The 72,089-nt window shown below is 32.7% G+C and overlaps 1 protein-coding gene across 2 annotated transcripts; it reads left to right on the plus strand.

Moving 5' to 3' along the window:
- The first annotated feature begins 5,507 nt into the window (after window positions 1-5,507).
- Window positions 5,508-38,536, plus strand: LOC131071069 (AT-hook motif nuclear-localized protein 23). Of its 2 annotated transcripts, none has more exons than XM_059219953.1 (2): window positions 5,508-6,934; window positions 38,072-38,536. In XM_059219953.1, exon 1 carries the CDS (start codon window positions 6,013-6,015, stop codon window positions 6,865-6,867), a length of 855 nt encoding a protein of 284 aa, XP_059075936.1. In that variant the 5' UTR covers window positions 5,508-6,012; the 3' UTR covers window positions 6,868-6,934; window positions 38,072-38,536. The 2 variants fall into 2 exon arrangements, with proteins under 2 accessions (XP_059075936.1, XP_059075937.1); XM_059219954.1 differs by lacking the exon at window positions 38,072-38,536 and adding an exon at window positions 30,766-31,505.
- The last annotated feature ends 33,553 nt before the right edge of the window (window positions 38,537-72,089 follow it).

The following is a 72,089-nucleotide window of genomic DNA, read 5'->3' on the forward strand; positions in this document are numbered from 1 at the left end:
ATAACAGATTGTAGTTCACAGGCATATAAAGCTATAGATTACACAATTCCAATTTTGAAGATGATAGCTCCAAAATGTAATGTAGATAATAAGGATCTTTGAGTCAACTTGACACTTTGTCTAAGTATATTATTGACAACATAGGGACAGTTGAACAAATAAAGGAGGACGCATTCAAAGAGAGGTTAGAAAAGGAAAAACAAAAATTCTTTGAGGAATAAATAAAGAAGTGTACAAGGCAGTTTGACACACTTCTACCGGAATTATGTAGCACATTAAAGGAATTCAAAACTTTGTACAGAGATACTTGTAAGACTAACTTTATGACAGTTGATATAGACAAGAAGATCAACAAGATAGAGGAGGAAATAAATCAACTACCTGACAATTTTATTAATTCATCTGATTCATTATCAGTTTTTGAGCAAAAGATAATAGGCTTTGAGGAAGAATTACTATAGCTAGAAAGGGAAATGGAGAGAATAAAAAGTAAGGCTAAGGATCTGAAATTAAGACTAAGTCCAAAACTGGACTACCTAGCATCCTTAAGGAAAGAAATATCTGATGCATTGGTACAAGGACAGAAAACACCAGTAGAGAAAATGCAACACCTCACCGATACAACTCAGAGGATAGAGGCCACAATAAAAGACAGTAAAAAGTTCATTGAGAACTTGAATCTGGTTTTCGCAGATCTTTTTCAGATTGTAACCAACCAGTTACAAGGTTGAGACAGGAAACTACACTCTATTGACACTTTGACAACCTTTGTCATTGATGCCAAAGGGGGAGTAGTGGTATGAGAAAAATCCAATAACTTAGGGATCATCTGCTCAGGGGGAACACACATTTTTGGTAATAATTTTTGGACTTCAATTTTTGATACACTTCTGAATTTTTCTCATGAGTGTCGCCATCAATGCCAAAGGGGGAGATTATTGGCAAATGCACGCTCCAATGAGACATTGTAGGTGATTGAAGGTTTCATCATTGATGGCAACCTTACAATCCTATGTCACCAGCAAAGTCAGATTCTACACTGGCACACAAACCACCGGCACCGTCAGTGAAAGGAAGCATACCGACACAGAAACCGATAGGAATTTTGTTGTTAATATATTTTGTTTATTATTGTAAAATCATTGTAAGCCGACTTGGCAAGTTGTAAAATGACTCTTATATAAGAGAGTTCATTGAAGAACATTGTAAGAAGATATATGTAATGAATGGAGGAATGTAATTAAGCGAAATAAGGCAGACCTATTATGCGAATTATAGGTTAAGGGTTTATGTATGAAGCAGAGCTATAAACCGGTACTGGATCTGGCATAGTAGATGCTTTTTTGAAGCAGTACAAGACATTGGATTTATATAATCCATTTTGTAAGTTAGTGAGACTTCCCATTTTGTAATTGAGCAGTGCGCTCTAGGCACTTGGCCTTCCTGCATGTGCAGGCCCCTCTTGTAGCAGTAATATTCTCCTATTGGCCAGTAAGTGAATATTGTGGGTCACAAATCCCACCGAGGTTTTTCCCACACCAGGTTTCCTTTTTAAAATATTGTGTTATGGTGTGTTTTTCATGTGGTTGTTTTTATCTCTATTTATTGCATTACTTTCTATTTACAAGTACACAGTTCTAATTTGCTCTACATGTTTTAAGTCAAGAAAATCTTATTACCAGTTAGATACTGATTCACCCCCCCCTCTCAGTATCTGTGGGAATCCTAACAATTAAAAAGTAGAATAACCTCTTTAACTTAGTTATTTCATTCATTTTATTGCAGAATTCCAAGGATTATTTATGCATTAATTTGTCCTCATTTCAACTCATTCAATTCTTTTTTTAAAAAATCCCTTGAATGTTTTACAATATCTGAAAACCTAAAGTATTGATATATATCACAATGTTACCTTCTAAGACCCGTTGTACTATTTTCCACTTTAATTTTGTTATTTAGTGTTGATATACATGGTAGGATAACTATAGAGCCATATTTTGAATACATTTAAAAGATTTGATATTTATTGCAATTTATCTAAAAACTTCCCAAATTCTATTTGTATACTTTCTTATATTAGCAACACCTCCTAGATGTTGTAAAAACTAAGTAGGACATTAAGAAAACTTGTTGATTACTAAATACTATTTTAATTTATCAATCATAGCTCAAGCAGTTAGTAAGATTGTGTCAAGGCTTCGAGTTCTTTTCATGTAGGTCCAAGGTTCAACTCTCACTAGTTGGGTATACCAAGCGGTTGGGTTGTTTGAGCCTTCTTAGTCATCCATTGAGGTATTCATGTGAGTATTCTCACCTTAGATTTCCCCGTTTATATCCCAAAACAACAAGGTTTCATTGGGTCAGGTTTCGTCGGGTCGCTGGCCTAACTCATTGGGTTATCTCACGATATCAATTTTTTTTTTTATCGATGGTAACATTTCAAGGCTCCCTTATAAGTTGTTTTGTGTCTACAACTACTCACTTTGTGCTTTTAAAGGGACACTGAATAATTTTTACTAAGTCAAAATATCATTATGTATTGAAATGTCAGTTCATATCTTACCTTCTAAGGTCACCAAATTATTTTACCTATTGAATTCTTTTATTAATAACATTCTGAAATAGTCACTACAATGTGGAGGTCTTTCTTGTACATTATTTTAATTAAATTATAGCATCCATAAGTTATTTTAAGAATAAAAAGAAGTTGTTGCTTTCTATTTATTATTTTCGTTCACTATAAAAATGGAAAATTAACATAAATTCTTAATTTCTTTTATTGGAAGCATTGATTAATTTACTAAGAGTTTATTTGGTTGATATATACACATAAATCATATTGTTTCCTCTTATTCATTATGTCATATTAGCTTGAATAAATAGAACTTCATTTATGTTTTTCCTACATTAACAAATATTTAAACACCTCGCATTAATGAATATCATTAAGGAAGAAACATATAACAATACATGTATTAGTGATGAGAATTTATTATAGTTGTATTTCCGTTAAGTAAAGTTTTACTCTATTGCACATATTAGTTTGTAAACATTCTATCAAAAATAATCATAAAATAAAACATTAGAAGAAACTAAAAATTTGTCATTTGTACTACTACATTGCTATATATATAAATTCTTTAAAATCCAATTGTATCTTACCTTGAATGTCATCAAATATAACTATAAATTATTTATCATTGTTTATATTGCCTAGTATAGCTTTTTGAGTAACATTATTATAGTTCAATTAATTTATTGGACAACCTACTATAACAATCAAACACACATGGTGAACCTTGAATTTATGCAGCATACAAAAAAAGACTTATTTTCCAAGCTAACTAATCTTGGAGGAAAATGATTTAAAATTGAGGTTTCTTTTGTATATTATTGATGGATGTTCCATTGTGAGATATCTGGTGGATGATCCTCTAACCTTGGATGAGAATTCTCATTAAGATATATATTTTAGATCTTAGAAAAAAGACTTTGGAGTAACCCCAGAGATACTTTTTGTTGTCTTTAATATTAAAATCTTACTTTGGTGCATATAAGACCAATTTTATAGCTTTGAGAAAATATTAAAGATAAAATAAAAGCATCAAATGGACCTAGATTGATGTGTGGTGATGTAATTCTCCTATAATCCCACTATATTTCTTTTATTCTTTATCCAAATAAAGTTTTAGACATGTTTATTAGATTCTTTTCTCTAACAATGAATGAATGTTCAAGCTCAAAAATAAAAGCAAACATACATAAGATGATTTCTTGTCAACTAATAATAGCAACAATAAAATTGCATTTGAATTATAATTTCAAAAATTCAAGATTCAAATATGTAATTTAAAAGTATAATCAATCAAATCTATAATTACTAATCTAATTGAAAATTATAAAAAATAAATTTTGAAAATGATGATAAAGCTAAAATGAAGTACATTTAAAAAATTAATTGCTTATACACTTTTATTATATTTGATATACTCAAAACGTAAAGAAACAGGCCACAGGCTTACAGTTTTCACCATTGCACCCTCCTATTTCAAAAATGTTAATAATGGCGGCCACCAGAGGGAACATTTCTGAAACAGGAGATTTCCTTGTTATAATAAGGTTTTATATGCTATTAATTATCGGGGGTGACTACGATTTTGTGTGATGTACGCGGCAGTTTGAGAGAGCCAAAGACATGAATATGATATTGAGATATACTTTGAACTAATAAAGTTTATGGAAGATAGTTGTCTGAAACGTCTGCCAAAAATTGGGAAATGTTTGACTTAGAAAAGACGCTCTACAGTTATGAGGGCCTCAAATTTGCACTGCTCAAGGTTCATGGATGGCGTTGAAAGCAATTAAATATAAAGGGCAGTTCCGGAGCTCAATCTCTGAAAAGAGTATTCTATTTGGCGAAAAAAAAACATATAGACAAAGGGGAAGGGAAGGGCATGGCAAGCAGGGCGTTGTGCGCAGAATGTGAGGATTAGAAAAGTGACCAAATTATGGTATCGAGGTTGCCTTGCAGATGACGGTTACTCTAGGGCAGAAAAGTAATGAAAGGGTGCACGAGGACTAGGGTTTTGGACAGAGAGCGTTTTGACCGGTTGAAGGAACCAACCAACGGGAAGGATCTGGCCGGGCCCGGCAAGCAGCGTAAAATGAGCTGTGCTTTGTAAATATCGAGACATTGTCCCCCAATGAAAAGCTAAAGAGATCTGCGGAGGTCTAAGAGCATAGGTTACAACTTAAGGCTTTCGATAAAGCCTGGCCCGGGCCCGGCCGGAATTTGCTCCCATGGTTAAGTAATGCCTCGTGGCATCTCCTCTTTGGGTTTGACCTCAACTTGCACGTGATTGTAACATTGAAAGAGAAATGACAGCAATGTTATGGTAATGGGTCTTTGGTTTATTGGTGAAGTTAAAAGGTTCTTAATGAGCTTATCAGGATTATGTCTTGCTGAGTGCAAAGTTGGGACATGCAAAACGGATGAGGTCAGGTTGCTAGGACGAATTTAGTTTATGTCTAGGAGAAATGGTAGTAACGCTAATGGGTCTTTGGTCTATTGGTGAAGTTAAAAGGTTTTTAATGGACCTATCAGAAATAAGTTTTGCTCAGTGCCAAGCTGAGACATGTAAAAAAGATGAGGTCAGGTTGATAGGACAAATTTAGTGGAAACTATGAAGCTGGGATCATGCAGAAATGGTAGTAACGCTAATGGGTCTTTGGTCTATTGGTGAAGTTAAAAGGTTTTTAATGAGTTTATCGAGAATAAGCTTTGATGAGTGCCAAGCTCCGACATGTAAAAGGGATGAGGTTAGATTGATAGGACGAATTTACTGGAAGCTATGAGACTGGGATCATGCCTCGGATGAATTTGGGAGAATGGATGAAATAGGTGGCTCTTAGCCAAAAAGATTCTAGTGCTTGCTTCTTGTGTTCCCATATCAAATAATAAAAATGAATTTGTGAATGACGTCCATTAAAAGAAAAGGACCAGCAATGGATAGTAGGACAAGAGCGGGCCCGAGGGCAGAGCTCCCACTTGTCAATTGCCATGGGCGACCATGACCCATCCAAACCCTAACCTCACGTTAACCCATCATCATATAGAGCGCCTGCCCGTGGTGTTCCATTCTTTCACTGTACCATCAGAAATTTTTGGTTCAGTGCACACGGTGTTTACCAGTCTTTCCTTTTTTTTTTTGCTTTCGGGCGGCTCTGTATACGCAGCAGTAGTTATCATCAGCTCCAAGTTCCAACACGTACTAGTTCGTACTTGCAGAGGTTTCAGATTTACAGAGCCGCAATTAGGTTAACTACGAATTATGCTGTAAGTTTACCCCGGGTGTTGAAGAAATTCGTTTGTTGGTGTATGAAAAAAATAGCGAGGAGGAGGACGAGGACGATCTTGTGCCAGGAGAGGAGGGGAGTGAGGAATAGTAGTGATTTTGTGAAATCTGAGAATCAGTCCTGGCAGCGGCCAAGTGGTGGGCGGGGAATGTGTCGATGGCGGGGATGGATCCAGGTGCCCCCTCAGCCTACGCTACTTCTCAGCTGCCCGGTTCCCTTCACCTCCACGCACCTTCAGACGACGAGAACAGCGGGAACAGCGGCCCGGGCAGGGGGCAGAAGAGGGGCCGCGATGAGAAAAACAATAGCAGCAGCAATAACAACAATGGAAATGCAAATGGAAAGGGCGAACAGAGTTTGGCCGTTCAGGATGTCGGGGAAGGAGGGAGGCGTCCTAGGGGACGCCCACCAGGGTCCAAAAATAAGCCTAAGCCACCCATCATTATAACCCGGGACAGTGCGAATGCACTGCGAGCTCATGTACTGGAGATTGCAAATGGGTGTGATGTGGGCGAAAGTGTTGCGACGTATGCACGGCGAAGGCAGCGCGGGGTTTGTATTCTGAGCGGCAGTGGAACTGTGACCAATGTTACGCTAAGGCAACCGGCTGCCCCGGGTGCAATTGTGACGCTCCATGGAAGGTTTGAGATTTTGTCCCTGTCGGGTGCTTTCATGCCTCCTCCTGCGCCCCCTGGGGCAACTGGATTGACAATTTATTTGGCTGGGGGGCAAGGACAGGTTGTGGGAGGGAATGTTGTGGGTGCGCTTGTGGCTTCTGGCCCAGTTGTGCTTATTGCGGCTTCTTTTATGAATGCTACTTATGAGAGGCTTCCTTTGGATGAGGAAGAGCCCATGGCTTTGCAGAATCCCGGTGGTGGAGGACCTGGTTCACAGCATCAGCAGTTAACGGATCCGTCCAATATGCCCATCTATAACCTACCGCCTAATTTGCTCAATGTTCAACTGCCTTCCGATGCCTATGCTTGGGCTCCTGCTAGGCCTCCTTATTGACATGACCAATTTTGCAGCAGCAGCAGGATGGCTTCTTCAACAGCTCTTTTCCTAACGGGTGAACGAGGTCAGCACATTCATATATTATGTACAAATTATGCTGTGGTTTAATTGCTTTCTTTAGGAATTGATATGATTATCAAGACATGGCTAAACTATCTATCACACAGAAGACACAAAATCAAGTTGAAGGATTTTGGTTTTCATTGTTTACTTTCTTGTTTTCTTAGTTTCCAACTTTGAAGCTTGGAATACTCATGGTCTGTACTTTATTTTCATTTGTAAAGATTTTTTTTCCTTCAATGCTACGTTGGATGTCATTTCATATGGATTCTTCTATTTTCCCAAATCTGTAAAGATTTAAATTTAAATAGTTTTCGACTATTCAATCCCTTAAATTCAACACTCTCACACTCACTCATGTTAAGTCCGTGAACGTAACCTGAAACTTCAATCAGTGTTTGAATGCCTATAAAAGCGAAGCCTGAAATTTCCCAAAATCGGCCATGGCTATTTAGGTGTGACAGGATGTAAGAAGAATACAAAACCGTGTGCCGAAAACGAAACATCAATCGTTTAACTGGTCCGTCCATTGAAAAGGCTGTCTCTATCATTTCTGTACACGTAGTTTTTCTCACACATCTCTTCTGACTCGGTCTACGGAAAGTACTCCTCGCAACCACACTGATTTTATCCGGACAAAATATGTCACAGGTCTATCTCGACTGCTACCCGGTAGTACATAACGGAGCCTTGAATGGCGGTGACTATTCCGCTACAGGGATTCCCTACTTAAAAAACGTATAGGTCCTTTTGTACTACTGAGGAAACGTATCAATGAAACCTCGCATAATCTGAAAATGCAGATGACCTTTCGGCCTTGGAAACCTTGTGTAAAAAGAATCCCATCATTTATAACAGTCAACAAGCCCAAGGAATCCCATCATTTATAACAGTCAAGCAATTGCCTGCAATCGATGGATTTCATTGGTGGTAAATCGAGCATCGATAACTGAACTGCGTACAAGGACAACGCAATTAGGGTTTGGAAGGCGGCCAATCTTTTGATTTTGGTCAAAGCATTTGTTTCAACCGAAATATTTCTGCCAGTAAAACGTTTAATTAAAATACACCTAAAACCTTGCGAGGTTTAGGCTACTTCAAGAAAATAGAGAACCCTAATTATGTATTATCAGCGAAAGAAATATGAAACTAATGCGCGTCTTCTACCAGAGTGCTGAATACTAAGTATTTAAGCAGTATATTTTTAGCCTGTGCAGTCAAAAAAGGCCACTGCAGCTCAATCACATTTAACTTTGTTCGTTCACCTTTTTCATTGAAATGCTTATACACAACTAATATAGAAACAGACAGACCGTAGAATCATATGACCATAGATATCTCAAGTAATTTCAGGGACATCTCAAGTTTGAATTCAGAAAATTTAAAGGATGGGTGTTTGGCTACGGGAATAAAACGAATGTATTTGACTAAAAATAATGTAGAAGCTGCAGATACTATTGAAGAAAAAGAGAGACTATTGTATTGCTGATAAACTTTTTTAAATGGAGTATAGTTAGGGATGCACTTCTTCCAATTGGTACTGAACTCTGTCTGTCTATTGTATATTATATATCCGCTGCCCATAAATAGTCTCTGAATTATATAAGCCTTTTGTATGAGAGCCATTTACTCTATAAATTGACCCTCACCAGCTTTATTTGTTTTACTACTAAATTTCTTTCTATGAGATCCATAGGATAACATACAGTATTCCTGCAAGGATAAAATCTTGCCTCCATCCTGCCTAAACTATTCCCCTAATGCTTTGGCAGGCTAAATAAATAATTTGACATGATAGCAGATTGTAGAAGTCTCTTCACTCTTCTAGTTTAGTAAGTCTTCACCTCTTAAGATAAGTTAAACTTGTTAGATATAAGTAAAATAATGGATTTAATATCAACTTTTATAAAAGTAGTTATCTATATATGAAATAGTTTTAGTGTAAAATGTATAATATAAATAATTTTAATATATTTAGAATGTTCAAATTTTGATAAATGATAATAAGATTATATTATGTATTAACTATTTTAATATAATTAAATATATTTAAGTTTTTTTGAAAATAAATTATAATTCTTGCATATATTTTGTTTATCAGTTTTTTTTATTTCTATATTATTAAAAGTTAATTAAAGTAATACATGAATAATTAAAATATGGTCAAATTTTATATTCAATTCATCATACAATTTATTGAAAGTATTTTGTTTAAGATGTATTTCCAAATACTTTAATAAAATCAAGACAACTTACAAATGGTTTTGTATCTTTTCAATATAATATTCTACTGTTCTTATCTTATTTAAGCTCTTTCTTATAATCACCATATTAATATAGTTCTTCAAGAATAAATACCGTATAGTATTATTTATGAATACATGTATAAATATTTTACTAGTTCGTCATTCCCATTTAAACAAGTGCCACATAGTGGCGAGTACTTGCCTTAATAATTTTCGAGTACTTGCCTTAATAATTTTTAGTTTAATAATAATATTTGTTATAATTATTAGAAATATTTATTTATTGTAACTAATATTAGCCAATCATTTACAAGTAAAATAATTTTTGTAAATTATAAAGTTAAAAAACATGCATTTATATTATAGAAAAAAGTTGAAAAATATAAAACAAAAGAAAATATTTTGTTTTCATTGTTCTAAATAATTTTATTTAATAACCATTTAAACATGAAAAATGAATTTTCATTACAATAGAGGGAAAAAAGAAATAACATAGTATTGCCTAAGGGCAAGTATTAATAATATGTACAAGACCTAAACTTATATCAAGGTAATGTTTTTAGCTAATTTAGGTTAGAAACGTGTTCATCATATTATCATTATCATCAAGAAAACATTTTTTTATAGAAAAGTTAAAATGTTGTAAAATATATAGTAATTATGACAATAAAATTCATGTCCTTTTTGTAATAGATAATGTGTATTTATAAAAAAATGAATAGACGTGAGCATGAGGGAAATTTATATAGAAAAATCATGATATAAAGCGAGTTCAAAATATAGTATCATTAAGAAAGGTTAATTTTGAAAATAATAATACATAAGTGAAAAATAGAAGATAATTTTTAATTAATAGTAGAGCATTAACTAATATTAACTTTATGTCCAAATATATACAACAAATATTTTAATCAATTTTTATAAATTTAATAACATAAGAATTTAAAAGATGCCCTATAATCCTAACATATTGACCATGTTTCTGACTATGATTCTTATTAAATATTAGATATCCATTGACATCATTTTCTTAACTCTTAATTTTTATCTACACTTGACAAATTTTACTTTCATTAATTTTTTTATCAAAATATCTACCGATTGATATTTAGTGCTTCAATAGATAATTTGATTCAATATTTTAATATAGTGATGAATACTATTTCCCAATTAAATATTTATATTTTCTATGGAAATTATATTATAATTTTACTATTCCAATATAATATTCAAACTTAACTTAATTTTATGGCATATAATCATTTTTTTTAGTGATAGTGTAATTGTTAATTAATTTTTACCACAACATGTAGTACTGCATGGTCTAATATATTATAACCAATAGCTATTTTATAGAGATTAAAGAGACATTGAATCTAGTCTATCCAAAAAATATATGTCATACCTGCTTATAGTTCAATAGATATGAATCCCCATTAGTTTTCTAAGTAATAATCCATCTATTATATTAAATATAAAATATAAATTATAAATAAAATAGTAGTAATTTTTAATATGTTTCATCTTAAACTTATTAAAAATTTACACATAACTGATTGAGAAAGTGCTATCACATTATCTATTTTTATAATTGTACATATTTAACGACAAAGTGAATAAAATTATATATATATATGCACTTCCAAATCGTCACGTAGAAATGCATTTGTCACATCAATTTCATGTAAGAGAAATTTAAGATTAGAAATAATAAAATAAGAAATCCAATTCTTCTTTTTTATGTAATACAGAAGATTCTAAATAGATTAGTTATGTTGATGATTATAATATTTTGATCCAACTGAAACTAATAATCAAGGGCCTCTACATTAAAAAATAGTTCTTTCTAGTTTTAAAGAAGAAAATTTACTCTATAATATAAGATATGACATATCAAACATAGGTTATGTATGCAATAGATAAGGTTTCTTTAAAAAACCAAAGCTTATTTCAAACAAGCCTCTAGAGAACTCATGATTGTAATTATATCTTAGGTTCTTTGTTATTAGATGATCCTATCATGATAATATAACATCATTTTATTGATGGCTGGATTTGAATGTCTGTTTTGTTTTTTATTAGGGGAAAATAGGTTTTGAAGGGCCTCTAAAACCCTTTACAACATTAGATCAAAAGATAGCTATTAGAGCACATCAAAAAATAAAGAGACACCATACATAGAAAAGACAACTGACCAGAAAACAAAAAGCCATCAACAGAAAGACACAACACACGGGACCTAAAGATAAGATAACAGAAAAAGTAGAAAAAAGACAAGGCTAGGTAAATTTCTTTAGCAACTTGGTAGCTTCCAACTCCAGTTGCTCCATGTTCTCAGCAGTCCGCTTGATTTCCTCAATCTACCTGCTTTGGCTTTGCTTCTTTCTGGTGCTTGCGCAAGTTCTTCTACCATGACTAGTCTCCTTATCTTCAGGGATGTCTTCCTTCACCTCTGTGTTGTCCCCAAAAGCCTTTTCCCCTTGGTCACTTTCAAGATTGTTGATAAGAACCTTAATGCTTTCAGAGGCGGCCTTTAAAATCTTATGACTCTGAACCCCAATCTTTTTGAGCATATTCTCAACCCCTTCCAGCCTTTTTTTAGTAGCCCTAGCTCTATTTTCCAAGATTTGGAAGCTATTACGTTGGGAATTAATGATTTCCTCAGCTTTACTGATTGCCTTGGTAAGCTCACTTAAACAATTAGGGAGGGAACTGAATTTACTAGTGCCAATAGCTTCTAAAGTTTCAATTTTGTTGGCCTCTTGGGTTTTTTTTCTTTTATGCTAGTTATTTCCTTCTGAACCCAAAGGAAAACCTTGTTGAAGCAGTTTGTGCCATTTTTGAAACATAGGTCAATATCCAGATGGGAGCCATCCTAAACCTTATCTCCCGTAGGATCCAAGTTCACCTCCAGACCCACCTCCTTGGAATCTGAATGTTTGTTCTGTTATTTAATGCTAAAGTGGGGGTTCTAAGTTAAGGTGTCAAGTTCATGTCGTTCAAAGTATGCATATGTTGATAGGAAGTGATTATATAAATGAGAGCAAGATAGGTTAATGTTTGATATTCTATTAAACAAAGCAGAGAACATTTTAGACAATGTATGACATGATAGTTGATAGTTAGACAACTACTAACTAACCATAGCAACTACAATGTAATACAAATTACACCAACATTGCCCCACTTATAACATTGTTCATAAAAATATATCATCTAGATCTCAAGGCCCACCTAGCCAAGGGACACCCCTTTAAGGCTTACAAAACAAAATTGGTTGAAAACATAAAATAAATACATATATTGGATTAGATATTTCCTTGAAAAACAAAATCGTGAATCAATTGGAACTCCTTCGAGTTGCCTTATGAATCTCGTAAAGTTGTAGCTCCAAGCTAAATCCTTGAGCTCTTAGTATTGAACTCTCAAATCATAGACACTGAATTATTCTCGACAAAAATCCTCCAAATTGTCTCTTGACCATCACAAAGGTGATAATTTGTGATCATAGTCTTGTGAACTCTTCAGGCAACCATCCATACTTGAGCTCTTCACCGAACCCAAACATGTCTCAATAATCAAAACTTCACAATATATGTATTCTTTGAATCCATCAACATCTACAAGGAAAACTAAAAGGAAAACAAAAATTTAAACCCAAAAATGATTTTCATACAAAGCATCATCTCAAAGCAAGAAGCTAACTTGAGATGATGGAAATTCCATCATCCTCCGGTGTCATCGGCCTCCAAGATTGATTGTGTTAAACTTTACCCTCCAAATAATAGCAATCAATAAAGTACTCCAACTTTTACTAGAGAGGTAATAAGTATAATAAACTTTTGATCAATCACTCCATCAATAAGCCCATACTCTAAAAATTCTAGTAAGCACATGTAATTGTCCTTATGAATATTGCTAAATATCAACATTAGACACTTCCCCACTTATTCCTCCAAAGCAATTTTGCTCTAATTTATCACTAATATGAGACTATGTAGACATTTACAAGTCCTCAAATTATTGTTCCATGCTTGTTCAACCAAACTACTTGATTTGATATATAAAATTTCCTATCTTTCATTACAAGAAAGGAATGTCACAATGTTTGGACCCACACAACACATAACTAACAAATATAACAAATATAGCTTTCTCTCCATTATTTTTGATCTAAAAATCATGACAAATTCACTTTCAATAATCATTCATGACAACCTTCAAATCAAACCACATTATATTTTTTTAAATCAGACTTTCAAATATCTCCCTCTTAATATCTCCAAAGAAAAATAAACTCTCTATAGAATCTATCTAGGATGTTTTTGTACCTTACTGCTAATGCAATTCAGTAACTCTTTCAAAAACAAAAGCATCTTTTACCAATCCACGTGTATTTCATTCTTTATGCATTTGCTTTCCACATCAATATTCTTTCACACGGCTTCATAAACAAGAATGTAAATTTTCTCTCTCTACTGTAAGATGGTATCATAAACAGAAGAACTTCTTTGAAGCATGAGGTCTTAAGAAAACAGTACTCACATGTTCCTTAAATCATATCAGATTATTATTCTCTGACTATACGCTTCCTCCTCAAGTTCTCTGCAAACACCATCACGAGTCTTCTTGCATTAGTACAAATCCTAGTCGCATGGCATCTCAAAATTAGGGCTGCGACCTTGTATGTCTATGACTTTATCGTCTTGGATTGCAAGTCTGAATATAGTAATCCTCCTCAATTCTTTGGTGATAGTATTGGGCCCTTGAATTATATATAATAGGCTATATATGAGTATATGATATAGGAGGAATTTATATTGGTAAGATTGATACATGTGATGATCAATAGGAGACAATTATTTTCAACTAGTGGTAGTGGTGAACCTAGTATGTCTACTAAGTAGAATTGAATATTCAAAGGACAATGTGTTATAAGGTTAATATTGCAGAAATAAAATTTTCCTATTATATAGAAAGTAAATCAGTTCTATTAGGTAATAGTAAAGACCACATTTATTATTCCAACCTACACTATCAATTTATTTCTATGATATATTCAAAAGATTTAAGTAATTAACATTTTAATAAGTATAAATTCAAGGTTATAGGGTTATGTGCTACAAAAAATAATGTGGTAAGAAAGGTGAAAGCATAGGTGGCTGGTAAAAATCTAGGTAACACCATTAGAGCTTAATGGAATATTGTTGGACTTTAATAGTATTTGTTCTAGAAAAAATAAAAATAAATTGTTATGATAATTTAAACAATCATAAATCCATTAGTAATGGTATTTCTTAGAAAAAATGGTATGAAAATTTCATGGTATTTAATTGAAGGAAATCACTTTGTTGAAAAAAAGGTGAATAATTCTTGCAATACTAACTTATGTATGCATATGCAAATATGGGAATAATATTACTAAATTGGATATATGTATTTTATTTCATAGTCAACAAATACAAAAAATTAGAAAACTATAGAAAAACTAAATTTATGTGGAGAAAACCTTAGAGGAAAAATCTCCACATAAGAAAGAGGGAAAGTATATTAATAATCTTCACAAATAGATTTATAATAGTACACTTTACTACTTTCTTCTAATAAACTTAGCAATACCTTGTTACCTATAAGAAATCAACATCACATTACCATCTCATGTATCAAATATATAGATTATTGTTACGCAAATAATCATTGCGATATCTAGAAAGGAGAGATATGAAACCACTTCCAAAAACCCATGTCTGGAATAATGGAACTCTAACAAACATTGTAATAAAATAATATATTTCACATGACTCCAACATGAGCACCTAACCCATAGCCACTCAATGCTTCCACTTCGTATATTATTTAGAACTCCCCAATGAGTCTTTGGATCACTCAATAGACAAATTTTCACCTTTCAAATTTGAGCACCCAAAGAACAACTCTTCAAATTTTTAAAAGTAGACAACTAGGAGACTTCTTTTCTTATTTTTTTTGACTTCATCACTCACACATGTTCACCTCTTAAATGTGCAACTATAATTTTTCATATAACACAAATATTAATTTTCTTTCCTTTCATGTCCACTAAAACACTTTCCAAGGAACATGGAAACCCATCAACATAGACCTATCCTAACATTTGCTTCCTTGGCATTATGAATTACAATTATATCCAAGATATAGAAATAGTAAAATCAATTACATTGATCAAGACCCATGGCTTTCTTGCACTAAGATAAAGTTTTTGTTGTCACTTGGTTTGAAAGAGAAATTTTAACACTATCCAAAGTGTGAACCTTTTCTATCAAGATCTTACCATTCTCAACCTTTTTTTATCACAAAGTGATACTAAACATCAACATTTTTAGTAGAAGCATGATACATCATATTTTTGGCCAAACAAATAAGACTTTGACTATTACATCTCATCCTCATAGCTTTGCACTAAAAAAATACCATTACAAAGATTGTGCAATTATAACACCTCCTTAGAGATATGTGTAGCAGTGATATACTCTTTTTTAATGGTGGACAATGCAAGTGTAGGCTTGGTCTTACTCATACAACTCATTTCTCCTCCAAAGAAAGTAAATATATGGTCATTAGTGAACCTTTGTCTATCCATGTCACATGTCCAATCTACACAAACAAACTCTTGTATGTCTAATAACTTAACCTCATCATAAGTACCATGATAAACCAAATAGTAATCAAAAGTACTCACAAATATCTAAACACCCTTTGAAAAAGTGTCTAATGGTTTCTACCAAGATTGAACATATGCTTTCTCTCAAATTTTTTTATTTATGTTATATTTGATATAGTGTAAATTATTGCATACTTTAAACTACCAGTGACATTAGAATAAGGAAACTTAGATATTTCCTCAAAATTATCATTAGATTTATGACACATGTCTAAACTCAACTTATTACCATCGAGAAATGGAATACTAACTAGCTTATAGAAATGCATATTAAACTTGTACAAAATAATATAAATATACTTAGTCTAATTTAGCTAAAGATTTTTGTGAGCTTGATCTCTATTGATATACATCCGAAAAAGAAAAACATATAGCCCAAAGTCCTTTATATCAAATGTACCATAAATCTCAATCTTGAGCTCTCTAACCATCACCTTATTGTTACAAATAAACATATCATTAACATAACACAATAACTAGTATTTTATCATCAATAACACAATAATCCTCCTCATTCCTTATAAAACTTACTTTAATGCAAAAGAATCAAAATTATGGTAGCACATCTTGGGTGATTGCTTCAAACTATACAAAGATCTCTTTAACCTATAAACCAATTGTTCATTTCCTTTCACCATAAAACCATTGGGATGTCATATATGAATTTTCTCCTCAAGATCCCCCATACATCAAAGTAGTTTTAGTATCCATTTTCTCTATTCAAAATCATAATTACCAATAATAAATAATAGCAATCTAATAGAAGTCAAGTTAGAAATAGAAGAGAAATTTTCACCAAAGTAAACTCCCTCTTTGGGAGTAGCCCTTGGCCACCAGTCTAGCCTTATACTACTCTAACTAATTGTCTACTCCAAACTTCATTTTGAATACCCACTTCATCCAATGAGATTCCTTCCTTTGGGAAAATTGTGTAAATAATATTAACATCTACTAATCTAAGCTTACCTCTGATTAAGTTGAATGCATTTGAATGATCTACAATTGAATCACCATCTTTCATATTAAAAGAATACAAATTTATTTTGAGATATAAATTATTGTTTAATCTTTTATTTTCAGAAATATCACCTATCCTCTTCCACAAATTGTATGCAAAGTCATTTGTGGATAAATTTAAGAGGATGGAGTTTGTATGACACAACCAAATTGTTCCTTATGCCTTCTTGTCCAACATCTTCCAATGTTAATATATCATTGTTTATTTGTTTTTTACTTGTGAAATCAACAACCATTGATGTCTCTCTTCCAAGAGACCCTCTATCTTTAAATTCCACACATCATAGCCAATGCCATTGAATTTATTGATATCTTTGCAAGAAGTAGAGGCCCATGTGATTTTCAATCCTCTTCACAAATATGAAAAATAGCGCAAAATAAAATCTCTTGTTATAATAAAAGTATTCAATTATTAAAAGAAAGATATCACCCTCTCAATAGAACCATTAGCCCTAATACCAAATATTTAAAAAATGTGAAGAAATCTTGCAATATTAGCATATGTGTGTGTATTAAAATTTGAAATAAGATTACCAATTTAGATTTAGGAATGTGATCGCACATTAAACATTAATAGAGAAATAATCAAACCTTAGAAACACCAAATTTACATGGATTAATTCTTTTGGGAAAAAAATCTACACAAGAAAGAGGGAAAACATATTATTAATCTTTAGAAAGATAAGTACAACAAATTTACTACATTATTTAATCAACTCAACAAAATCTTGCTACCAATAAGAAATCAACATGACATTACCATTTCATGGCTCCAATTTATTAAATAAAATGTGAGAGGGAAAACCACTATGATATCCGAAAACAAGAGGTAAGAGACAACTTGCAAAAATCCATGCCTAGGATAATGGAAAACCAATTGACATGATAATAAAATAATATACTTTGCATGACTCTAACATGATTGCCTAACCCAAAGCCACTCAACTCTTTTGCTTCAAAGATGTTTTGTAACTTCTTGATGTCTCTTTAGATCACTAAATGGAAAAAAATTCACCTTCCCAGATTGGGTGCCCAAAGCATGAACCTTCAAATTCAAAAAGTAGATTCTTAAGGGGTATCTTTTCCCATTTTTTCTTCTCTCCATCACTTAGACAAGTTCACTTTGTAAAGATGGGATTTCAATTTATCATATAATAAAAAAACTAATTATTTTCCTATCATGTCCTCTAGGTAATTTTTAAAGCAACATGGAATGCAAAGCTAATGTCAGCTATCCTAACACACTTCCTCTAATTTATCCATTTGACCCAATCCAAAGTTTATATATTGTTTGATTCTAATAGGTGTATCCTACAATTGATAATAAAATCTATATTTTATGTTGCCAAGGAGTTTCATGTGCTTGAATTACAATGGTGGTGTTTGTTGTAGGTTCCTAGATTGTCAATAAGTATTGACATGTTATGAGTTATAGGGATGATTTATTCTCTTTATATGTTTTATTTTAATATATTATAATAATTATTAATTGAGACACTTCTTATATAAGGGTAGCCCTAAAAGAAGTATTGGTAAGTACTTGTTTCATTGTGAGAGTTAGGAATGCATATATATATCATAAGAAAGTTTAGTCATGCAAAGGCTTGATCATGCATTATATAGGGAGAAAATCCCTGATTAGTAATTAATTTGATGAAGAGAGGAGAAAATAAATAAAAGAGATTAATTTAACTATAATTATATAATAATTGTGATTTCTTCATAGACCTAATGTAATATCTACACTAATATTCCCTCCTTATCACATTATCCCTAAAATTTAAAATTTGACTTTGTGAAGGAACCTCCCCTTAAAGTTTACATCACTCAAAAACAACATGCTAATTACACAAAACAAATTCAAGATTTTGAGAAGATATTTATTTAAAGAATAAAATGGTGAATTAGGTAGAACTCCATCAAGCTACCTTGTAACTCTCATAAGGGTGTAGCTCTAAGCTAATTTCCGAAGTTTCAAAACTACCAAATTTATTCAATCTTGTAAAATATAGATTCTCAAATCATAGGACAATAGCTTATTCTAAGTTTCACTCATAGGGATCCATCAAGTTTTATCATGACCCTTGTAAGGGTATAATATTCAAAAGTTATTGTCTAAAATCCTCCCTATAGTCACCTACCTATAGGAAGTCATCCATTGAAGATATTCATGGGATTTTCATACCTCCCTCCTTTGACATATCAACAACAAATTAATGTTTAAATTCAGTGAATTTAGTACTGGTTGGTAAGTTGGAAATTTGAAATTGAGAGAGGTTTTTTGTAGAGGATAAAATGAGACAAATAGAGGGAATGTTTTTCTATGGATGGTTAGTTGGAAGAGTTTGAATAGAATTTTTAAGAAAATGAATATTACAGTAGTAGTTATGTTTGTGCAGATTGAGTGGTGTAGTAGCAAGAAGATCTAGATAGAAGAATAATTTAGCATATAGCTCCAGACAAACATAGGAATAGGTATTTTTGAGCAACTATAGATTGTTAGTGATTGCGTTGAACTCTAGATCACTGCAGATAATTTATTTGTAATCAATAGTGTGATATCAGTTTAAATATTTTATAAATATTAATTTTATGATTGAATATTAAATAAAAATTACCTCCAACTCTATTTATGGTTTGTATTTTTTGCATTACAAGTTATTTGGAAATTAAAGTAGCAATCTATGTGGTTTTTATTTTTATTTTGGGGTTTTATTTTTAACAAATTTGTATTACATATATGCATTCTATTCTTTACTATGATTTTAATCCCTACAATTTGTATCAAGTCTAGTAGGCCCAAAGTCTTTAGTGAATTAATTTTTTTTTGGATATTATAGACTAGTTGAGTTGGATACATGGCTGGAGAGGACATTAAGAGTTGGCAACAACTATCATCATTTAATAGAAAAAACTATGATATCTAGGAAAAGAAAATGAAGACCATTATGTTCACAATTAAAATGTGGGAGATGGTGGTTAGTGGATTCATAGATGTGACTAACCCAACATAGTTTGAAACCCTAACAAAAAACCAAAATAGACAATTGAAGGAGACAAGGATGAATGATGGAAAGGCATTGAGTTTGGTAGAGACAGCCTTGATAAAGGCCATTTTTTCAAGAATTTAGCTATAGATAATTATGAGAGGAAGCTTGGAAAATCCTCCAAACTAGTAAAAAAGGGATAGATGAAATTAGATTATTAAAGCTCTAGATGCTTCAAAGAGTTTTCAAGACTATCAAAATGAGGGACACTAATTCCATTAAAAATTTTAACACAAGAGTCTCTAGTTTGATAAACCAGCTAAGGATAAATGGTGAAACCATGGAAGAGTAGACAATAATGGTGAAAGTCCCCAAAAGTGTACCTTCTCAATTTTATGTAATAGTGATTGTCATTGAACATAAAAATTACCTCTTAAAATTGATGGTGGATGAGTTGATGGGTTCACTTCAAACCCATGAGAAATGAATAAATAAGTCTATTACAATTTTTCAAGAGAAATATTTGCGAATACAAGAGGCAAGAGAGTAGTAGAAACAACTCAATATAGAGCACAAGAGGTAGAGTTAGAAGCAAGTCTAAATGAGGATTTTTTGGAGTAGATAGATTTGGACAAACACATAGCCAAGAGGGAGAAATTAGTGCCTAGTCTAGCTCCAAAACAAGGAAGAACAACAACTAATTGAGTTAGATGTATGATAAGGAAATCTTGAATGTTATCATTGTCATAAGTTTGATCATTATTTAAGTTATTGTTGGAAAAAAAACATGATCAGTCAAAGGAGCTCATCATGTGCAATATTTATGATTGAGGCAATTTTGAAGCATGGTATTTGGACAATGGATGCATCAAACACGTGAGTTGTAATGAATTCTTATTTCCTTTAATTGATAAAATGTCAACTATAAGGTTAAAACTAGGGATAATGGAATAAAAGTAGTTGTGGGTGAAGGGCCTAATAGGATTTGCACCAAGAAAGATGAAAATAAGGAGATAGAGAATCTCTTTTTTCTCCTAGTACTGAGCACAATCTATTGAGTGTTAGACTATGATCCAAAGAGATTACAAAGTATAAATGAAAAAAGGAGAATGCACCATCTTTGATAAGAATGAGAACAATAATATTGTTGCAATAGCACAAATGACAAAGAACTAAATGTTTCCATTGAGTATAGAAACATTTTGAGCTCATCTCAGTCTATAGCTACACCTTTTAGCTATTAAAAATGTACAATAATACAATATCAGTCAATCTTTAATAATGTCATTCAATATCCCTCCAGACTTTGTAGTCTAAAGTATGGACATCTAGGTTATGTTGGTTTGAGTCTTCTATCCATGAAGGGTATGGTTAGAGGTGTATAACTATTATAGAGCTAGTTGGTAGATGTCAAGCCTTCATTTTAGGCAACAAACATATAAAACCCTTTCAATGCAGCCACTCTTAAAGGGAAAGAACACCATTAGAGGTAGTGCAGACACATTTGTGTAGACCTATGCAAACCTTAGAAAGAATCAATATTTTATGACCTTCATATTTGACTACAACCATAAAACATAGGTCTTTTCTTTGAAGAATAAATCTAAAGCATTTGATAAATTCAAGTGTTTATGGCCTAGGATGAGAAAAAAAGTGGACACTTTGTAAAGGTCCTTAGGGTAGATAAAGGGGAAGAGTATACCTTCATTTAGTGTGAAATTAAATAAGCATCATGACATAAAAAAGGGGTGGATAGAAATAAATAATCCATAAGAAAATCTAACCACTAAAAGGAAAAATAGAACCATCGTGGAGATGGCAAGGAGTATGTTGAAAGACAAGGGTACCCAAATGAATATTTGGGAGATAATATAGCAATAAAATTTTATTTGATAAGTAGAATCTCCACAAGTATTGCATGTGACAAGATTCTAAATGAGGCATGCACAATTGAGGACCTAAGAGTATTCAGATGTGTGGCATATGCATTTGTGTCAAATTATAAGGGGAAAAAGGTTAGATGACATGGCTGAGAAGTGTATTTTCATGGGGTATAGTGAAGAGTCCAAACCATATAGCTTGTATAACCCAATCACCAATAAAGTAGTTAGAAATATGGATGTTGAGTACATTGAGAATGAATCATGGGATGGCTTGATGGACTTCTCTCTAGGCATCTCAATTAGATTTCCTATTGATGAAAAATAAGAAGTGCATGAAGAGAATGAATATTATGTTGCAATAGGTATGGAGCCTAGTAGCTAGCTCTAGAGAACCCTAGATTCACATATGAACTCAAATAGTCAAATCTAAAGAGCTCAAAACATAGATAAGCATTTAAATAGACAACAATTTTGTTCAGTTACACAAAGCTCTGGACAAATTTGGACCACTACACACAAATCAAATATAGAGAATATATAGCTCTAAAGATGTTATGTATGTTAAAGTACTGAGATTTCAGACCCAACTCTTGTCTCCCTAGTGCTAAGAAAAATAAAGAGCCTAAAAGAGATTGATGAAAATGAAAGGTATGACGATGATTTTGATGAAAATTTGGATTTCACATTCTTTTCTCATAGTGAGGCAATTAAATTTTAGGATGTTGTAAAAGAAGAGAATTTTTGTGTGGCTATGGATGAGGAGATAGATGTATTAGATAGGAATAGAACATTAGAGCTCACTAATTTTGCCTCCCAATAAGAAAGTTATTGGAGTGAAGTGGGTCTATAAGACCAAGAGAAGTGTCAAAGGAATAGTAGAGAGGCACAAAGGAAGGTTTGTGGTTGAGGGTTATAAATCTTAGTTTGGTAGAGATTATGATGAGGCATGTGCTCTAGTTGCAAGGATGGAAACCATGTGTGCAATCTTATAATTAATATCCCAACACAAGTGGAAGGTATTTAAAATGGATGTGAAATCTACCTTCTTGAATGAAGTATTGAAAGAGGAAGTGTATGTGGAGGACCTACCCAACTATAAAGTTATAGAAAAAGAAAATAAAGTATATAGGATTAAGAAATCTCTTTATGGGCTGAAGAAAACACCACAAGCATGGTAAATCAAGATTGACTCATATTTGGTGAGAAATGGCTTTCAAAAAAATGATGGTGAGCCTATTCTTTATATCTTGACAACCAATTTTAAGATTTTAATTGTTGTCTTGTATGTAGATTATTTGGTTTTCATAGGAAATTATGATTTCCTCATTGCTAATTTTAAAAAGACCATAAAAAGAAACTATGAAATGACATATTTAGGTCCCTTGAGGTATTTTTTAGGTATATAAGTGTTACAATGGATGATGTCATTTTTATACCTCAAGAAATGTATACATTAGATATTTTAAAGAGATTTAGCATGCAATATAGAAAACCTACACCAACATCAACATTTATAGGACTAATATTGTGCAAGTAAGATAGAAACAACAATATGAATCCAACTATGTAGATAATTTTAGCTGGAAGTCTAATTTATTTGACAAGAGGCTTGATATAATGGATGCAATAAGTCTAATTTCTAGATTTAATGAAACTCCAAAGCAAATACACTAGCAAGCAACTAAGAGAATCCTAAGGTATATAAATGGAAGTAAAGGATATGAAATTTGTATACTACAACAAATAAGTTTAGATTGGTTGGATGTAGGGATAGTGACTGGGAAGGAATTATAGAAGATAGGAAGATCACATTGGGATATATGTGCTCCATTTGGGTTCAAGAGCTATCTCATGGTTTTGAAGAAATAACCCATAGTTTTCCTTTATATGGTTGAAAATAGTGATAAAACTTAAGTATTGTAGGTACGAACAACAACTTGTAGATATTTTCATGAAGACATAGAGAATGCTTTCAATGCCAAGAAGTAGCTCTAGAATTGTTCATATTATTGTAGATAGAGCATGAAAGATGACCTAGGACAAAGAGGGAGTGTTGGAAATTTATTGTCTTGACCCCTCCCTATAAGCACTTACCTATTAGAAGCCATTCATTGAAGATCTTACTAGGAGCTTCGTCCCTCTTCCATCCTTTGACATAACAGTAGTAGATTCATGTTTTTCACAACCGTGAAGTTAATGGTGGCTGGTATGTTTAAAATTTGAATTTGAAAGGGATTTTTGGTAGAGGATAGAATGAGACAAGTAGAGGGAATGTTTGCAATAAATAGTTAGTAGGAAGAGTTTCAAAATCAGTTTTAAGTAGGGGAATGTTACAACATTAGCTATTATTTTGAGGAGTGGGAAATATAGTCATATGAAGCTCTAGACGAGCATAGGAATAGGGAGTTCAGATCAGCTCTAGATTGCTGGTGATTGGGTGCAACTCTAGATCACCACAGATAAATTATTTGTAATCATTACTCTAATCTGAAATTGAATATTTTGTAAATTTTAATTACATGATTGAGTAGAAAATAGAAAATTGTCTCTAGCTCGGTATGTGGTCTGTATTTTTTCCATTGCTAGTTTTTAGCAAATAGAGCAGTAATATCTATGGTTTGAGTTTTATTTTGGGGATTTTATTTCCAATAGATTAGTGTCAAAGCTATGCACTGTGTTTTGTTGGATTCTATTCTATACATACAATTCTCAATCATATCCTTGTGAACTATCTAGAGACAAATTTATATTGAATTCATCAAATCCCTCACCTACCTTCGAAAAACAAACTTCATATTGTAATTATTTTTTAATCCATTAACATAAAAAATAATGCGTTTCATGCAAAAATAAAAAATAAAAAAAAATTAAAAATGTTATCTTTGACCTTCAAATTGACCTTGTTACACTTTATTCATTTTACGTTGAAGTGATTTTTTAAAGGCATTATCAGATATAATAAATATAACCCCAAAAGTCCAAACATAATATAACATAATAATAAATTTTGTTGTAAAATATGGGTCATAAAATTACACATTTTTTTGGTTTCATCTTCCACAAAAATCTTCTCCTGAAAACAACCAATATCTTTTAAATACTTGAAGTCATACAATAATATTTTATTCAATTCTGGAATCTAAATCTCCAAACCACAAATCAGAATGCATACCAATCACACACAATCACTGTCGCACCCACTTCAAATCTTTTACGAAAATGTCCACAAATAGCAGGCAAAACAGAAAAGGTAAAATGCAAATGCTTAAAATAGCGTCATTGAGAGCCCAACAAAATGTTGGCATATGTTAACTCCGATGCACTGATTAAAATGTGGGATTGTCTTATTTAGGATTATCTTCAGAAATATCTGCATATGTTAACTCCTCGGATGCACTGATTAACATCTTCTTGGCAATCAATCAGTGTGGAAGCAAATACACATGATTTACACAGTAGAACAATAATATAAAAATATATGTGATATATTTGATCTGATTACATTAACACAATCTACTTGCTATCCTCAATATTATCATATGCAAACTTTGAAATGAAGAGAAATAATGAGAATTTTTTTTCTTCTGACGATAGCAACATCTAACGCCTTTTCTCCTTTTTAGTTCAACATGCCGCCATGGCAACGGATTTCATTATCATGCATATGGTTAGATTCTTTTATCTACAGTTGTTCACTATCTTATTGTTCCAAACTGATGGACCAATAACAAAAGAAGTACCAAACATTTTTAAGCCCAGTCCTTGGTCAATTCTTTTATGCTGACAAAGACGTTTACCATCTAAAAGACCATGGAGTGTCTTTGAGCTATGTTACATGTTTCCTTTTATCTTCACGCAAACTTTTCCTGGCACTTATGCTATTGTGATTAACTTCCACTTAGGGGCAGGGAGGCTGTCATACAAGACTTCAAAATATTTATGATACCACAGGAATCAAGGCTACATAGGATAGAATTAGTATTGATCTGTTACCGAATTGTGGGAGAAAAATGCTTCATCAATAATTAATTTGATGAATAGAGGAGTATTTATAAGATTAGATTGAGTTAACTGTAGCTGTATAACGATTGTAACTGGTCCACGGTGACAATGTGATATCTAGGCTAACATTAATTAGTCTAAATATATTTGGAGCTAGCATGAGTAACTACAATATAAACTATCGTAATAGGTTTTCTTATCACATATCAATATGATAGGCATACATTGAATAATATCCATCCTTCCTAGAAGATCATGAATCCAAGTAGTTTCTTGGGTGACATTGACAACTTCTCAATACTCTATTATAGTAGTAGAATGACCAATGATTTATTCCTTTTGTTAAGACCATGTAACTTGTATGGATCTCAAATGACAAGCATAAGGCGATGCAAATATCTAAGTATCAATATCCCTCTCCACATCCATTAACAAAATTATAATCTCCCAACAAAGCACCTCAACTAGCATCAACCAACTCAAACCTACCCATAACAAATCAATACACTTTGTAGATACCAAAGTCCAAAGGAAGGAGGACACAATAAGGATTACAACAATCTAGCAAGGGTAATAGGACAAAGGCACCCTTAATGTGCAAGATTGGAGTAGAAAGACAAAAGTGGCATCAAACACAATACTGACCATGGGGAAGAGAGACAAGGTCCCATCATCAAAACTAGCTTAAGCAAGGCACACAATAGTAGTTCAAACCAAGAGGCTAAGAAAACATGTAGCTAGTGAAGATCCCAAAACCTTCTAGACAACCAGAGTAGGGGGGCCCTTTTTAGATTCAAGGAGAAGGAGATCATAGTTAAGTAAATTCAATATGAGCCTAAGTGTGGCTCACAAATAGAGATAAATAATTCCTTTCCAAAAAATGGACTAGCAATAATTAGAGTAGGGGCTTTGGAGCCCATACTGAACACAATAGTTTATCAAATAGATAAGTCACATGGTTTTAATAACCCCTTAATGGATGGACCCACATTCCACACCCACATAGCATACCAAAAGAAGCCAAATCAACAATAGAAGGAACTCCCTCATCGTCATCCACTTCAATTATCAAAATGTTTAATATGCAAAGTATATTAGAGATAAATGTAAAAAGTATTTTTAAACATGAAATTAAATATCAAATTTTTAATCTCCTCACTCTCCTTAAATTTTTATCAATATTCTATCATTTATTGTTATTGTTTAAGCATGATAAAAATTATATTTTTAAGAAATAGATCAAAAGAGTCCTAATATGATCATCAATAAATTAGAGTGTACCTAGCCTTAAATAGTTATAGCTAATTTATCTAGCATTGATGAATAAATAAACAATATCAAGTGGCTTGGGAGATCTCCAAGCCTTTCCTTCAGGAAAACATTTTCTATGATGTTTCCTAACAAACACCATTCACTTACTCCTTATATTGCCTCTATTAATATTATCCATTCAACATCTTTTTGGCCAACTCTTGAATATTTTAAATATGTTCTAGGCTAGCATATAAATATAATTAATGTTGTAACACACATATATATATTTCTGATCTAGGTCATTCCAAGGTGTATTTATTAGTAGATGTTGTGCAAGCTATTTATTTAGAAAGAAGAATTGATGAATTAAAGTGTGAAAATTAAGTTATACATCTTATACACACTAAGAGGATGTTCAAATAGAAGCTTAAGGTTAAGTTTTCAAGATCCACATAATAAATCTTTTGTATCTCTTTTTTGTATGTTGAGGTTGGTGACTCATTATCTGAGTCCATGTTGAGCTTTTGTACTAGGGGATTGGTGTCTCATATAGGTTGGTGCCTACAAATTTGATTGTTGATTGGTGCCTCCATCTTGGGTTGCAAGTGACGTGGGTTGGTACCTAAATACTATTATAAATTTTTTATTATCTTTATGGGGCTAGATTTGGATTGTAGATCCACAAACCATTCTCGCCATGGTTTTTCTCTTTAGGGTTTCTACATACATTTGACTTGTTCTCATCTATTGATGTCTTTTTTTACTTATCATTTTCATAGATATTTTAATCTTAAAGTGAGGTCTGGTAAGGATCTTTATGCTATATTGGAATAGAATTTTTTTATTTTTTTTGTAAAAGTGGCACGCCACGATAATTTTATTAATGTTAAAAACCTAATTTGAAAGCTCCTGAGGGAAAGAAACCAGGAACAAAACCCTCATTACTTGCTGAGATACAAAGTATTTGAGAAGCAAATACCCAAAAAATGAAGAGATACCCTATAGGTATCTAGAGTAGCCTACTACAATCAGAGCAATATCAGGCTTCTAATTGTTAAGAAAGAGATACATTCATTCTCAAACAAGTATCCATGTACATATGTGAAGAGGGGAAAATAGATTAGAAGGGAAAATGATCAAAACATAATGAAATAAACATGAAAAATGCTAAAATATGATGAAGAGACCATTTCACCTTGCTATTTTACCTTCTCCTTCGGATTGAGCCTTTGGTGAAGTTGAATAGCACCTCTCTCTTCAACTTGATTGGATGGGCTCCTCTTGCTTGTTAGATGTGGATGGCTCTCCAAATGTGTGTAATATGATTGATGGGAGGATGAGATGGATGGATAAATGACTAAGTGATGGATGAGTATGGATTTGGCTATAGTTTGGATGCTTTGATGACTTTTTTGAACTCAAATGGGCAGCATAAGATTGTTAAACTTGGAGATGAAAAATAAAGGGACGGAGTCCTCAATTTATAGGAAGAGGAGAGGAAAAATGGATGGCTAGGATGGATTCAAGATAAAGGGCTAGGATTGCTTGTGAGCTCACAAAAGGCCCAAGAGAGGGTGTGGAGACCAAGAGATATGCCTTAAATGCATTTCTTGTCTCGACACTTGTCAAGGTACATTGGGGAGACTTCCCAAGGTGCCTTGAGAAGAGAAAAGTGCATTGGGAAGACTTCCCCATGTGCCTTGAGAGGAGAAAGGGATGTGGCATTCCTTGAAGAATGGGGAGGAGGAATTTAAAATTCTCCAAAAAGGGATAATCATGGGGATTGGAGGAATAAGAAGGAATGAAAAATTCCTTGTGAGAGGAGATGCCTAGAGGATTGTGATATTTTGAAGATCTCACATTCACCTAGGAAAAGAGCATTAAGAGCTAGTGGTTGGATGGAAGGGACAAGGAGTTGACTTCGTGGCTAATCATCATGATTAGCCATTAGTAACTCATTAGGAGGGGGATTAAAAGAAATGTTAGGTGGGATTAGGATTTGTAGGAGGATTTGACTAGGAGAGAGAATGAGTGGAGGGAATTAAAAATTGGAAGGATAAGGTTAAGAGAGTTTAGGGTGTTTCTAGAAGACTTTATTAGGTTAATGATAAATTAAGAAGATGGTTTGTAGGAAGCATGTGTGTTAACTAATTAATTGAAATTAATTAGCTATGAGGGAGATTTGTGAAAATTCAATTTTTAGAAGAATAAAGAAAGGGATTGATTTATTAAATAAATCAATCACATACTATAGTGACAATATCAATTATATTTAATTAATATTGAGGGGAATTTGAATTAACATAATTAATTAATTAATTATGTGAGGAATTAAAAATAATTAAAATAATTATTTTTAATTGTCTACAATATGTTGATGAAACAAAATGTCTATATAGGATTGTAACCATAACATATTGGAATAGAAGTTAAATTTGGTATATTTTAATTTAATCTCCATCTTAGTATATTTGTGTGCATAATAATTTGGGTTAGAGACAAGTTCCTTGGAGAATTTTAAAAGCTTGAGGTAGATCCAGCATGGCACACACAATAGTTTAAAAAGGTCTTTCTTTAAACAAGTGGCACAAATAGAGTGTGAGGTTAAAATTATTAATATTACTTTATGACTAAAATATATATTTAAATGGTGAAAAGTAGCTGTTAAATAATTACCAACTTTAATAACATAACTATACAACATAACTACTAGATTAAATAATGTGATAAACAAGCTACACTAACATTCCTTTCTTATTACATTTTTCCTACAAATGTATCGGCAAAACCTTAATTTCACCTAGCCAAGGGAAACCTCCTTAAGGATTACATAATAAAACTTATTAATTGCATAAAATAAATATACATTTTAAAGATCTCTTCTTCAAGAAAAATCTTGAATTGAGTGGAGTTATATCTAGTTCCTCATGACCCTAAAAGGGTATACCATGGAGCTGAAATTTCAACTATTAGTGTCAAACTCTTGAATCATAGATTCCTAAATTATTTAATAGAAATTCATATTGAGTTGAGACATAGCTCAATAAAGTAGTCTGATGACCCTCATAAGGGTATAACTCTCTATCATAGTATAATAAGCCTGTTGGACAACAATCCATATTGAGCTCAACACCAAATCTATTACTTGTCTCTAAGAATTAAACTTCACAATATATGTACTCTTCAAATATGTCAACAAAAATAAGGAAAACTAAAAGGAAAGCAAGAATAGAAATCCAAAAATGATTCTCATGCAAAGCATCATCTCAAAGTGAGAAGATAACTTGTGATGATGAAAATTCCTCCATCCTCTAGTGCCACTAGCCTTCAAATGGACCCACTTAAAATTTATCCGTTTGATGTCCTCGATGAGTATTTGAAGGCCCTATCATGTTTAACAATAATGGCTCCAAAAAGAACAAACATTTTTTGATATTTGTGTAGCCTTGATTAAAAAAAATACAATATCAATTTGAAATAATGATGGACACATACAATTTCCAACCTTAAACATGTAATGTAGTTGCTAGCCATTTGGTGGAATTAACTATGTGTTGCATTGATGTTTTGTCATTTATGTCAACACTAGCTATTTGGATACTTTTTCGGCACCTTTTTGGTCCCAGTAGGCTGAGTAGTTTTTGGTTAACTTGGATCCGACACGATCTGGTAGACTCTAGTATAATTTGGTGATGGAATTGGCTTGTTCATGATACTCATACTCATATTTGGTCAGTTGGTTTCAGTTTGGTGATAGGATGCTATCCTCCTTACTTAGAAGATTGGTTTCTAGTTTCAACAAGGGTTTCACCGGCAGAGCTTTTGGTGGAGATCTTTGATGCATTGCATAATTGGTGTTGGTGCAATCTTTGATGGAGTTTCAGGATGTTGTTGGTGATCATGTTCGAGACTTGACATTTGGAGATCATTGCTGAAGCGTGTAGACCTATACTTGGTCCCGGTTGATCTAGGTTATGGACTGGCATTAATGTAACATGTGGATAGGACCCTTTGTTGTATTTCTGGTATATCTTATGTGTGGATATTATTTGTTTTGGTCTAAGGCTGACATGGTTTGTAATTATGTAATAGGTTTATTGTTTGGTGACCGACCTGATTGTTTATGGTCGAGAGTTTGTATAAATAAGATGTAAGATCTCATTGTAGATCATCATGGTTATTGTAAGAGGTCATGGTCAAGGAATGTAATGTGTGAATAATCTAATATCACTTTGGCAGAGGAGTTGTACGATCATTGGAGATCAAATTGGGTTTGTGTAAGAGGATTTAGTACTTCGGTATTGAGCTTAACCAGAGCTGTACTCTGGCATAGGAGATGCTATCTTTTGTTGTTCAATACTTCTCCAGATTGTAGTCTAGATTTGTATGTAGTCAGTGAGGCTCCCTTTGTGATGAGCAGTGTGCTCTAGGCTGCTGGCCTTCCTACAAGTGCAAGCCCCTTTAATGTAATTCACATACTTACTGCAGAAGTATTATTTGACTATGGGTAGGCTTCCAACCATGGTTTTTCCCTTTATCGAGTTTTCCACATATAAATCTTGGTGTTGTGTGGATGGCTTTTATTCTATGATTATTGATCATTCTTAATTGGATTAACTGCTATTTCGGTATTATTATTTTGGGTTTCGGTATTAAAGTTTAAATTGCTAATTCTTTCGGTAATCTGTGACAACAGATTCACCCCCCCTCTTAGTTGTCTTTCGGTTATCTAAACTATGTAGCAACAACCATAACCGGTAAAAACCCTCAAAAGAGTCAACCGGCTTATGCAGAGAGAGACACAACGCAAACAATAAGAAAATATAACAAATTCATATAAACATATCATATTCAAGCCATATAACTTTTGGAAATCTTTTGGTAATGATCAAATTATCATCAACAAACATTCGATAGTTAATTAGTTACATGCGAGCTTCAAGCCAGATAAAATCCAACCGAGACTCTAAAAATCAACCAGATCACAACATGTAAATCTCAATCCGGGATATGGTCCATTGATGTACCTCAACATACTCATCTCATCTTGAATTTTAAAATCAAGTCCACTGATGTACCTCACCACCTTTTCTTTATCCGTCACTCTATGTCCAGATCTGATTACCACCTTGTAGAATTCCTCAGTAAATTCCTTCCAAGTCATGTTTCTCTATTTCAGGTTCTACAACTTCTTGAACAACTCTAATTCATAGTCTCCTGGTATGAACTTGGCCTTCAACCTTGCAACCATCTGTCTCCACCGGGTGATCTTCAATTCACCATTCTCCACTCTATCTCTCAACAACTCTTTCCACCACAAGGTAGCATGCCCTTTCAACCTGGTCTATGCCAATTGGACTCTCTGTGGGTCCTTGACATCCTTGAACTCAAAGTAGTCTTCCAACTCTCTGATCCAATTGATCAGATCCTTTGGGTTTAGTGTTCTGGAAAAGTTAGAAACCTCAACCTTGTGCACTTTACTTTCTTGCACCACTGCTCTTAGGAATCTTTCCTCTCTCTCATCTTCCAGTCCTTTAGCTTCCTCAAGCTCTTCACCGGCTTCCTCATACTCATCCTCAGAGTCAGGGTTTCTTCACAAACTAGCCAAAGCATTTCGAATTTCATTGCTCACTTCATTCTTGAAGTCTTCCATAATCTTCTCTACCCTCCGAGGGTTTGTTCTCCTCAGTGGCATCTCTCCTTCCACTTCGGTGAACTGCCTCAACTCAACGACTTGACTACCAGTTTTAATTGCCTCCCCTTAGCGATCTATTGAACACATAGGAAGCCTACCTCTAGTCAGCGATCTATCCACCTCAAGGAATGCCTCAATGTTTGCAAATGACTCTTCCACCAGCCAGTCCATAACCAGCTTTGATACCAATTGATGCAACCATAACCGGTAAAAACCATCAGAAGAGTCAACTAGCTTATGCAGCGAGAGAGACACAATGCAAATAGCAATAAAACATAACAAATTCATATAAAGAGATCATATTCAAGACATAGAAGTTTTGGAAATCATCGGGTAATCATCATATTATCATCAAAGAACATCTAGTAGCTAACCAGTTACCTGCAGCTTCAAGCCAGATACAATCCAATTGGGACTCTAAGAATCAACCGGATCAGAACATGTGAATCTCAATCCTTACTCCCGGTTCTACTTCCTCTGTCCTTACAAATGATTACATAAAATCATAATTATACCCACTGGAACATATCCAAGTTGGCCTCAAAAGATTACATTCACCAATGCAGTAAAATGAAACGTGTAATTAGGTCGGCCCTAAGATTTAAGAAATATTTTCGGAAAATAACAACCAAGTGATGTGGATCAATAGGAAGGTCGGCCACACACCAAGTAACATCGGACAAGACCCAAGATGGATCCACACACCAAGAATCATGTTGGTAATGAAGGAAAACCAACTGGTAAGAACAAGAACTATCTCGGGAACCCAGAAATAGCCAACCAGAAGCGATAACTGACCGGAGAAGAACCTAAGTGAACTAGAAATCTGGAATGAACCACATGAATCTGGCAGGAACTGTAAATAATATCTACCACAAAGAACAAGCAATTACCAATACATACTGGTAATAATACTAAAACTGCAAAAAGAACTAAACAATAAAGGAAATGTTTTTGGTTGATGCAAGTTTGCTCATCAACAGGGGATGCTCCTGCATCAACATGTTATCAAAATTTTGAGGATTATAAATTTAGGTGTCATCCTAAATTTGATCTCTCTTTCATCATATTACTTGTGCTCTTAATTTTTAAATATAAGCATAAAACCTCACATAAACTCCTTGAATTTGGATCAATGGAACATTTTGTCTCATGTCAACGATTACACTAGTACTCTTATCACACATTGGCTACATAAATTGGCATTAATCTAGTCAAACAATGTAACTCATCACCACAATAAATGACTCAAGTCACATCCACCACCTTTTTGTAATGCTTCCAAATAATTATGAAAGTATATTGCATAAACTTATGACTTGCACAATGAACGATAGGTTGATAGGGAAGACTTGTGGCTTGCATGATCGATAGATAAAATGCATAATAGTAAATCAAAATATTTACATGTAATTACTTAACCAATTCAAACTACCAACATTATTCCAAAACCAAAAATGTCATTACCAAGTTGAACCCAACAAATAACTATTAACATACTATTTTTTATTATTCTTTGTCTAGCATTTTGACATTCACCTTATAATAGATTCATAAAGAACTTATTATACATCAGATGGTTGGGAGGCCTTATTAACAAAGTAACCATTTATGAAAGAGCTATGTTAGAATCCACTCTTATGATACTTGATGCAAAATATCAAAACAATGTGGAGGAAATCAAGGCATCCATCTGCAACTCCATAGATGAATGCCTCATAAAATTGTATTGCTTCAACTTCGAATGACAATGCTCTTCAATACCATTGGCTTCTTCAAACACATATTAATAGTATTTTGCAATTGCAATTAAATTTATTTACAAATTAAAGCTCATCTAATCACTTCTTTCCAAATCCATCTTCTGGTACAATGTGCCTTTATAATGTCCATACATTGTTTAAAAACCTTACTTTTGATCAATATGTGAAGAAAGTTACAAAATTTGCATGGTCTATCTTTAATGCTTGAAAATTTATATTTCCTTTTGGTGATTTTTTTTTACCATTAAATCCTTCATCTGTAAAAAATGAAAAAACATTTATTGATTTCATTTTAACTTGGCAAGGCGCTTCACACTCTATGGACTTATTCCTTTCTTTGGGGTACAACACCCTTTAACAAACAATATGATAGTTCTTATAGCTAGCAACTTCCTATATCTAAAATCATGGTTCTTCTCTTATCCACTTTCTCTAATATCATATGGGAGGTCATAATGATTGATATTATTCAATGACTAAAATACATATTTAAATGATGCAAAATAGTTACTAAATAATTGGCAAGTCTAATAGTGTAACTAGACACCATAACTATTAAATTAAATAATATAATAAAGAAGATACACTAACATAGATATTAGATATGGAGAGAAAGGGCGGGAGAAGGTGTCATGCAGGCACTAGGGTTTTCGGATTTGCAAAGGACGGGGAGGATTTAGAAGGAGATGATGACGAGCCATCTCACTTCGTTGTTTGTGAAGAAGACTCTATTGGTCTGCTGCTAGAAGGAGGTGAGGTTGTCGCCAAACAAATGGAGGTCAATTCTTCTACAACACCTTTTTTTGAATGAGATGGTTCCCCTGTTCCATTGGATGGTTCTTTCCTAGGTCATTGTTGACACTGTTTCAGGTGTGGCTTGGCGTCCACTTTGTTCTACTTTGACAACCTTTCTTCCCACCTGCAATTTTCCCATGTGGATTGGAGGGTTAAGTATTTGCCACAATTTTTTGATGTGTTCTTACCTTGTAGTTGGGGAATTTGGCACCAATTTAGGGTCCTCTATGAATGTTGCCTCCCAATATGGGGGTGTGGGGTGGGTGGGGGTGGTATCTTGTCTTATTTGATAGCTCAAGATTGAGGATATTGGGCCCAAAGGCTATTATGGCCTTTTGGTTGCCTTCCTCTGTCTTAGGTCTATGGTGTGATTTTAATCTACTATTTTGCCACATTTATTTCTTGGGAACCCTAGGATCTATGGCTAGCATGTATTCTGAGTAGGATTTTCTTTTCTTTTCCTTAGCTTTTCCCTTTGCTACTCCTATGGAGTTGGTGTCCCTTCCTATAGAGGTGGATTGGATTGTACTGGAAAAGTCCAAGGTTTGGGTGACTTTGCATCATCTTTCCTTATTATCTATGGTTGTCAAGTTGGATGAGCCTCCTATTGAGGTGGAGACATCCTTTGTGGGAAGAGATGGTTGCTCCTATTGTGAGGCTTTGTTGATGGGCAACGACTACTCTGGATTTGGGTCGCATATGGTTTGGCTTCTCCTTCAGCTGGATCCTTTGTTTTCTCCCCCTATTGAGGTGAGGGTTGATTATTTGGAGGTGGAGATGGTTTGGTTTCTGAAGGGCCTATTTCTTTTGTGTGGACCCTATGTTCTCTCCTTTCTTGTTCCTTGGTGAGTGTTTTTTCTGTTTCTCTTGCTCGTTCTCATGGATCTCTGGTTAAGGTAGTTTTCTCTCTTATGGAGGTGGAGAGGTTGCATGGGTTTTGGGTTGAGAGAGGGATGTTTGGGTGGTCAAAACCCTCATGGAATTATATACAAAAGGTTTTGGGTGCCTTGTCAAAAACGTATGTCCTAGAATGTGTCTTTGGGATGAGTTGTTGTTGTCTAGGCCTTGACTGGTTGTGGGAGCCTTGTAAAACCCACTCTCATGGTTGAGGGAGCCTAGAAAAACCCTATGTTTTTTGTTCCTCTTAGGGATAGGATGGATGATGGCAGTTTTCAAGAGCCTAGTTTGGCCAATGATTATTTTTCGTTAGGTTCAGGCTTTGTTGTTTTTTGTGGCCTGGAGAGTTTGTTATAGGTTATGGGAGCCTATAAAAACCATTCTTCTTGGCTGAGAGTGCCTGATAAAACCCTCATTATCTATTTTTTCAGGTCTATTATTTGCTGACTTATACCCTTTACTTTGGTGAGCCAGGTTTGTAATGTTTTACACTTGATGTTTGGCTAGTGTTTGGTTGGTTGTGGCTGCTCTGTTTTTCTTTTTATGTTTTCTGCAGCCTTTGGGTTTTGGGATCTGGACACCCATAAGTCTATAAGGTTTCAGGTCCTTTCTAAAACCTGGTGTTTGCTTCCAACTAGTCTAGTCCATTATTCGATGGCAGTTCTCTATTTGTAAGGGTTTCGAGACTCCTTCAAAACCTGTTTTATCCTAATAAAAAACATAGAGATTAGACTTAAGCCCAATCTTCCAACCACAAATTTACAAGAGATGCAAAAAAACTCATAGAGCATTTATTTACACATTACATGAATTCAAATATGCATCTAACGATAATCAATTTCTCTATTTTCTATAAAAATTTCAGTATGTTCAAGAATAATTAATCCCCTCAATTCATATTCAAGCTTCTCTTAATTATCCCACTATTTATTTCCCCTTTGTCTCTATTCTCTTGCAAAGAAACTTTGTCATTTGAATACTATCTTCTTTCTATTCTCAATCTTTGTTCAAATGCTTAAATGTTTGTAGTTGAAGTTTTTTCACCTTCACCATAATACCTTTTACATTTGAAATGCTTCATACACATTTAATCTCACCATTGTACCGTTTCTCAAATCTACACTATTAAATGTTTTTAACTACTTTTCTTAGACCCTTCTCTCTTTCTCTTTTATTGTCCATAGTGTTAAACAATTTCTAGAACCAATTTCTTTTATCACCAATGTTGATCAACGTATCCGTTACTTTCTCCATGCACATTCCTTTCACCTCTTCCTTTTCTTTTCGATATTTAATTTGTTCATTAAACTCCTCTTCAATTTGTATACATTATATTCCCTCCACTACTCTATGCCCACATACTTCAGATTCCTTTCTTCAATATGCATCCTTATTTTAGACATTTTAAATCACTAGTGTGGCTCCTTCTATTTAGTGTTGCTTTATTTTAAGAAGAAATTTATTTATTTTGATTTCTTCAAATAATATCAAGTTGGTTGACTTCAATGGATTTGATTCACTTCCTATTATATGTCCCTAATCTTATAATGATTTTGCCCATTCTTATTTTCTTTCTTATCTAAAATATATTCAGCATGATGATGTGTAATTAAAGAAATTTTGGAGTGATTCGTATCCCACAGAGCGTTATCTTGTACTATTTTTTTTTAGTTTCATGCATTCCTGAATGTTCGCTATTAAATTTGTAGATGAATATTCCATCTTCAATTCCCCAAGAGTTTGATTTATCTTAACGTACTTAGTTAGTATAATAATGGGAGAATGTTTCTCTACTCCTAGACAAATAACACAAAACATATATATGTATTAAGATCCTAAAATATTCTTCAAAGTAGACACTAAAATATAAAAATTAATACTAAAACATTTTTTGTGATGCAGATCACTTTCCTAGGTGCTCATGCATCAACAAGGCACCTTTCTTTTGTGGATCCAATTATATTTTTTTAGAGAGTAAGGATGGAAGCATATTTTTATGGTTTTATGGTTTGATATTTGGAAATATGTTATTGATGGTTCTGAGATTCCAAAAAATACTCTTGAAGATCAGGTGGGAAGAAAAGCAAGTCAAACTAGTGCAAAAGAAATGAATAATATTTTATAAAGCTCACTAAACTCTAAGTTTGTGAAGATATTATACTATAGTACTACAAAGTAGATTTGGGACAAGCTTTATAGTATCTATTAAGGTGATGATACAATTAATGTAGCAAAACTTTAGACCTATTGGGGACTATTTGAAAGTATGAAGATGAAGGACAAAGAAAATATTGTCACGTTCCCGCTCTAGGTTGACAAATTTGTCAATACCATCAAAGGGCTTGGTGAAGAAGAGAAAGAATTAGTGATTGCCAAAAGGGTACTTAGATCCCTTTAATCTATGCTTGATTCAAAAGTCTTTATGGTAGAAGAAGTCAAAGATCTAGATAGTGTAGCAATGGATGATTTATCTCAGATTCTAACTACATATAAGATGAGGATTGTGAATGATAAAACCTCAAGAAATGAGGTAGCTTTTAGGCATCAAGGGAGATAACAATTTCTTATTATACTAATGATTCATATCCAAAAGAAGAAATTTTTTGAGAAGATTAAAAGCAGGTTCTAGAAAGTATAAATGTAAATTACTATTCAAATATTTCAATTGTGGTAAAATTGGGCATATTGATTCAAATTATTCTTTTAGAATAGCTAGAAACAAGATTCCACAACATAAAAAGAGGAATAACTTCTATGCTCAGGAAGACGGCTACTCATCTAATGAGTATGATGTACACACCTTTGAAAGTGAAAATAAAAAAGGCTCCACTCATGGTGATATAAACTGTAGATAGGGATGTAGAGGATTTCTTTTATATAAATGAAGAAGAAGATGCTAAAATAGATTATAAAGAAGAACCTCATTGTGCTCACATGTAGATGAAGAATCTTAAGAGAATAATTGCAAACAAGGGTTACAAATTTCAAAAGACATTAAAACCAAAGAAAAAATAGAGAAGATGATCCTATATGATATTATATGTAGTCAGAGAGCATCACATGTTGAGTCTAGTATTGTATTTAGTGAAAACCATATCAATAAGGCTACCAATAGTTTAATGAGAACAAGTGCAAAAGATTTAGTATGGATCCAAGATTTTAGGATTTAATCAAGCTAAAGTGAGTAGAGACAAAACAAAAAAGGAAGATGAAAGGTTAATTCATGTTAATATAAAATAGAGGAGATCCGGAAGATAAAATCTATGTGGCTTAGTGTACAATACTAGATTCAATCATTATTTTCATAGTTACTATTTTAAGTGTAATTATGCACATAAGGTAGTAGATTGTAGAAGATTTCCTATAAGAGTGAATAATTTTGTGAGCAAAAATGCATGGACACATTGTAAGGTATTGTAGTAGTAATTTTTTGAGGCTCTCCAAATTAGATAGAAAGGAAAATACCTCCACTGATTAGAGGAATAAGTCTAAGAAGTTGAGGAAAGGGAAGCAAGAAGAAAGGAATTATAAAAGGTCAAGATCTACTCATACCACAATACATGCTCAAATTGAGAAGAGTGATGGATCTAGTAATAATGCTACATCTAGTGTGGAAGATCAAAATAAAAGAAGAAAGTACTGACAAGCCTATTATGGATAGTTGCAACTAAACATGTGATGATTTAAATGAGATCAATGAAATATAATGCCTTTTGAGATAAAAAGATAAAATTTGGTAATGGTACAAAAAGGTACAATATGATAACACTTATGAGTATTTTAGGTAGAATGTGAGAGAGAGATCTCTCTCACTTTTTATTTAAGAGGAAGTACAGGTTCAAGGGGATTGTTGTATCCCTACTGGAAGTAGATATGTTGCCTTGTGCAGATTTATAGAATGTATCAATTCATGGATTATTTCAAATAGGATAGAGAAAGTCTCAAAAGAAGGATCAAGGCACCCCTTTTCCTTTTCTATGAAAGGTGGGGGAGAAAGACGAAATGATGGTTATATAGAGGTCTTTATCGAAGAAGAGTATAAACCACAAGGGGGTCATTTTGTAGTTTGTCAACAATGACAAAGGGGGAGATTGTTGAACATAGTATTATCATTAATGTCAAAGGGAAAGGCATTGCTAGTTCTATCAATGTTCTCATTGATGTCACAAATATTGAGTTATATTGGATTGTCCTATTATTATTTTTATGTTGATCCAATATCATTTATTCTTAATTTTCTATCATATTTATGGAGGTTTGAAATTTTTTGTAATCGGTTTATGATGTTAGTTGCTTAGAGATAGCATGTACACATTGTTACACTAGCATGATTTTTGGTATCACATTCTACCATATAGATGTATAATGGCTTACAATTTAGAAGTAAATTAGAGTGACACATGAATTTTTTTATTCCATATTTTTAGAGAATTTGGTAGAGTGAACAAAAAGTTAAGTAATAGAGTGGTCACTATGTTAGGTTGCAGACTATGCTAATGCTTCTTATCAGTGTGCTAGAGAATGGTAATATGAACCGGTTATAGGAAATATGTCAATGTAATTTGGGAATAATGGAGTTCGTGTTGGGTATCACATAGTGTTTCCCTACTCATGGCGTAATGTATTGGATTTAGGAGTACACTGACTTCATTTTTGGTACAAGTAAAATGATTGTGACCAACTTGCATATATTGTAAATATGTTCTAGGATGACATATAAATGTAATTAATATTTTTGTGTGTATATATTTCTAATCTAGTTTCATTACATGTTGTGGTTGTTTACACAAGTGGTCAAATTTGTGCATTCTATTTATTCAATATGAAGAAAAGATGAATTGAAGTGTATGAATCAACTTACTAATCTTATACACACTAAGAGGGTCTTCTAATGTGTGTCAAATTATATGGAAGTTAAAGGTTGAGTTGTGAAGGTATGCATAATATATCTTTTGTATCACTTGTTTGTATGTTGAGGTTGGTGCCTCGTTATATAAGTTGATGCTCAATTCTTGGACTAGGGGATTGGTGTCTCCATATTGGGTTGCAATTTCTATGGATTGGTTACTACCAAATATTCTAATTGTTTTATTATTTTTGTGAGGTTAGATTTGGTTAGTAGATCCAAGTATCTATTCTCACCATGATTTTTTCCTTTTGGCTTTCTACATATCTAGTGTTCTTATTTGTTGATGAATTATTGTGCCTACCATTTACATAGCTTCTTTAATATTAAAGTGAGATACAATAATATTCTTAATTTTATATTAGTATAGAAGTCTAATTTGGTATTTATTGATTCATGCCCTTCTCAACACATCTTGTTCTTAATAAATGGTTTATGGGGAATATGATTTGTCAAATTTAGATGCTAAATTAATTTTATGGTAGACAATCTGCACAATCAAAGTTGAATGGGAAACTAATATTTAAATATTATTAAATTATTGATATTAGTGCATCACAAGGAAATTCATGTCACATACTATTTTTCTTAAAAATATTCAAAATTAGGTATGCGGTGTTAGGTTAGTGAAAAGAATCAAAATCTTATAAATAAATTTGGAACTTTGGTAAAGGAAAAGTTTAAGGCTAAGGTGAAATTGATCCCTATAATATGCCAAGGAAATAGAAACAAAATGAATCATAAAATATAATGTGAAAATGTAAGGGTGTGTAGTTTTGTATATTACATATAAATGAGAAAATATATACATTATAATACATATATCTTATGTTATCTATAGCTTTATCTAAAGCATCAAAACATTAACCAATGGTTGACATAATTTAATATAATTGTTATAATGTGCACAAACTATATCTGTGATGGATTTGATCTAACCAAGGAATTATACATAGGCATTATGTTTCATATGCATCATATAAAGTCTTTAAAAATTTCCCTTAATATATTTTTTATGGTTATTTTTTGGTTCCTCATCTTATTTTATTTAATCATATTCTATAGTGACTATCATTAATGATATTAATAATTGATTACTAATTATTTTTTATTCTTCTTAATGTCAAAAAATCCTTGGGTGTTTTATTAATGCATTTGAGTGGTTTTTTGAACAAAAATCTTAAGTCATGTTAGCACATTTTTTGCTTCATGAAACTAAATATCTCAAACAATTCAACTATATCTTATATTGTCCTCTCTTAAATCATCTTTAATATGGCTTCAAATTACTACTTGCACTAAACTTCTGTAATATTCTAAAAAATCCAATCATTTATTTTTAATGTTATTTTCATTTGCCCATCTAGATGATTGATACAAGATTTATGTTCATGTTTGACTCTTTTTTGATGTATCTTTGCATTTTGAAGGATGAGTCAAAATCCAAATTTGCATGATGATAGTCACATGTAGGTCAATCTTAGCACAAAGTAGCAAGCTTTTGTTGACCTTGAGACTGACATGCTAAAGGTAGTCTTCTCTAGAAAGCAACTAAAACATGCTATTTTATTTTGTAACTTATGTCATTGGAGTATTTTACTATACAATTATGTTTGATGCATTATTAGTTGGTCTATTTTACAATGTACATAATAAACAAAATTTAGGCAATTCCATTGCATCTAATTTTCTTTTCCACACATGAAACCACCTCTTTGGGAATCCCCTAAATTTTGATCTTAGGTATAGATATAGCCTAAATAACTTCATGTATGTACTCCATAATTACACCTAGATTTTTAACATTTTCCATAATAACTCCATTAATTATAACCTATATAATTATGCACTTTAAGTTATGCTTCTATTTATTTCTAAGATATACACTAAAAGCGCATTTATTAATAAACTAGGCCAGCCTAAAAATATTTGGTTTAAATGAAGATGACAAGCTCTATGTATTTTTTTTCATAACTTGATAGTGTATTTATATCATACATCAAACTATCACAAATCATGTACCACACAAAGAATTCGATCCACATTTTTCTTCTGAAGTAATTGACACTATTATATTATGGCTAGCTTTATGTAATTCATAGGAAACAATATTATCTTTTAGTTTCTTCATCAATAAAGTAATCTTAGTAGTTCTTCCTCCTAAAAAAATATATCTTTGTTTGGGCTATTTTTTTGTAGTACCAATCAACAAAATTGTGTATTTGACTTTCTATATTAAAAATCTGTACTTCATGACATAAAAGTATTTAGAATCAAGGCTTCTAACAACTTTCATGTGTAGTACAGCTTCTGATAGCTAGTGTTGGTTTGTGAATGTGTGTTTATGATCATGATCTTGATAGGGGAATAATAATAATTTAATGATCAATTGTGCATGTTGCACAAGATGTAACTTATATGAAACCATAGATATCAACATTTTAAAAGTAACATCATATGTTTGAATAAAATATTACTATTATGTAATCTCCTTCAAATTAGAAAAAAATTATTTCTCAAACTCTATTATTGAATTCTTTGCCAAAATCATTCTTCAATAACTTCTCTTAATCGACAATAGATTGTGTAGAATCATTTTTTTGGTTTAAATATATCCATGACAAATCAATATGATTTGGAATTAGTCCTTTTTTTCGAAAACTAAAAGAAGGATACAAATTTATTAGATCAAAAAAAAATTATAATTTAATTAACTATTTTTATTCCTCACACTTCTAAATATGCTATGAAATATTACTAAGTAAGGATAACTAAGTTTCATAGACATTTCAAAATGAACATGTATCTATTAGTGTAGTAGTTTGGATTATATGTGAATGATTAGTGTAGTAGCTTGGTTTATATGTGAATGATCCCATTTTCCTTTATACTTGATGAACAATAGTAGTAGGTTCTTATCCTACCATTGGCCTTGACGTAATAGTAATCTATGGACGAAAATTAAACCCATCGTGCGCATTAACATCTTATGCATTTCTTGGATGGTTGCTTCCCTAACTGGTGTGCATTTTTCCAAGCATATATTAAAGTAGATATAATAGTGGCAAACATTGTGCCGATTTAACCTTTGAAAATTTACCTTCCTTATCGGCTTTACACTCCACATACCAATAGAAAACAAACTACTACTACAAGGAACAATTTGATCAAGTCCTACCAATTTATATAGAAGAATTTGTTCTAACAAATAAAAATCACTATCCATCAACATACTTTGTAGTTACTAACATTCATTTAAGCTGTGAGATATATTTTAGTAAAACAATATTCTTCTTTTATTCTTAAATCTGAGAGGGAGTCGAACCCAAGACTGATGGGAGCAAACCCACCACCCAAGCCAACTCACCTACCCATACGGGCTTTAAAAAAAAATAAAAAATAAAAAATTATACAATTGCTCATTGAATCAAGTGTTCTTCTTTTATTCTTATTAATCACATCTCAAATACTATCATCTAGTAGGGAATACCCCGTTCATCTCTTGGATCTTCCCAGTTATCTCATTAACCAGTACTACCCTAGTTATATACCCCATCCCTATAAATAATGTTGATCTCTATGATCAATATAAAAATAAATGTGGAGAATATCCATTTTAAAAGATTATCATGGTATTAGCTCATTCGTATCATTAGTTAAGATAAACAACAGCAAATAGTTCATTATGTCGTTCGTGATTAATCATTTAAATCAAAACTATGTGAATGCAAGGCTTCTTGACCAATGGTTCTTTACAAATCATACTTTAAAGAGTTTTTTTCCTGTTGTCGCTCTTCATAACATGCTCTCCTATCTTTTATCTCCTAGCCAATCCATTCTATCGCATATGATTCATGTGGGAGATAGACACAGATTGAGGCAATGTAGAAAGTTTTAGCTTTTATTCATCTCAAAAATATTAAATACAAGATCTTGTCTTCATTCATTACACACACTGTTTCAAACGGCAACACGAATGTCGTTTTAAAGACCTTGTAGTCCCCCCAAATAAACTGTAATACAGAGAAAGATATGAAAGAGAAAACTATCAAAGGAATTTCTTAATATGCTACCAATCATGCATTTCAACCGCAGTTCTCAAAATGACAATAAATTTTGACTGCATGCATGGTCGGCATTAGTTATCCAACAATTCACAATTGGAACAGTGGCATTAATTATCCAACTATTCCAACATGCAAGCTATGCACAGATAGTTCATCACTCTCTTTGCACAATTCCTTATCTATACTAGCTAGGAAAACTTTTCTTGTGTCCATTCGTTGGCTAGCAGTATTATAAATCGATTCATTTAGTATCATGGCTTACCCGACATGGGTCTGTAATGCTTCGTTTCTCGTTGCTGCACCCTTCTTTTGTCAAACCTTACAACTGGTATAATCACATGATTCAGTTATGGAAGATTTAGTCAAGAATAACTACATCATGTCCAAATGATTTAGAAATAATTTAACAGACTGTATGCTTCAGCTAGAAATTCATAATGACAACTGAACAGAATATAGAAAATATAGAATTTGTAATCTTTTGAAGCTTGATTGTTCCAACTGTAGACAAGCTCAACTTGATATCTTGTGCCTTGCAAGATTATTTTAGTTACACATATGAATGACTAACTGTTTTGGCTCTAGCTTAGTCTATTAGGCATGATTATTTCTATTTTGGGTCTCTATACCGTTAAGGTTAGATCACCCCAAATATCTGTAGACATTTCTTAGTGTGAGAAAATAATGTGTAATTGTGTATTCGTAAACATTAATTTTAATAAAATATCATTAAAAAAAATTATAAATAATGATTATTCTATTTTTAATAATATAAAAATAATACTATTTTTTATTATAGAGTATATAGGTATTAAAATATTCTTTAAATTTTGTTACAATAAAATGATAAAAAAAATAAATCAAAAGAACATTGTTATTATGGCACAATATTTACACTATTATTGGCTTTTAATAGGGATTTACTCCTTCCTCTTGATATCACTAATGATAGTGCAACTATTAGGGTCAATATTGACATCTCAATACTATGGAATCTTATCATAGTACTACTTAGTGTTTCTTTTGATAACCAAGTTATAATTGCTACAAATTCAACTATTTGATGAAGGGAGACATTCACTTGAACACAAGCTTACACTTAAAACAAGCCTACAAACAATAAAACTACCAATTTTTATTATGCTTCAAGAAATCAAATATAAACAAGCACTCCAATTCAATTACTGAAATTGGGTTGTAAATACATGTATGAAATGAGACATGCAAGCTTGAGAATGGCAATAATGGCCACCCAAGAAAAAAAAAAATCTCCATCTCCTCATCTTGAATGAGCTATCTTCCTTATGTGAGAACCCATATCTAATTGTTCCCTTTCCTACTGAGCAATCTTCCAGTTTTAGCACCAAAAAATTCTAATTACCCTTTCTTCTTGTTCAAGGAGATTTCTTATTTTTGTGCATCTTTCAAAAGCCATAACTTTTAATCTAACTATTGGATTTACAAAATGATTACACTATTGGAAAGTTCTCAAAAAAATAACTACAAAAAAATCCCTTTATATATTTTGATTTTAGGCCAATTTTCTATCCCATCTACAACATTTATGTGCCTCAAATGTGACTTTGAATTTTTTAAAGAGACATAGAAAATGAAAATATTAATATGTCATAAATGAAAAATGGTATTGAAGTGATTTCATCACCATTAGCTTCATTTCACCAATTTGGAACTCTACGTAAGATTTTGTGCCCAGTGCACAAATGTCGGCTTACTTAAAACAATAACCCTACCTATTTTAGCCCTATTTAAAAATTACTTAGGTGATGGAAGGTTACTCTTACACCCTAGATGCTCTTTCATCATTACTATGACTTATAGTCGTTGCGATTCCTATACAAATAATGTGGATCTTGGGATATTGTTCTCCCTTAAAGGGATAAAGTCCATTCCCTCTCTTATGCACAATATTCTCTAGTTGTTTATGGCTAGAATGTGCTTGAAAATGAAACTTTTTGTCTTTGTAATGGTTTGGTTTGTAGGTTCAAAAATATTTTTCTCTTCCTTCTTCATTTACAAAAATGGCTATTGGATGCATAAACTATGATCTTTAAGGGAAAGCTTGATCTCTTTCCTTGGGCTAGGGGATTTTGCATTATATTTATTGACTCATCTTAAAAAAATGAGGACTTGGTTCTTACAAACATGTTACTCTTGTTAAATGGAAAATATATGTCAATCAATCCCCGATCTATTCCATTAATAATCTCTCAAAACATCTCAATGTTAGACCTATTTTTGTTTTGCTTCTAAATGTTCCTTTCCAATTAAGGGAAAACTATTTCTATGAGGTAATTTACAATGCTATTGGTAATTATTCAAGGTTGATTATACAACTTCCTACATGGATTACTCTACATTTTTCTCATATATTCTAGTGGAAATCAATATCTCCAAACCTCTATATGGAGACAAGCTATGTACCTAGCTACTAGATTATGAAAGCCTCCCCTTCAAACATAAAGTTGTTTAATTTTCCATTATACACATCCCTTTTATTTATTATACTCATAATGAAAGGGTATGGTGATGTGGTGGATGAATACCCGTGAAGACTAATTGAGTATTTCTACATCTAATACTTTAGTTCATGGGTCTTCTTAGGTTGATGATTCTTCTCAAGACATGAATATTTTATTATTGCTCTTCCTATGCATTGCATGGAGATCACTAATGTTATTGTTATAAATTTGATGAATGTCATTCCTTCTACACAATTGAAACCTATTGGTGAATCCTAGCCATCTTCTATTCCAAATTTGTAGTTTTTAATACTTCTAGTCTGTCTTGGATTCAATATACCACTCAGATAGCTTTTTGGTGATTGGATTCTTTAGATCAACACTCCTTTGACTCTATTGTGCAACTATGGATGGAAATCTATGAGGGAATCTCCCTATTTCCCCAAGATATAATACATTGGAAGATAATATTTCTTCAATAAATATACAAAGGTAGAAGAAGGGAAATCCCAAATCTATCTCGCAATCTAATTCTCACGTGATGTGTGTGAAATTGAATAGGGTTGGTTTTGACATTGTATAGGCTAGTTTAATGGCTTTTCATTTTCTATGAAATTAATTTATTTTAGGGTTGGTGACCCTTGTTCATCTTGTTTTATTTATTTCATATCTCATGCCACTTGCTTTGTTTACCTATTGGCTACTTTGATGTACATAGGTTGGACCCTTTGAAATCACATTTTTATAAATATAGAAAATAATAAGTGATTTATGACTTGAAGCATATAATTTCAACATTATTTGAACTGAGTGAATTGGGATAAACTAATTATATTGCATATAGACATAGAGATCAAAATAAGTAAAGAAAAAATAAAGCCTTTTGTGGGATAGAGAAAAACTATGAACTAAGTGTTGAAGACATCCAATGCATTAGTTTGCAACCCATGCTATTTTACTGGTCAGTTTTAGAGTGGCACACATGTATACCCAATTAGACAAATAGTATATCTCATGTGTATTATACTAGTGGTATGGAGAGTTTGTTGTACATTATGGTATTATAAGACTAGAGATTTTTCAAGTAGTGAGTGCATTTTACTATTGCATGGCTAGTCCTAGATAATATTACTAGGATGTAGCTAAGAAATTCTTTAGATATCTGTGGGGTACCTTTGAGTACTCTATATTTTATCATGAAAAATTATACAAGTGAGTATCCTTGAGTGTAATTTTATGGATTTATAAATTCATATATCTTAGGTAATTTCAATAGTATTTTATCCATCAATGGTTATGTTTTTCAATTTATTTGTGTGTGTGTGTGTGTGAGAGAGAGAGAGAGAGAGAGAGAGAGTAGATTAGAATCTAAAGCAAAACAATGAATATTCAATTATTTTCATTGATGCAAAGAAAACAATTTAAATTGGACCACAATCACGTAGTGGAAGAAATAGTTACATGAATAATTGTATTGACAATATAATAGTTACACTAGTTAAACCAACATGCCCTCTTATTACAATGTTCCTACAAATATATTCTTGAAAGAACAAACTTCACCTTTCCAAGGGACTTCCCTTAAGGATGAAAATAAAAAACTTACTAAATACATTAAATAATACATAATTTTGAGAAGATATTTCTTTGAAGAACAAATCCCGAATCAAGAAAAACTCTGTCAAGTTGTCTTGTTACCCATAGGGTCTATCCACATACAAGTATAGCTTCAAGGTGAATTCTCAAGCTCTTAGTCTTCAACTCTCAAGTCATATTCAAAGACCCTTATTTATTATCAACAACAATCCATATTTAGCTCCACACACATAGGGATCAATGATGTTGTCTTTGACCCTCATAAGGGTGATAATTATTTGTCATAGTCTCATGAACTCTCTTAGTGACCACCCATATTGAGCTCTGCATAAAATCCCTTACTAGTCCTTGAAAAGAAAAATCCACAATAAAACGAATTCTTCATATCTATCAACACCAACAAAGAAAGCATCAATAAAAGAAAGAAAGACTAAAACCAAAAGTTCTTATCATTCAAAACGTCATCTCAAAGTGAGAATCTAAATTGTGATGATGGAAATTCCTTCATCTTTTGGTACCTCTTGTTGGAATCAAGGATAACTAAGAGGGGAGGTGAATCGGTGATCTCCCGGTACATAAATCTTCTAACTTATTCTTTAACCACTAGAAGAATAAACACAAAACTGAAATGCATAAACACAAAGAAATCAACCACAAGATCATAACACCAAGATTTTTACGTGGAAAACAAAATGGGAAAAATCACGGTGGGATTTGAACCCACAATATTATTGCACTATGGCTAGTAGTAAAACAATATTACAAAATGGGAATGCCCAAGTATTCAGGCACACTGCCTAGAGCTCAGTGCTCAAATACAATAAGGGCTACAACCCCAAAAGAATCATTGCCTTACAAAACATATACAACGATGAATTATAGTTAATAAACTCTAAAATAGAATCAATCTATGATTGGATGAGTTCCAGTTAAGTGCAGATGATCCGCTGTCTTCAAACTATTTTTCTGCTCTGCTTTATTTTGCTCACCGGATCATGAAAGGTCAAAAGTGTGCAAGTGAAATTATGCTCAATCAACACAAAATAGATCACCTCCTCTACTACACACTAAAATATATTATCCAAATTGATATTATATATCCGCACATACCAAAATAAATCTTTTGCAAGTCGTCTTCCAAAGATATGAAAATATGTAATGTGTCATTGCAAGTTGGCTTGAATCCAAATAAAAATTAGCACTGGATCAAAAAAATATGAAAACACACTTCTTATAGGTCCTACATAACTTCTAAACACATTTATCAATCACCGAAATCATTGGAATGCTTCCAAACCAAAATTGCTCTGACAAATTCTGAAATACTAGTTAACTAGCTACCGGTTAACACTTGCTTCCAGTTAAGAATAATTATGGCTACCGGATCAAATATCCATGAAGATTTTCCATCAATGACAACCCTAAGACAATAATCAAGCTTTAGGATGCACCAGATGAGTGTCAATTGTCAACAATCCCCCCTTTGGCATTTATGGCAACACTCGTGAAAAATGGCTAAGTGTACATACCCCGGATCAAAAATCTAAGGCTCCCCCTTAGATCAAAAACCCAAAAAATTCATCAATATTTTGTACACTCCATTCTCACTCAACTATACATTTTTCACCTTAACTCTCCCCCTTTGAACACAATGCCAAACATGGCGTGTTGTCCAAAATTTATATACAGAGATACCTGGCGAAGACTTTACAAATACTTGAAGATGTCAGCAAAAATGGTCTTCAAAAATCCTAGGTGAGTGTCCCACCCACTCTTCAATTTTCCCAAGACTATAATGAATGCACTAAATACAGTTGCATGAATCTATACTTCCTTCAGATCAGATGACATAGGTTGAGCCATTGCCTTCATGTAGTCTAGCTTATTTCTTAACATGGTGTCTAACCAGGGGCAATTAAGTTTTGGAGTTCACCTACTCTCCTCAAAATCATGTCCTTTTTTGTATTAAGGCTTGGGATTTGATCAGTTAGAGCCATTACGTGTCCTTCAATACTACTAGTAAGAACTGTGTTTGAGTCAAAAGGTTGTGAAATGCCAGCTAGCTTACCTTGAGAGATACTTATTTGCTTGTGTATGTCAGTAGTGAACTTTGGAAAAACTAGACAAGACATTTATATTTTACTGCCTTCTGTCAATGCCTCAGAGATAGTTTGTAAACCTTGATTCAATCTAACTCAGTCATCCTCAATCATATTCCAGAATTTTTTCATTTTGACTCCTTTGAATCTATCCAAAACTCTCTTTGTAGCGGACTTTTCGAATGACTCAAAATTTGTATTTACACTATTAACTAATTGAAATAATTTACTGGAGGGGTTAGTACTTGGAACTAGATTTACTTCCAGTATAAATTTCTACAAAAGTTCAACAGTCATTTGAATAAACTTTTTGTCTTCACTCTTTGACTTAACTAGGTCCTGACTGGCTTGGACCTGAATTGCTACTTCTAGCATTAGCTTCTTTGTGGGAGATATCTTCCCAATATCTAATGGCCCATCAAAATTTATTGATATCTGGGGTAGGGTCTTAACCTGAGGAGTTACAATTGTCGAAGCATCAACAACTTGCTTACCCTTGTCTACCTCAACCATCTTCACATGCATCAGAGCCTGCACATATTTTCCTTTTTCTCCCTCTATTGCACCGATATTGCCACTTGGGGCAACTTCGACAGCTGAAACCTCATCGACTATATCAATAGTTTAAACTACCAGAGGATTATCACTGATTTTAGCATCAAGAGTAGTGTTGCCTTGATCTTCTAGATATCCCTCAATCCGAGTTTCATCCTTTTGATCACTAGGAACACCTTCTTTTTCTTTTAGTTGAGAGGACTTAAATGCATCTTTATATAAGGGATCATTCACAATTATTTTTCTCCATATATCTTTTGTCCCCTTCCTTACCTCTTCCACCTTGCCTATCATCAATTTCTTTACCGTATTTTTGCTTTTGAATTCTTTCTTATTGGCTTCCTCAATGAGCCTTTTGACTTCATGTCGGGTAATATAGGTGCAAACATTTCTCAATTCTCTTTCTTTCAATTCCTTGTCTGTTCTGCTAGCAGTTAATCTTCTTGCATCAATAAGCTCAATCAATATTTTACTATAATTATGCAAATATAAAACAACAACTTCTTCTACTTTTCTCTGATCAACCTCATTCATTTTTTCAAAATACACTCTGATATTCTTCAAATTACCATCCACAATTAGCTCATCAAATAATTAGTTTGTTGATAATGGAAGAGAAGATGTAGATTTACCTCACTTGTCACAAGATTTAGGATCTATAACAGGTTGAGTTCTAACCTGTCTTCCTCTTTTGGGTCTTCCAAGAGGGGCAGGATCGGATTTGGCTTTCTTGCTATGCAGGGCTCCACCGGATTGTAGCTTCCTTACCACTCTTACAAATTCACTCTTATTCTTGGCATTTCCTTCTTCCTCCTCAAATTATGTCTCAGAGGCCACTAGATACACAACAACATAAGTTCTCTTTGACTTCTTCTTTTGCTTCAACATTCCCTTTTTCGAATGGGCTCGGTCCTGAAGATGTTGCCACCGAAGTAGGGGTAGACTTGGTCTCTACTAGTTTAGCCTTGGAGGGAACCAGATCAACCTTAGGCTTTTTGGTTTCCTCTTTGGCCTCCATCTATTCATGTTTCTCTCTTTCCTACTTCACGTCCTCCCAGGTGAAACCCATCTACACTGCCACTTCCTGTGCCATCTTTGTAACTTTCCTTTTTCTAGTAGGTGAAGTGAACTATCTGTGTAATTCAAGTTCTTTCTCCTTGAATGTTCCAAATCTTTCTTCTTTTGGATCAACCGGTTGGCTCAATAGGTGTTGATCATATGCCTCAAGCATGATAGATTCAACTTCATACCCCATGGACATGATCCAAATTGTCCTAGGCTCCACGATTTCCATTTGACATTGATCTTTATCAACCATGAAGCAAATATTTTTCTCATACTTCTCCACAATCTCCTTAGGGATTCTTTCCCAGTTCTTCATTGCAGTTTGGAAAGTATTGAAATAACCTCAGAGAGCAGATATTCTCACTGTGGCATCTCCTATTCCTCACAATCCCTCTTTGATTTGCATTGCCACCGGTCTATCATAGGCCCATTGGACCTTTCCATTTACACCAGGTATCTCATTCAATAAATATAAGATCAAGTAAATAAGAAGAGTTCCACGTTTAAAAGTGTTCTTCTTGTCTTGCTTAATTTTCTTCAAATTACTCCTCAACATATTCAGAAGGACTATACATAGATCATACCTCATGTCATTCTTGAGCATCTGATATGTTATGTATATGGTAGTTCTAGAGATGGAGTTGTGTCTACTTGATTGGTAAACTTCGTATCTGACCACCATTGATGCAAACTTCACATCATGCTCCAGAATGTAGCTAATAGTCATTACTCTTTTGTCAAACTTGGAACCAGTAGTTGCTATCACTATGTTATTTGATACTTTTCTTAGGCAAGGTACTTCACCGGCTTCATCGATGCATGTCACGGCTTGAATTGCATGTTTAGTGATCTTGTGAGGCCTGTCAAGCCATATGAACTCATCATGGAGTCGACTAAGAATATAACGAATCCACTCTGCCTCGTAGAACAATGGAAAATGGATGAACTGCAAAAAAACCCTTGTCCTGAAGAACCTTATACTCTAGTTTGAGGTTTCCCAGATTGTCCACCAAGTGTTTGTTATATAGGTTCAACATATCAATGTTGCCAAGCTCCTCAAGATCACAATGGATGTATGCCCTAATATCCTCATTGTTAAGAACATCGTAGGGTACCAAGGAGAATGTGCCTTTTGAATCATCTTCAACAGACTTGAAATCAGGTCTAGCTCTATCGTTCATTTCAACAACCAATGGGGTAGTAATTCCAAAAGCTGAAGCCATTTTGAACTTAGGGTTTGCATAAACCGGAGGGTTGAAATAAATAAATGCCTTAATTCGCAATCGGGCTCCAAGATTCTCTTTAGGATTGCTAAAATTGTTGTTGAGATCGCAAAATCACTTCACTCTTCTTCTCTACACTATTCTCTTGATCGCATTATGTCAAATGAAGTTTTCAAAGGCCCATTTAACCTTCGAAAACCTAATTCTTCATTGCAATAAATGTTGCAACTGGTTACCTTGATTTTCATAGATTTGCTTACCAGAGCATCAAATCTTCTCTGAAACTTCTGGATAACATCTGTACATAAGATTTAAGCCTTCTGCAATCTTTAGGAATTGATTGTAGATCACCAAAGAGGGGGTTCTGAGAATCTGCATGAAAATTTCCTCCTAAGGTATAAAGCCCTAGTTACCGGATGAAGATCCTACACCGGATTTGGTTTCAGATCCATTGTCTGCTTTGGATTCATCTTTTCTGACCCACATCTTCTCATGTTTGCCTCTGATCTCTTCTATCTTTTCCTTTCCCTTCTCATCTGATTGATTCTTGTCTATGGGAGCACTATTCTTGCTTCTACAGTACTTAGCTATGTGACCGATTTTATTGCATGCACGATAAACAATATTCTACATAGGTCTGAAGATTATCTGATTTGGTCTCATCCAGCACTGGTTAGAGATATGTCCAAACATCCCACAAGCATAGCACCTCTTGTTTTGGAAGTTATTCATTACTGCTCTACACATATTTGCCTTGTGACCAAAATTATTGCATATGAAACACTGACTACTAAAGATAGGAACATTATTCATGTTGTTCATTCCATTATTCATCCTACTTTTGCATTGATTTTCCATATGACCAAATTTATTGCAAGTAAAGTATCTACCATTAAATTTATGAGCATTGGGTTGTCTTACCGAAGGATTCTTGCTCACCTTTTGATTAGGTTTTGTATTGCTTTGTCCAGATCCAAAGGATTCACCTTTCTCAAATCCAAGTCCCTACATGTCCTTTCCATGTCTCCGACTTTCCAACATCTCATCAAGCCTTTTTGAGCTAGCTTTGAATTTGTCTTTGTAATCATTAGCAGTAGCAAGTTCATCTCTTGGGAAAACAATATGTCTTTCAAGTTCTTGACCATTATTCCTTGACTATGTCAACTCAATCTTCAATTGATCATTCTCATAGGTAAGCCTGAAGCATTCATCTGCTCTTTCCTTCAATGATTGTGTGAGATTGTCTTCATTTTTCTTACGGTCCTCAATCTCCTTACTCAGCCTCACCACATTGGATTGCACTTCAATGCAACATTCTCTCTCTCAAGCTTGTCAACTTCATAAGCTTTATCCTGATTTTCAATGATTTGATCTTCTTTTTCTTTCAGCTTGTCCATCAATTCTTTCCTTTTGTCTCTTGAAGTGTTCACTTGATCTTGTAAGTCTTTAATGAAGTTATTAGAAGCATTCAAGTTTCTCTTCAAAGAACTGATCTCATTTCTTGATGCACCAATATCCTCAAGTGCCACACCGAGTTGTCTCTAAAAACCAGAGTCCGTTGATTCAATCTCACGGACCTTCCTCAAGTGGTTAAGATTCCTCAGAGGAACTAGGCTTTGATACCAATTGTTGGAATCAAGGATCACTGAGAGGGGGTGTTGAATCAGTGATCTACCTGTACACAAATCTTTTGATTTATTATTTAACCACCGAAAGCATAAACATGAAATTGAAATGCATAAACACAAAGCAATAAACTAGAAGATCATAACACCAAGATTTTTACGTGGAAACCCAAATGGAAAAAACCACGGTGGTATTTAAACCCACAATATTATTTCACTATGTCCAGGAGTAAAACAATATTACAAAACGGGAATGCACAAGCATTCAGGCACACTGGCTAGAGCTCACTGCTCAAATACAATAAAGAATACAACCCTAGAAGGCTCACTACCTTACAAAACATATACAACGATGAATTATAGTGAATTAACTCTAAAATAGCATCAATCTAGGTTTGGATGAGTTCCGGTTAAGTGCAGATGATCCGCTGTCTTCAAACTATTTTTCTACTCTGCTTTGCTCTGTTCTGCTCACCAAATCAACAAAGGTCAAAAGTGCGCAAGTGAAATCATGCTCAATCAACACAAAATAGATCACCTCCTCTACTACACAGCAAAATTTGTTATCCAAACTGATCTTATATATCCGTACATACTAAAAGCAATATTTTGCAAGTCAGCTTCCAAAGATATGAAAATATGTAATGTGTCACTGCAAGCTGGCTTGAATCCAAATAAAAACTTAGCACTGGATCAAAAACATATGAACACACACTTATTATAGGTCCTTCATAACTTCTAAACACATTTATCAATCATTGGAATCATCAGAATGCTTCTGAACCAAAAATGCTCTGACCAATCCTAAAATATCGGTTAACACTTGCTTTCAGTTAAGAATAATTATGGCTACTAGATCGAATCTCCATGAAGAGTTTCCATCAATGACAACCCTAAATTAATAATCAAGCTTCAGAATGCACCAAATGACTATCAACTGCCAACACTTCTAGCCTCCAAGATGATCCTATTGTGCTTTATCCATTTGATGAATCATGTGAGTATTTGGAGTTCTTGTTAGGTTTAGCAAAGATAGCCTAGAATGTTGAGTCATAATTATTTGAAGATCCATTCAAACATTTAATTTTTATTTTTTGGTGTAAAATGGATGGCTCCAAAAGAAATTCCAATTTTTTCCTTTTTATGATCGAATGATCTAGAGGTCACAAATGGTTCAACCTAATGTAACATATTCATTTCGGTTTTGTTCACACTATTAAAGATCTGTATCAACTATAGATGTTGCAAAAATATTCTTGTCTTTGGATGCATATCATGGATATCAACTTGTGTGAAATTATCCATATACTTGAATGCTGGGAGGCATAAGCAATTGAATATTTGGATTTTAGCAATGCAACCCAAATACTAAACTATGTTTTGATTAAGTAAAAGCAGGTATTTGAAAGGTACCCAAACCTTTTACAAGCCAGGAAAACAGAAATGCTAAAAAAAGTGCCTGATCACTTCAAAAAGACTAAATGCTAAACTATGTTATATTATATAGCCAACGACTAATCTCCACACAAAATGACACTATGAAAAAACTATCATATATGCAAAACATAGTGTTTTTTTGCCCTATTTATTGTGATTTTACAGCAATGGGGATGCAGATCATGAAGATTTAGCTGCTGAAAATTTCATGGAAATCTGTTGTGTTTTGCAAATTTTAAAAGTCATATGAAATATTGTTTTGTGTGGAGATTAGACACGCCCTTTTATATAACATGCTTGATATGATTTGACCTCACTTCTTTGATGAAAAGAAAGTTTCAATTGACATGAAAATGAATTAGAATCCATTAATTTTTAAAACATGTCTCTCCAAAACTTTAGCATCAACATATCACACTAAATGTAGCTGTCAACAAGAATTTTTAATGCCATGGACATCCTTCTAAAGCAACTAAACTTCCTACCAAAACCTTTATTACTCCAATAAACAAAATTTACTTATCTTTCTAGTACATAACAAAGTAAATGAACTTTCTATGCTCCTTTCTATGATCAGGAGGTTTTATTTGCTACAATCTCCTTTTGCATGCCATTCTACAAAATTTCTGATCATATTCTATCTTCTTTTGCTGGCCCTTTGAGGCTTCACAAAATCGACATGGACTTCAAATTATTTTATGGTTGCGTCTGTTCTTGTAGCCTGGTCTTCAGAATGAATCTTCACACATCAAATGTTCTTTATCCGCTGCATTCTTGCGTAGTATAGACCCTTGACCATTCGAAATTTCTGTTTGCTGGCTAGACCACGTTTTCAGTGAACTTAGCAAGGTTAAAGCCCCCTCTTATCTACTTCTGCATCATCCAAACTTTCATCATTTATAGGCAGCTGTATGCTACTTCTCTTCTGCAAATTCCGATGCCTTCATCGTTGCATGATTTCTGTTGCTTCTTTCACGTTTCTATGCATATGCGGTCACAAAAAACCTCCCTAAAAGCCATGCGACAACAAACACAAACAATTCTTTGATATGCCTATCTCACATCATCATCTCACTTATCTCAGTCTACATAGTTATGGCCACATTTTCATAGCCACAGAATATGTGAGTGTTCTGATACCAAATCAGAGAGAGATCATATTAGAATCCAAATCAGAACTAGTGATTTTTTTATGATTTCCATTGATTTGAAGAAAACAATTTAAGTGGAGTACAGTTATATAGCGGAAGAAACAGTTACATGAATAGCTATATTGACAATGTAATAGTTACACCAACAATTTGGTAGGGTTATTCCTTGGATAAACAAGTGACAAGTTGTGGTTTCTTCGTCCACTATAAAAGTTTATTACATGGCAATTACTATTTCTTGAAAAGAATCTATCTCCATTGAAAGAGTATATTTATTGGTGGGATTATGTCAAGCAGTTATTAGAGTTCTTTAAAGGGAAAATAAAATTAACGTTAATACCATGTTTTTACTGACATGGTAGAGGATGGAGGGGTGATGTTAGAGAAAGTTGATATTGGTAAATAGAACAACTATTTTAACGAATCTTATGATCAAAAAGAAGTTTACGTGTTATAAGAAAAATATGAACCTCAAAACATTTAGTCATCATTTGACAATATTACCTTTTAGTACATGACAAGTCAGACAATATTTTTTATTTAGTATTTATGAGGCCATATGGATAAGGGCATCCTACTTATGACTTGGTTACTATGCCATGAATATCCCTTTCTATTTTTATATAACATTACAACAATGTAAGAGCATCTAACATTTTTGCTCACTAATTGTGGATATGGTTCTCAAATTTGGGCCCTAGATTCAGATATCATGTGTAGATGTTGATTTTGATCCAGTGTTTGTTATTTACCTCTTATGATTTCTTGTATTGGATATCTTTTAAATTGAGTGTTATGATTAGAATCAACCATGGGTTGTATGATTGATTTGTAGGTATTATTTTTTGTAGTCGAATGTTATGGAACCTTAATATAGACATTGATACACATAAGCATCTAATATTGAGACTAACCTGTATTAAATTGAAACAATTAGATGATTTAAAATGAATGAAAAGATTCTTATAAAAGAAAAGAGATAAAGCCCCAATCAAACCCTAGGTGAGGAATAATTTAGAAATTTTGAGGTGTGCTCATCTTATGAATTGAGACACCATGGCTTATATATAGCTCAATATAATTATAGAAAAATAATCCTAATTTTTGCTTAAGTGGATAAATTAATAGGGGACCTAAATAATGAATTGATAATTAACTAATCAATAGGTGATTTACCTATTTACTCCAACACCCCTTATAAGATTAGCTTAGGGAGAATCTAGAAACCTAATGTTGAATGTAAAGATGGATGCATGGAGGGTCTTAGCTATAAGGATTGATGATTTATCCTTGTATAAACAAAATAAATCTCCGACAACTAGAGAAAAAGAGAAAACATGGAAAAAAAACAACTCTCCAAAAGAAAGAAAAGTGAAATAACTGCACTAGACAAAAAAAATGATAGAAGGACTCGATGTGACCCTTTGAGGACCACTTCTACAACATGAGTAAAATGAATGTCCCATATAGGAGAAAAAAAATAAGGATGTGAATCCCTCATAAAGAAGTAACTACTATGCCAATAATGAAAGCCTAAAGATAAAACTTGATTCACTTCCTACATACAAAAATTCTCCTATACAAAAGAAATCGATCCACTAGTGGTTCAAGAAGCAATTCCCATAAATTGGAAAAATCAGGAATCCAAATCCTAATGATGGGTTCCTATAAAAACTTTTCAAATGCCTACATCTTGAAATAAGATGCCATCAATCCAAAAAACATATAAGGATTAATGTGAAAAAATGTTATAAAGGTGATGAAGATGGTGGAATAACAACAACAATATGGTTATCAACAATGAGAAGATAAATTTGTTCAATTTAGTCCACCAAATCTATAGTTAAAGACTCCACAAACAAGGATGATATGTTTGCAAGATATGTATCCCGAGTAGCTATGTTTGGAAGATAGTGAATTTATTGTTGTAAGAAATAATAGAGGCCAAAGATGTGGAGATTGTTAGCTAATCAAGAACAAATAAATGTGGAGATTGGGTCTAGATCTTAAAAGTAGGAGCAAGGAGTCAAGCCTCTAAACGATTAGAACATACAAGACTTGTGATATAATCAAGATCCTTTAAAGTATCATCATCATTTAAGGTTATACAATATACATATGGAAAGTGAACGTGATAACCTATAATAAGATCCTCAACGAATGGAGAGATATGGTCATATGACTCATTGGTGTTGAGTTTCCTTTAATCAAAGGAGAATGTTATGTGAGCCGAAACTTGTGGAGACTAACATATTGTTAAAGAAGTCCTTTTGAGCCCCACTATTTTAGATTGAATACCTCAAAGAGCCTCACATTACAGTAACCTGCCCTAGATAGATTCATCTTATTTCAACATTGTTTTAGGGTTAAATTAAACCCTCTCTAAGTGTACAAATTGCAATTTACAATTTTTTAATTTATTTCATTGCATTTTTGTGACTTATTATTCAAGTGTCTAAACATACGCATGGTTTGAAAACCTCTCTACATTCATTTGCTCATGTAGGATTTAGAAAACAAATTTTAGATATCTATGTATAAATATAAAATTATCGAAAATATAAGTTTATAAAATTAACTTGTTTGTTTAGTCTAAAAACGTTTAATTATTATTTTTTATGAGAGTTTTTATTAGTCTTTAATGAAAGAGTATGTACATTTGAAAATATTAAAGAAGAATCATTCTATTTAAAGTAGAAACTGCTTATATTGACAGTAGGAGAGAAATGACAAAGAATTAAATATTTTATGAGGGCATCTAGTTTATGTATATATAACAACTGTTTTATATTCTTTCCATAAACTTTTGAATATGGAAAATCTTGAAGTAATAAATTTTCATTATAGAAGGATTTGAAGCTCATAAGAAACTATGGTTACGTCCTATTTGTTGACCATATAAATCATGGGCCAATGGTTGCGTCTAACTTTCCATCAAATTATAGCAAGGTGTTCACTGAAGGAGATGGTTGTGGCCAACCAATCGACTGAAACATTTTTTCCTACAGTTCAATGGACTAAAATTTCAAATAGGGTTAATTTGCTCAGCGTTTTTGTTGGTGTCTAAGGTGGATTGCATTGAGATAGATTTGAATTTTCCTGAATTTCAGTCATGGCATGGTGCAAACAATTTAAAAAATAGATTGGGAGGCTGTTTGGGACAAATTCCAAGTATAACACTAGCCTAGGTATAAAATTTGTACAGAAGAAAAGATTTGGCTTTGCCATCAAGGCTATATAAAACAGTATGAGAACCTAAGTTGTGCCTTGGCAGAGACTGGATGAAGTGTATTTGGACGTTGCCAATAATGGTCACCAATGGTGGCTACCATTAAAAAATTGGATGATAAATTAGCAGAGAGAGCCCCCGAACCAACATTATCTACATAAATTTGAACAAGTGTGTTGAATTCCACACAACGAACCCAATTTGCATGAGCAAGAATGTCTGCAATGCATTGTTTTGCTAGGTACCTACAATGATAGACAACTCTTGAAGAGTTCAAACCTGAAGCGACATTGGTAAAGTCCTAGGACATTATTGCTGGTCCCAGTAGTCTCCAATTGTGCCACATTACTATTACTGAAACAAAATGTGACAACTACTATACACAACCTCTTTTTCACAGTCATCAATTCCAACATCATTATCCATTCGCCATAGACCAACGAGGATGAAAAATTAACCAAGTTGCTTGGATCTAGCAAGTAAGATAATATATTATTTTGATACATAGATTCTAGAAACTTAAGATGCTATTCTTATTGAGACACACACAGTAACGTAACAAATCAACATTTGGGCTTCTATCAGTCTTTTTGGTTTTTGACTAGCTGTTTCTAGTTTGCTAGTGTTTTGTTTGTCAGCTGTCTTTTTCTTTGTGAGCTGTCATTTGTGTTTTGCTGAGCTTTAATGTGAATCTTTCGATCTTTTGACTGTAATGGGTTTCAGGGGCCCATCAAAACCTGTTTTCCCATATTCAAAAACATAACAAACCACCATAGAAAAGAGAGTAAAGTAAATTTTGTAGCCTTTAATGCCAATATCACGTTCTTTCTGGACCCCAAAATCAAAAAGCTTAATTGTAAAACTACCTAATGTGGTGATATCTATTTCAAATTAGATGTTTTTTTCCTGTCCGTGACATGATGTCCTCCACTGATCATTTTAGATGACAGATTAGTTAGGTAGTGCATGATGACTACTTTCTACATGATAAATTTCAGCCTAGCAATCTACATCTATTTCTACAGTTAAAAAATGAAGTTTTCCTGATCAGGTACATGGATAAAATCAACCTCCTCCTTACGAATTTGACCTAGATCATCGAACTCTTTCAAAGTGAAAAATTTCATCAATATATGTGCAAAGATAATGCCAAACTCTTCCCCCCATTTCGTTTTCTCCCGGGGTTTTGCATGCTAAAGCAGACGATGAAATAGAGAATGTAAACAGGAATTTGTGCATCTAACCTTTTTTGTGTCAAGCATTTTTCTATCCAAGACTGTAGGACGACAAAGAAAGGCCCCATGTGTCAATCCATCCATTCTGATTAGAAATGAGGAAAATTTGGTCCATCCATTATCAAAATTGCCAGCTGTAGCAGAGGTCATTTTGCCTTCATAGTCATACTAAAGTTAAAGGCGAAGTCTAATTGGCGTGCCATTGTAACAGAAAAAGTAAACGCGGTTGTGGTTTCAATGAATGTTGGTCAACTTCTATAGAGTAGGTAACCAAATCATGCATTTACGATCGTTTTCCTCGTTAGACTTGTGACTTGTACCTATTTGATCATTTCTAGATTCTAGACTATCTCAGGGGCACTAGCTACAAGTATTGGAATTACTACGAAGTTCGAGAAAGAGCCCAAGAATATCATTGAATTATTTATCATACTATTTGTTTGATAATTTCTAGACTATCTGAGCGGTATTATCTAGAAGTGTTGGAATTACTATGAAGTCCAAGAATATCATTGATTTATTTATCAAACTATTGTACAATTACATCACACATCACATGTCTGACAACAACCGAAAGTAGAAGATGAACCTTGACTCATACAATTCAATAATTATGGTGATGTTGAAATACACTGGTGTACCATCAAGTAATGATGGAATTAGTCATGTCTAATATGTGTGCTCTTCAGAAATTTCAAAATTTAAAGGTGTTAGACTTTTACATTTGTGAAGGGTTTAACTGGTTCATTGTTTTATATATATATATCAAGCATTAATATGAAAAGAGTTTAATAAAATAATACAATGCAATAAAACATATAATTAAATTAAAATATATTAAATAATATTTGAAAATCAAGAAGAGTGAACATAGGTTTTGTGTATCACTATCTTTGTCTTGTAAATAAATACTACACAATAAGTTATGATATATAAAAATTTTAACAATTTTTTAAACAATCTTCTAACACCAACAATTAGCCTCAACAGTATCTAAAATCTACTCTTTTCCAAGAAAGCGATAAAAAATGAACAATTTTTTTTTTAAGAAGTGTCAATATTTCTAACATTCCAATAACTATCAATGAACCTTTTCAACAATCCTATAGATCTTCTATAACCTCCTAAAAAATGAACAACGAAAATGTTTCTAATAAGTGTCTCAACATTTCTAGCATTCTAAAAAGTATCAATCCACCTTTTCAAGAATCCTATAGCTTTTCTATTACCTCCAACATCTAAGAAATGGCATACCATATTCCAAGAAGAGAAGGTTTTGAAAAGTGATAGCCCTTCAATTTCCATGAACTATTTGCACTTTATCATTTTCACCACTTCCAACCAAGAGAATTTTACTTTTTCCAAAGTCAAAATATTTTTATCACAAATTAGAAGATGCATTTTTTAAAGTTATTTTTGAGTTCCTTTGAGATTTTTCAGTTCAAAATCAATTCATTTATGAGATGAGATGGAATATTATCCACACATAGCCATATATAGTTGCCTCTAAACAATAAAAAAATGAGAATAATTAATATTTTGAAGATAACCATGAAAAAAGTTTAAATTCAATTAATAATGACGATTCACTCCTTTTAGCCTACCAATATTATCTAATTATAGATCATTATACCCCAAGAATGGGATTTTGTCTCATAATGTATTAAGGACTCACTCTAGATGAGGAAATTCCCTCCCCACAACCTCTTGAAGACTAAACTTAAACTTACATGGAAACAAGCTCTTTAAGTTTACTTGTCCTTCAAATTAATATGAAAAAATTCATAGCCCCTTGACTATCACTCTCAAATATTATGAAAATTGAAGGGAAATATTATTGCATGGGTATTAGAAAGTTACTTTGGAATTAAGAAGCAATAAATCTAACACACTTGTTATCCTTCTTGTTGCTTCTTCTCAAAATGGATCCCTGCATACTTGTAATTTAAACTCTCTTTGTCATATTTTTCTCATATAGTAATAAAAGAACAACCCTTCCACTAGCATTGATTAGCTTTTTTAATCTTGAAATAATAGATAAAGTATCCTTAGACATCCCAACACATGAGTATATATTGAGTTCTTTTTTGTTCAAGGTAAGGCCATATTTACTCTTCCTCCTAAAATAAACATAGATTTTATATAAAGATATTATAGTGGAAAAGTATTGACTAATCTTATGATATGACCAACATACTTATTTCAATATGATGAAATGGTTCAACTATTGTAATAGTTCAACATATGCAACATAATAGATAGTTGGAAGAGTATTAAGCAATACAATAACTAATCTTAAACCAACATTACAGCCTTATTATATTGTTCCTAAAAATTTACCATAAAAAGTACAACTCATCTATACAAGGGAACCCCCTTAAGGCTTACATCACAATTTTTTTTAATTTCATAAAATGAGTATACATTATTTAGATGATCTTTATTTGAAGAAATAAATTGTAAACTAGGTGGAACTCCATCAAGCTTCCTCAAAAAAGTGTACCTTTGAGCTAAATTCTTGAGTTCTCTGTCCCAAACTCCTAAATCACATAGCCTATATTATTGGACAACAATACATATTGAGCTTTGCACACATAGGGATTCATCATGTTGTCTCTTTACCCTCACAAGGGTATAATTATCGATAGCAATCTCATGAACACTCTCTAGGAAACAATCCATATTAAGTTCAACACCAACCCCTTGTCTACAAAGGTCAAACTTCACAATCTATGCATTCTTCAAAGTTGTTAGCACAAACAATGAAATATAAAAGGAAAGAAAGAAAATAAAGCCAAAAAAACTTCTTAAGTAAAGCACCATCCTAAAGCTAGAAGCTAGCTTGATATGATTTCTCCATCTTATAGTGCCATTAGCCTCCAATTAATTGTATCAATAAGAATCCATGTTGTAGAAAGATAGAGGCTTTGGTTTGCTAAGCAGAGTGGTAATACTAGTAGCTCGACCTAGCTTAATATGATATAAATCATGTGTCTGAATTGGGGGAGTTTTGCCATGCCTTGACATCTCAACCATCTCAATAATATACTTTGTTGTCAGATTGTCATATTAGTTTTATAAAAGTACTTATGAGCTATTTGTGTAATTATCATTAGTAATCATGAGAGAATTCACACAACATCCCATACACTCCATTTTGTCCACACAAAATATGCCATCTTTCAATACCTCATTTTTCTTTACACCAAGATACTTTCAAAGTGTTTCCCCAACATCACATTAACCTTGAATCATACAAGGGTTAATACTAAAAACTAAAAGGTGATATTTACCTATCTTTTCTTTAATAAATATTGAATTAAATTTGACAATCTCATAAACATAAATTCGACCCATTTCAAGAGTCTTAACTATTCTATCTATGGTCATGGTTGAGATTGATATCTAATGTCAATGTTTTTGTTGTGCAAGATCATGAAGAGAATTAAAAATGTCCTCTTTAATTTGTATAGTAATTATATCTCCAAATATCCATTTATCTATTATTAATCATGGGGTGTCAATTTCCTTTCACCACCATATTTCATTCCATCTTCAATGTGAATATTTATAGGGCCAAGAAAATGTTTATGATAGACAATAGTTTTATATCTTTCCTAAAACATTTAGAGTTGCAATTTTATTTATTGGATACAATACTTGCAAAGGCTCTTCAAAATACAAATTTTAATGGTTTTAATGCATTCTTCAATGCCTCAAATACAGATTTCAATGCCTCAAATACAGATTTCAATGCTAATGATCAACAATTGGAATGCCATTGTTTTGATCTTGATAAACTTCCCATTATCCATTTGGGATGGCTACCTCTACTTGGTTCTTTCAAGATCTATCCAACATGCATAGGGAAAGGACTATTGCATTCTCTAATACTATATGATGGAAATATCTTGATTGATCTCATTATGTGTCCAACATACATCTTTAAATAGGCAAAAATTACTCAATTTTTGTAAAAGTTTAGAATTGGTAACATAACATGCAATCAAAAGTGTATTAACTAATGTAAATGAACAATATTTATTCAATAGATATAATCTACCAAAGATAACATAAAAAACATGTAATTGTGTGGGAGAAAAAGCGAGACTAGGTTATCATGCCCTAATCCTACCTTTTGACACACATTACAGAATACGAAAGAGCCTAGAGGTATCACACAATTGGCTACTTCTTTTTGTGAAAGAGAGAGCCATGGGCTACCTATTAGGGTTTCTATTACTTTGTTGTAATTGAAAGGTAAGATTATGCAAGTTCAATTCCTAACCCTAAAATGCAAGTATGAGCTCACAACAAGATTGTAGAATTGAACTTAAACAATGGAAAGTTGTAAACACAAGGATAAAACAAGAATGCAGATGCGTACCCAGAGTCAAAATCTGACTGAAAATGTTCAGGACGGGGGCGCGGGCGCCACTGTCCTGATTCTGTCCCGGAACTGCACCTGAAACTGTTGTTTTGCACTCTGGAAAACTGTCTGAAATGCTGTCTGTCAGGAGGACCAGGGCGCCCAGCGCCTCTGTCTCAGGGACTAGGGTGCCCAGCGCCCCTGTCCTGGCAGGACCAGGGCGCCCCACACCCCTGTCCTAGTCTTTGGCTCTGCAATTTGGTGTGGAGTGCTGTCTCGACCTGCTTTTCCCGGATCTGCAACCTGCGGCGTCGTCCGAGTCCCGAAACCTGCACTTGTATCTGAAAAAGGTGTTTGGGCGGCTATATAGGGTTTTGCCTTAGTCAAACCCCCGCTTTGGTGATTTCCACCTCCACGAATAGCCAAGTTGTATTGTAAAAGTAATGTGTGTGCAGACCTTGTGTGTGTGCAAGATCTAAAATGCAAGTAAGCAAACTAGAGCAACCTAGAAAGTAAACCCTAATTGCTTGTAAATGATAATGTAAATGCTCTAAATGAAGATGCAAAGTGATCTAAAGCATGAATAAATGATATATTGAAGCTTATGCAAAGACATGAAAACAACATGAAATCATACCCAACCCCCAAGGGAGAGGTACAAGCCAATCTTCAGTCGGTAATCTCTTATTGTTCTTCAATGTCTTCCAAGCCCTAAATGGATGAATAGAATTGATAAATGCTTGATAGAGGGATGTTGAATGTTGTTGAAGTCTTCAAAGATCTGCTCTTTCGCTGCATATGAGGTTCCTGAAAACAAAATTTGGATCCCTTCAAATGAAGAAAGAGAGCTCTTATGTATGAACCCTAGGTCGTAATTTCATCTTTTGGCCGACCTAGAGATTGAATCTCCCACCAATTTCTTGGGGTTAAGCTTTATTTTATGATTGGATCATGCTCCTCAAATTTCGGGAAAAATGTCCGGGACCGTGTGCACTCCAGGCACCATGGTCCCGGCAACTTTTCACCAAATTTTCAGGGCCATCAGATATGATGATTTTAGAGAGAATCCCTAAGTTACAGGTGATTTCGAGATGTTTTGACCCCCGAAATCAAGCCCCCAAGCTCAGAATAGGGCCTAATTAGGGTTTTTGATTAGATGATGTATTGGAGGAATAAAATGAAAGGGGCACGCTTTAATGAAAGGGCCCGACTTTACGATGTGGAAGATGATGAAATAGAACCTTTAGACCTAATTAATTTGATTAATTAAGTGCTAAAGGGGAAATGCAATGCAAAATGCAACTGCGCCAAGGCAGGTGCTAAACTAGGTGTGAAATTGTACTGCTTTAGCAAGTGCGTACAATTTACGACACTACAGTAATGAAATCAAATTTATTGTGCTTATATCTTTAAACTTTCTTTTATGCTAAAAGTATTATTTATATTCCTTAGTCATATTAATTTCAATCTCTTATTATAGAAAACTCAATACCCATGAATTTAGATGGTCTACAATCTTAATCCAAGTTCACTAACCAAATTAAGTGAAATGAGGAGTTCTTTTGAGCATAAATTAATAGTAGAGTCTAATTCTATACATCTAACTTGAGTATTAATATGAAAATGTGTTGTGAGATCCTCTTCATTATGAGATAAATTAATAACCTTACAAATTACACCAAAATATAAATTTTTTACATCTCTTCTATGATTAATATTTATTTATTTTATAACATGTACTACAATCTTGTCTTTCCCTTCTTCACTTATAATGATACCAGTTCTAGGTATATTTTGTAATGTGCCTATATGCTATCTATCCATCTTCATCATTATGATAAATGATAATCTCCCTTACCTTGTAGTTTTGAACTATTAATGGTAGTACTTACCATTATTCTAGCTCATATCCTACCTATAATGTTTTCTTGTAACAACCTGTTTCCAATTGTTTATCTTTCTATTTATGCTAAAAAAGATCTATCTTTCTTATCTAACACAAGGTACTAGGATTGGGCACAAGCCTCATTAATACCTTTGGGCGACACCATATTTATGTCCCTTTAGGTGACAAAATTTAGATAAGTATTTCATTGAGGGTTCATAATTTATGATATCTTTACCTTGTTGTATTACCATCTTCTTAAATTTACTCGTATGTTCTAGCATGCTTTGTCCTTTCCATTGTCTTAAATAATCTCAATAGCTTATATCTTCCTCTTTATGGGGAATTGGATAAAAAATTATGTGGTAATTTTCAATTATCACCCCACATAAATTCAATGGTATTATACTATTTTCAAAGAAAATTTCATAGCTATATCATATTCTGCAATATCATGCATAGATAAATTTAACATTAACAATGAAATATGTTTATGTGAAGATATTTTGTGAAGGATTATACAAAATAACATTTTTGAAATCCACTAATAAATATTTGTCAAAATAATATATCTATCATAGGGTAGGGTAATTTCATTTTTTCATGAGTGCTAAATAAATTCCTAGATAAAGACCTTAACTTCTCTTTCATTAAATCCTATTTCTTTACTTCTTTTCATTCTTTTTTCTCATTTAGAATTAATAAATTTTGTATCAAACTTAAGCATCATGATTTTAAGTACATATGTAGATTCTCTTCAAGAGTAAAATCATTCTCAACTCTATTTTTATTTCTTAAATATATTTTATTATTTGTCTCCTCTTTCCATGTTCACTAACATCATCCAAGTTGTTGTTTCAATTTTGGGGTTAAGCTATGCTAAATTTATATTTTCAATGAATCTCTTATAGATAATAAAATAATTATAATCAATAAAAAAAAATATTTCCCACCACCATGGAGTATACAATCATTCTTTGATACCACTTGCTTCAATAAAAAAGGAGGATTTTCCTAATGCTTATTAAAAAATAATGAATTCTACCTCAACAACCTCAAAGTACCATCAAAATCTATTTTCTCCAAACCAACTATTGTTATTAATTAAATACATTATTTTTGTGATTTGTATCAACATAAAAATATAATAATATAATATAATATAATGAAACACATAGACATTTATATATTCACACACACACACAGAGTATATATATATATATATATATATATATATATATATATATATATATATATATATATATATATATATATATATATATATATATATATATATATATATAGAGAGAGAGAGAGAGAGAGAGAGAGAGAGAGAGAGAGAGAGAGAGAGAGAGAGAGAGAGAGAGAGAGAGAGAGAGAGGGAGAGAGAGAGGGAGAGAGAGAGAGAGAGAGAGAGAGAGAGAGAGAGAGAGAGAGAGAGAGAGAGAGATTTACACCTCTAGAAACCTTGACTAGGAGAAAGTATCTAAAATAGTGAGGAGTGGCTCCACAAGCCACTATATCTTGTAATTATAGAAATATTAATATTCAAGGCATATATAAATTTTGAAAATGACATAAGCTAACTCTTAAGATGTTCTTCTATCATTACTATTATAAAAAATCAACTCTTCCAAAATTAAATCATGTTAAAAAAAAGATTTCAAATGAATGTTCTAATCTTTCAAATACTTATATAAGTATTAAACCACTTTTACAAGAAAGCTATTGATCTTTTACAATATCAAAAATATAATAAAGAGAAAATTAAATGTCAGAAGAGAATCTTGAATTGTTGTAACCTTTTATATTAACCAATATTTTCATGCGTTATGATATTTTCTTCTTTCAATAAAAATATTTTTATTAAAATATTACCTTTAATATTTAAGAAATAGCATGCATTATGATGTTTTTATTTTTCTAATAGAAAATAATTTATTTTTTTATTACTTGTAAATAAATTAAATCTAATAATTATTATTTCCATTTTATTTGGTAATATACATTTCAATATTAAATCAAATAAAACAAGGTTTAGAGAACTCATGCTTGTATCTAATTACAAAACAATTTCTCTTGTATCATTGCTCACTAAAAATAAATGAATTTTCAAAGACAAGACATAAGATACTCTTAAAAATAAATATAAAAGCATAAACCCAATGATGTGAAAAATGCTAAAGAATTACACTTATCAAGGTTTTCAAGGGAGGCCTCCATATTTATATTAAATATATAATGTACAAATATAGTGGCCTACATATTGTTACTCCATAATTACCTTCAATAGATGCAATGAATATTTAAAATAACTATGTTAACTTTTTTTAAATATTTATGTTTTCTTTTTCGTCTTTATTTATTATTATTATAATATTATTTTATCTATCGAGTTGTTGACCTATAAAATTTTATATTAACTCAATAAATTATTATTTATATAAGTTTTTCTTTAAAATTTATATATAGTTGTATTAATAATAAAAGAAAGAAATATTTCATCTCATGAATCTGAAATAAAATGGAGAAAAAATAATTAAGAGTTTAATTTATTTTTTGTTCATAAAAATTAGAAGTTTAAAATATAGATTAATAATTAAATAATTTTGTAAAAGTAACATATTAGCATTCATTTATTAAACTTGTCAAAGTTTTAAAAAATAAGCTATTATTATAATGATTAGTGACATTTACAAAAGTAAAATTAAAATTTGCATTAAAAAAAAATGTAAAATAAAGATATTTTAAAACGTCATTCTTGAAATACAAATAAAATATTTTTTTTATAAAATAAATAATTTATGGTTTTTAAATAAAAATGATTCAAAAATAAGAAAAGATAACTCTTAATATATTTATTATCTATTTTTTTATTTTTTGTTTTGATTATATATATTGAGAAGGGATTAAAACCATTTAAAATATAGCTATAAAGGTAGCTAAGAGGAGTCTTTCAAAGTGTGAGACATTAAGGAAACAAGAAACTAGCTAAAAA

Source organism: Cryptomeria japonica, chromosome 4 (genome assembly GCF_030272615.1).
Source record: "Cryptomeria japonica chromosome 4, Sugi_1.0, whole genome shotgun sequence".
In the NCBI taxonomy this organism is placed as follows: Eukaryota; Viridiplantae; Streptophyta; class Pinopsida; order Cupressales; family Cupressaceae; genus Cryptomeria; species Cryptomeria japonica.

Excerpts from the sequence above, each read along its gene's own strand:
- LOC131071069 (XM_059219953.1), top strand. The coding sequence starts at position 6,013 with ATGGCGGGGATGGATCCAGGTGCCCCCTCAGCCTACGCTACTTCTCAG.